Genomic DNA, 72,089 nt, shown 5'->3' on the forward strand with positions numbered 1-72,089 from the left:
GATCTGGGGGAATCAATGGTGGAGAAGGATCTGGGGGAGTCAATGGTAGAGAAGGATCTGGGGGAATCAATGGTGGAGAAGGATCTGGGGGAATCAATGGTGGAGAAGGATCTGGGGGAGACAATGGTGGAGAAGGATCTGGGGGAGACAATGGCGGAGAAGGATCTGGGGGAGTCAATGGTGGAGAAGGATCTGGGGGAGACAATGGTGGAGAAGGATCTGGGGGAATCAATGGTGGAGAAGGATCTGGGGGAGACAGTGGTGGAGAAGGATCTGGGGGAGACAATGGCGGAGAAGGATCTGGGGGAGTCAATGGTGGAGAAGGATCTGGGGGAGACAATGGTGGAGAAGGATCTGGGGGAATCAATGGTGGAGAAGGATCTGGGGGAGACAGTGGTGGAGAAGGATCTGGGGGAGACAATGGTGGAGAAGGATCTGGGGGAGTCAATGATGGAGAAGGATCTGGGGGAGTCAACGGTGGAGAAGGATCTGGGGGAGACAATGGTGGAGAAGGATCTGGGGGAGACAATGGTGGAGAAGGATCTGGGGGAATCAATGGTGGAGAAGGATCTGGAGGAGACAGTGGTGGAGAAGGATCTGGGGGAGACAATGGTGTAGAAGGATCTGGGGGAGACAATGGTGGAGAAGGATCTGGGGAAGTCAACGGTGGAGAAGGATCTGGGGGAGACAATGGTGGAGAAGGATCTGGGGGAGACAATGGTGGAGAAGGATCTGGGGGAATCAATGGTGGAGAAGGATCTGGGGGAATCAATGGTGGAGAAGGATCTGGGGGAGACAATGGTGGAGAAGGATCTGGGGAAATCAATGGTGGAGAAGGATCTGGGGGAGTCAATGGTAGAGAAGGATCTGGGGGAATCAATGGTGGAGAAGGATCTGGGGGAATCAATGGTGGAGAAGGATCTGGGGGAGACAATGGTGGAGAAGGATCTGGGGGAGACAATGGCGGAGAAGGATCTGGGGGAGTCAATGGTGGAGAAGGATCTGGGGGAGACAATGGTGGAGAAGGATCTGGGGGAGACAGTGGTGGAGAAGGATCTGGGGGAGACAATGGTGGAGAAGGATCTGGGGGAATCAATGGTGGAGAAGGATCTGGGGGAGACAGTGGTGGAGAAGGATCTGGGGGAGACAATGGCGGAGAAGGATCTGGGGGAGTCAATGGTGGAGAAGGATCTGGGGGAGACAATGGTGGAGAAGGATCTGGGGGAATCAATGGTGGAGAAGGATCTGGGGGAGACAGTGGTGGAGAAGGATCTGGGGGAGACAATGGTGGAGAAGGATCTGGGGGAGTCAATGATGGAGAAGGATCTGGGGGAGTCAACGGTGGAGAAGGATCTGGGGGAGACAATGGTGGAGAAGGATCTGGGGGAGACAATGGTGGAGAAGGATCTGGGGGAATCAATGGTGGAGAAGGATCTGGAGGAGACAGTGGTGGAGAAGGATCTGGGGGAGACAATGGTGTAGAAGGATCTGGGGGAGACAATGGTGGAGAAGGATCTGGGGAAGTCAACGGTGGAGAAGGATCTGGGGGAGACAATGGTGGAGAAGGATCTGGGGGAGACAATGGTGGAGAAGGATCTGGGGGAATCAATGGTGGAGAAGGATCTGGGGGAATCAATGGTGGAGAAGGATCTGGGGGAGACAATGGTGGAGAAGGATCTGGGGAAATCAATGGTGGAGAAGGATCTGGGGGAGTCAATGGTAGAGAAGGATCTGGGGGAATCAATGGTGGAGAAGGATCTGGGGGAATCAATGGTGGAGAAGGATCTGGGGGAGACAATGGTGGAGAAGGATCTGGGGGAGACAATGGCGGAGAAGGATCTGGGGGAGTCAATGGTGGAGAAGGATCTGGGGGAGACAATGGTGGAGAAGGATCTGGGGAAGTCAACGGTGGAGAAGGATCTGGGGGAGACAATGGTGGAGAAGGATCTGGGGGAGACAATGGTGGAGAAGGATCTGGGGGAATCAATGGTGGAGAAGGATCTGGAGGAGACAGTGGTGGAGAAGGATCTGGGGGAGACAATGGTGGAGAAGGATCTGGGGGAGACAATGGTGGAGAAGGATCTGGGGAAGTCAACGGTGGAGAAGGATCTGGGGGAGACAATGGTGGAGAAGGATCTGGGGGAGACAATGGTGGAGAAGGATCTGGGGGAATCAATGGTGGAGAAGGATCTGGGGGAATCAATGGTGGAGAAGGATCTGGGGGAATCAATGGTGGAGAAGGATCTGGGGGAATCAATGGTGGAGAAGGATCTGGGAGAGTCAATGGTGTCAAAGGGTCTGGGGGAGTCAATGGTGGAGAAGGATCTGGGGGAGACAATGGCGGAGAAGGATCTGGGGGATACAATGGTGGAGAAGGATCTGGGGGAGACAATGGTGGAGAAGGATCTGGGGGAGACAGTGGTGGAGAAGGATCTGGGGGAGACAATGGTGGAGAAGGATCTGGGTGTTCTGGTAGATCTTAGGCTTAATAATAGCATGCAATGCCAAGCTGCTGTTTTCTATCTTGTATAAGAGAGACATGGACTCCGGAGAGAGAGATATTCCCCCTCCCCCCCCCCCCCCCTCTGTACAAATCATTAGTAAGACCTCATCTCAAATCCATGCATAATACCAAAGAATGGCGCCCTATATATAAGTTAGTGATATGTAGCGGCCCCTTTGAATAAGTAAATAAATCGCCTACAAATGTTAAAAACAATCAAAATAAAGAATGGCGTTCACAATGCTAAATACAGAGAATCCGGAAATATTCACAGCGCTTCACTTCTTCCACATTTTATGTTACAGCCGCATTCCAACATGGATTCCATTCATTATTTTCCTCAAAATTCTACAAACAGAAGAGGAGAGAAGTTTGTTTGAAATCTTTGCAAATTTATTAAAAATAAAAAAGGAAATAAATCCCATGTACATAAGTATTCACACCCTTTGCCATGTACATAAGTATTCACACCCTTTGCCATGACACTCAGAATTGAGCTCAGGTGCCTCCTGTTTCCACTGATCATCCTTGAGATGTTTCTACAACTTGATTGGAGTCCACCTGTGGTAAATTCAGTTGATTGGACATGATTTGGAAAGGCACACACCTGTCTATATAAGGTCCCACAGGTAACAGTGCATGTCAGAGCACAAACCAAGCCATGAAGGCCAAGGAATTGTCTGTAGAGCTCGGAGACAGGATTGTATGGAGGCACAGATCGGGGGAAGGGTGCAGAAACATTTCTGCAGCATTGAAGGTCCCAATGAGCACAGTGGCCTCCATCATCTGTAAATGGAAGAAGTTTGGAACCACCAGGACTCTTCCTAGAGCGGCCGCCCGGCCAAACTGAGGGATCGGGGGAGGGGGGCCTTAGTCAGGGAGGTGACCAAGAACCCGATGGTCACTCTGACAGAGCTCCAGAGAGAGGAGAACCTTCCAGAAGAACAACCATCTGTGCAGCACTCCACCAATCAGGCCTGTATGGGTGTGGCCAGATATATAATGAATTTGCAAAGATTTCAATCTTCTCTCACGTTGTCATTATGGGGGAGGGGTTTGTAGAATTGAGGAAAATAATGAATGGAATCCATGATGGAATGCGGCTGTAACATAAAATGTGGAAGAAGTGAAGCTCTGTGAATATTTCCGGATTCTCTGTATAATACCCCTGGAAACCTCTGGAGGAACTCTGGCTGAGGACAGACATTGATAACGATGTCAGTACAGAATGACAGAGAAGGAGATCTGGATGAACCCCCTCTCCAGTTTCCCCTTCACCCCTCCAATCAGAGGAAGGAGAACCTGTAGCAACCTCTCCAACACACATGAAACATGCGTGTGTTAAATCAGCGCACGGCACTGGCGCCGGTCACTTATAGGTATCGGTTGGGGTTGTCCTCCTGAGGTTGCGGTTGTCCTCCTGCGGTTGGGGTTGTCCTCCTGCTGTTGGGGTTGTCCTCCTGCGGTTGGGGTTGGGGTTGTCCTCCTGCGGTTGGGGTTGTCCTCCTGCGGTTGGGGTTGTCCTCCTGCTGTTGGGGTTGTCCTCCTGCGGTTGGGGTTGGGGTTGTCCTCCTGCGGTTGGGGTTGTCCTCCTGCTGTTGGGGTTGTCCTCCTGCGGTTGGGGTTGTCCTCCTGTGGTTGGGGTTGTCCTCCTGCGGTTGGGGTTGTCCTCCTGTGGTTGGGGTTGTCCTCCTGTGGTTGGGGTTGTCCTCCTGTGGTTGGGGTTGTCCTCCTGTGGTTGGGGTTGTCCTCCTGCGGTTGGGGTTGTCCTCCTGCGGTTGGGGTTGTCCTCCTGTGGTTGGGGTTGTCCTCCTGTGGTTGGGGTTGTCCTCCTGTGGTTGGGGTTGTCCTCCTGCGGTTGGGGTTGTCCTCCTGCTGTTGGGGTTGTCCTCCTGTGGTTGGGGTTGTCCTCCTGCTGTTGGGGTTGTCCTCCTGTGGTTGGGGTTGTCCTCCTGTGGTTGGAGTTGTCCTCCTGTGGTTGGGGTTGTCCTCCTGCTGTTGGGGTTGTCCTCCTGTGGTTGGGGTTGTCCTCCTGTGGTTGGGGTTGTCCTCCTGTGGTTGGGGTTGTCCTCCTGTGGTTGGGGTTGTCCTCCTGTGGTTGGGGTTGTCCTCCTGTGGTTGGAGTTGTCCTCCTGTGGTTGGGGTTGTCCTCCTGTGGTTGGAGTTGTCCTCCTGTGGTTGGGGTTGTCCTCCTGTGGTTGGGGTTGTCCTCCTGCGGTTGGGGTTGTCCTCCTGTGGTTGGGGTTGTCCTCCTGCGGTTGCCCCCACAAGGAATACATTATTATCAGGGATGAGAATTTCGCTCAGTGATCTCCTATGGAGAAGTTACTGATTTGAGGTTTTACAGTACAACAATAGGAATGAACATGACTCCAACTTGGGGCATAAGTGTCAGGGTTCTGGATACATGTACCCCTGTACCCCTCTACCCCTGTACCCCTGTGGTATCAAAGAAAAGCTTTACATCATGGGTGTCCTACCTTTTGGCTTCTCTGGGCCACATTGAGTGTAGAGAAATTTTCTCGGGCCGCATATAAAATATATACTATAGTTAACCACTTAAGCCCCGGAGGATTTGGCTGCTCAAAGACCAGGCCCTATTTTGCGATTCTGCACTGCGTGACTTTAACGGACGATTGTGCGGTCGTGCGACGCTGTAATTAAACGAAATTGATGTCCTTTTTTTCCCACAAACCGAGCTTTCTTTCGGTGGTATTTGATCACCTGTGCGATTTTTATTTTTTGCGCTATAAACAAAAAAAGAGCAACAATTCTGAAAAAATAACAATATTTTTCACATTTTTTTTTATATGAAATTCTCAAAAAAAAATGTAAAAATCAAAATTGTTTAATATTTTAGGCCAATTTGTTTTCTGCTACATATTTTTGGTAAAAAAAAATCACAATAAGCGTATTTTGATTGGTTTGCGCAAAAGTTATTGCGTTTACTAACTAAGGGAAAGATTTCTGTCATTTTTATTGTTTTTTTTTTTTAACTAGTAATGGCGGCGATCTGCGATTTTTTTTTTTTGCGGGACTGCGACATTGCCGGGACAGATCGGACCCTTGACTGACATTTTTGACACTTTTGGGGGTACCAATGACATTACTGCAGTAATCAGTGCTATATATATGCACTGTTACTGTAAAAATGACACTGGCAGGGAAGGGGTTAACTTTATTAGTGATCAGTGCATTAAATGTATCCCTAGGGGCGTGAATCTAACTGTGGGGGGGGGGGCGTGGCTTGTGGGGTAACCACAGAGACACACGATCCTACATAGCAGGATCGTATAGCCTCTGTACTTACACCAGGGAGAATGACAGGCGGCTGCGGGAGATTGCGAGTGGCCGGCAGACATCAGAGCAGCCAGTCACACTCGTGGAGATGCCTGTGGATGAGTGGGGGCGGGAGTGCACCTCCGGCAGCACGCACTCGCCCCCCTACATGCTCCTGGGCGAGTGACGTAGTACTACATCACTTTGCCCAAGAGCGGATGACTGCCACAGTAAATGTACTAGTGGCGGTCGGCAAGTGGTTAAGGTATGTAAGTAATAAAACGCTGCCACGCCCTTCCCACGCTGCTGCGCCCCCCCCCCCCAGCACTAATTTAACACAACTAGTGGATGATCCCCTCTGAGGCAGCCTCTGCCTACAGTTAGTTGGAAGCTGCTGTGGCCTTGCCCCCAACTTCCTTCCTCCCCAGCAAAAACAAAATAAACAATTGTCAGGGTGCAGTGGGCCGCATTGCCTGCGGTTCCGGGCCGCAGGTTGGACATGCCTGCTTTAGAGTGTGGACAACCAGGTTAGGAGAAAATGTTATATCCTGTGGCCTAGGGGATCCACGGGACTAATATCGGGGTACCAGGAGTATGGACGTAACCCGTGGGGGTGCGGGTGAGTGAGCTAGATGAAGTTAAAAAGGGATAGTAAAAGCAGAAAAGAAAGGGGATAAGGAAGGAGGGGGGAGTTAGGAAGGAAAGAGGGAAGGGGAAAAGAGAAAAAAAAAAAAAAAAAGGGGGGGGGGTAGGGCTGGCGGGTGGAGAAGGGGGAGTCACTGATGGGGAAGGTAGTGCATGCACCAATTTACGCTATGACAGTAGAGACAACCCATATGAAGTGGTGCGGTCGTCAAGAACAGAATTGGGTGTATGGTCATCATCCTCCATGGGAGACTCATGTAGAGTGGGGAGACCCATTAGGCGGATTCAATGATTGATTTGTATAGATCAGTCTCTTTGGATCGGAGCCAGTCCAACCATTCGGTATTGGATATATTATCTCTTGAGATCAGTTCTTTGACCTCTTCGATCTTATTCAGCCTGTGGAACCATTCCAGAGTCGAGGGAATTGAAGTTGAGCGCCAATGGCATGGGACGCATAATTTAGCGGCGGTTGGCATATTAGGTGCCAGGACGGTTGTGAATGCGGAAGAGTAATTAAGTAGGATGCGTTCCGGAGAATACGGAAGTCACGCTAGATGTGACGGAAGTCTTGTGTACATTTTCCCAGAAGGGTTGTCCACCAAATATGTAGCATGGTACCGGTATCTGCATTGCATCTCCAACAGGTGTCAGATGCTTCCGGAGCAAATTTGTGAATTTCCGCAGGGGTCCTGTACCAGCAGGTTAATCATTCTCCTGAGCAGTGACATTAAGCGAAGCGCGATGAGGCGAGCGACAAATGGATTCCCAGTCATTATCAGACGTGGTCAGTTGCAGGTCTTTTCACCATGCCTGTGTGAACGTTGCTGAGGAGGCTGAAGGGTAAATTTTTGTGCATTTTATCGCTATTTGTGTAATTCCATTCAAAATTGTAATTGCTCTTTCTGTGTAAAAACATCAAATAACAGGAATAACGAGAAGTTGTTGTTTTGGCAGAAGAATGCCTCCTATATAGAGGAATGGAGTCTCTGTCACCCTCATGTGAAGCCCATTGTACCCTCAATAACACCACCAAATCCTTCATTTCCATTGATATTACCCAAAATGGCAAAATTTCACTGAAATCTCCCAATTTTCACCAAATTGTCAGACAATGAAAACTCCATTCTACTCATGCCAAATATTTGTAAATGATCGGCCCACTGCCATCACCTGCATTGTCCTTCTCCTGGGAATGAGAAGATCTGGATAATGAGCGTTGTTGGTAATCTTGTCAGGGGGTCTCTCTGGGCTGATTGCTTCATCAGAGGGGTAATTGAGCCCAGCAGGGGTAATTATCATACCTTGTGTGTATGCTGCTCCTCTCTGACCCTCACTTTGTATCACAATACCAGAATAAACATCAACCCCTGCTGTGTGTCGCCTTTCATAGGCTAAACTGAGTAATTATAGGAGCCCTGAGACCCCTCCAGCCCCCTGTGATACAACAATGTTCACCCCCGGAGGTGTCACCTCTGACCAATAAACATTTTATTGTCCTTAATACAAGCTGAGAGCCGGAGTGTGGATTTAGGAGCCGGTGGGGGCACTAAATACAGACATGATGAGACCTGATCCTTGGCCCCACAAGGGTCATCTACCTACAGATGGGTGAGACAGATCTGTATTCCCACAAGGGTCACCTACCTACAGACGGGTGAGACAGATGAGGGCCCCCACAAGGGTCATCTACCTACAGATGGGTGAGACAGATCCTTGGCCCCACAAGGGTCATCTACCTACAGACGGGTGAGACAGATCCTTGGCCCCACAAGGGTCATCTACCTACAGACAGATCTGTGTCCCCACAAGGGTCACCTACCTACAGACGGGTGAGACAGATGAGGGCCCCCACAAGGGTCATCTACCTACAGACGGGTGAGACAGATCCTTGGCCCCACAAGGGTCATCTACCTACAGACAGATCTGTGTCCCCACAAGGGTCACCTACCTACAGACGGGTGAGACAGATCTGTGTCCCCACAAGGGTCACCTACCTACAGACGGGTGAGACAGATCTGTGTCCCCACAAGGGTCATCTACCTACAGACGGGTGAGACAGATCTGTGTCCCCACAAGGGTCATCTACCTACAGACGGGTGAGACAGATCCTTGGCCCCACAAGGGTCATCTACCTACAGACGGGTCAGACAGATCTGTGTCCCCACAAGGGTCACCTACCTACAGACGGGTGAGACAGATCTGTGTCCCCACAAGGGTCATCTACCTACAGACGGGTGAGACAGATCTGTGTCCCCACAAGGGTCACCTACCTACAGACGGGTGAGACAGATCCTTGGCCCCACAAGGGTCATCTACCTACAGACGGGTGAGACAGATCTCTGTCCCCACATGGGTCACCTACCTACAGACGGGTGAGACAGATCTGTGTCCCCACAAGGGTCACCTACCTACAGACGGGTGAGACAGATCCTTGGCCCCACAAGGGTCATCTACCTACAGGCGGGTGAGAGATCTGTGTCCCCACAAGGGTCACCTACCTACAGACGGGTGAGACAGATGAGGGCCCCCACAAGGGTCATCTACCTACAGATGGGTGAGACAGATCCTTGGCCCCACAAGGGTCATCTACCTACAGACGGGTGAGACAGATCCTTGGCCCCACAAGGGTCATCTACCTACAGACGGGTGAGACAGATCTGTGTTCCCACAAGGGTCATCTACCTACAGACAGGTGAGACAGATCTGTGTCCCCACAAGGGTTATCTACCTACAGACGGGTGAGACAGATCTGTGTCCCCACAAGGGTCATCTACCTACAGATGGGTGAGACAGATCTGTGTCCCCACAAGGGTCATCTACCTACAGATGGGTGAGACAGATCCTTGGCCCCACAAGGGTCATCTACCTACAGATGGGTGAGACAGATCCTTGGCCCCACAAGGGTCATCTACCTACAGACGGGTGAGACAGATCTGTTTCCCCACAAGGGTCATCTACCTACAGATGGGTGAGACAGATCCTTGGCCCCACAAGGGTCATCTACCTACAGATGGGTGAGACAGATCCTTGGCCCCACAAGTGTCACCTACCTACAGATGGGTGAGACAGATCTGTGTCCCCACAAGGGTCATCTACCTACAGCCGGGTGAGACAGATCTGTGTCCCCACAAGGGTTATCTACCTACAGACGGGTGAGACAGATCTGTGTCCCCACAAGGGTCATCTACCTACAGACGGGTGAGACAGATCTGGGGTCCCCACAAGGGTCATCTACCTACAGATGGGTGAGACAGATCCTTGGCCCCACAAGGGTCATCTACCTACAGATGGGTGAGACAGATCCTTGGCCCCACAAGGGTCATCTACCTACAGACGGGTGAGACAGATCTGTGTCCCCACAAGGGTCATCTACCTACAGATGGGTGAGACAGATCCTTGGCCCCACAAGGGTCATCTACCTACAGATGGGTGAGACAGATCCTTGGCCCCACAAGGGTCATCTACCTACAGACGGGTGAGACAGATCCTTGGCCCCACAAGGGTCATCTACCTACAGACGGGTGAGACAGATCTGTGTCCCCACAAGGGTCATCTACCTACAGACGGGTGAGACAGATCTGTGTCCCACAAGGGTCATCTACCTACAGACGGGTGAGACAGATCTGTGTCCCCACAAGGTTCACCTACCTACAGACGGGTGAGACAGATCTGTGTCCCCACAAGGGTCATCTACCTACAGACGGGTGAGACAGATCTGTGTCCCCACAAGGGTCATCTACCTACAGACGGGTGAGACAGATCTGTGTCCCCACAAGGGTCACCTACCTACAGACGGGTGAGACAGATCTGTGTCCCCACAAGGGTCATCTACCTACAGACGGGTGAGACAGATCTGTGTCCCCACAAGGGTCACCTACCTACAGACGGGTGAGACAGATCCTTGGCCCCACAAGGGTCATCTACCTACAGGCGGGTGAGAGATCTGTGTCCCCACAAGGGTCACCTACCTACAGACGGGTGAGACAGATGAGGGCCCCCACAAGGGTCATCTACCTACAGATGGGTGAGACAGATCCTTGGCCCCACAAGGGTCATCTACCTACAGACGGGTGAGACAGATCCTTGGCCCCACAAGGGTCATCTACCTACAGACGGGTGAGACAGATCCTTGGCCCCACAAGGGTCATCTACCTACAGACGGGTGAGACAGATCTGTGTCCCCACAAGGGTCATCTACCTACAGACGGGTGAGACAGATCTGTGTCCCCACAAGGGTCATCTACCTACAGACGGGTGAGACAGATCTGTGTCCCCACAAGGGTCATCTACCTACAGACGGGTGAGACAGATCTGTGTCCCCACAAGGGTCACCTACCTACAGACGGGTGAGACAGATCTGTGTCCCTACAAGGGTCATCTACCTACAGACGGGTGAGACAGATCTGTGTCCCCACAAGGGTCACCTACCTACAGACGGGTGAGACAGATCCTTGGCCCCACAAGGGTCATCTACCTACAGACGGGTGAGACAGATCTGTGTCCCACAAGGGTCATCTACCTACAGACGGGTGAGACAGATCTGTGTCCCCACAAGGGTCATCTACCTACAGACGGGTGAGACAGATCTGTGTCCCCACAAGGGTCACCTACCTACAGACGGGTGAGACAGATCCTTGGCCCCACAAGGGTCACCTACCTACAGACGGGTGAGACAGATCCTTGGCCCCACAAGGGTCATCTACCTACAGACGGGTGAGACAGATCTGTGTCCCCACAAGGGTCACCTACCTACAGACGGGTGAGACAGATCCTTGGCCCCACAAGGGTCATCTACCTACAGACGGGTGAGACAGATCTGTGTCCCCACAAGGGTCACCTACCTACAGACGGGTGAGACAGATCTATGTCCCCACAAGGGTCACCTACCTACATAGTTACATAGTTAGTGAGGTTGAAAAAAGACATCAGTCCATCCAGTTCAACCTATGATGTGTGTGTGTGTTTGCTTTTAACCGTACATTGTATACCCCTGTATGTTGTACATTGTATACCCCTGTATGTTGTACATTGTATACCCCTGTATGTTGTGGTCTTTAAGGTGTCCATCCAATAGTTTTTTGAAACTATCAATGCTCCCTGCTGATACGACTGCTTGTGGAAGAGAATTCCACATCTTTACCGCTCTTACCGTGAAGAACCCCTTACGCACTTTAAGGTTAAACTGCCTTTCCTCTAGTTTTAGTGAGTGGCCACGTGTCTTATTGTATCTCATATCCCCCCTCAATCGTCTCTACTCCAGAGAGAATAAGTTCAGTGCTTGTAGTCTTTCCTCATAGCTGATGTCCTCCATTCCCCTAATTATTTTTGTTGCCCTTCTCTGGATTCTCTCCAGTTCCAGCACATCCTTCCTGAGGACCGGTGCCCAGAACTGGACAGCATACTCCAGATGTGGCCGGACCAGAGTCTTGTAGAGTGGGAGAATAATCTCTTTATTTCTGGAGTGAATCCCCTTTTTTATACATCCCAGTATTCTGTTGGCTTTGCTTGCAGCGGCTTGGCATTGCATGCCACTGCCAAGCCTGTTGTCTACCAGTACCCCCAGGTCCCTTTCCATCCTAGACTCACCCAGAGGTTCCCCCCCCCCCCTAGTGAGTAGCTTGCTTTCTGGTTTCTGGCCCCCAAGTGCATTACTTTACATTTTTCAACATTAAACCTCATCTGCCATGTAGTTGCCCCCCCACCCCGTTATTTTGTTCAGGTCTGCTTGCAAGATTTCCACATCCTGCATAGAAGATATTGGCATGCCTAATTTAGTATCATCTGCAAATACTGAGATTGTACTCGATATCCCCTCCTCTAGATCATTTATGAATAAATTAAACAGGATTGGTCCCAGGACAGAACCCTGGGGGACCCCACTTTCCACACCCGCCCAATCCGAGTACTCCCCATTAATCACCACCCTCTGTACTCTCCCCTGGAGCCAGTTCTCTATCCAGGTACTCACCTTATGGTCCATACCTACCTTCCTTAGTTTGTACAGTAAGCGTTTGTGGGGAACGGTGTCAAAGGCCTTTGCAAAGTCCAGATACACCACATCCACAGGCCTTCCTTTATCCAGATACACCACATCCACAGGCTTACCTTTATCTAGGTGGCAGCTCACTTCATCGTAGAAGGTTAATAGATTGGTTTGGCACGAACGATTTTTCATGAATCCATGCTGATTACTACTAATAATACAGTTTTCATTACTAAAGTCTTGTATGTGGTCCCTTAACATCCCCTCCAAAATTTTGCAGACTACTGATGTTAGGCTGACCGGCCTATAGTTACCCGGGATATATCTCGGCCCCTTTTTAAATATTGGTACCACGTTGGCTTTTTTCCAATCAGCTGGCACCATACCCGTCTGTAAACTATCCTTAAAGATCAAGAATAATGGTCTGGCAATCACCTGGCTGAGCTCTTTAAGAACCCTCGGGTGCAAGCCATCCGGTCCCGGGGATTTATTTATGTTAGGTTTCTCTAGTTTAGCTCCAAGTCTATCCTCTGTTAGCCATGGCGGCACTTCCTGAGGTGTATTATTTAGTTCGGCCTTACAAGCAAGGTTCGTGTAGCCCCCCGATTCCTTTGTGAAGACTGAAGAAAAGAAATTATTTAACACTTCCGCCTTTTCTCTGTCCTCTGTGGCCATTTTTCCTTTATCATCTTTTATGGGGCCAATGTGTTCTGGCCTCGCTTTCTTACTGTTTATATACTTAAAGAACTTCTTGGGGTTCTTTTTACTCTCCTCCGCTATATGTCTCTCGTGTTCTATTTTAGCCGCCCTGATTTCATCTTTACATTTCTTATTACACTCTTTGTAATGCTTAAATGCTGCCAATGACCCCTCAGTCTTGTATTTTTTGAAGGCCTTTTCTTTAGTATTAATATGCATTTTTATGTTGGAGTTTAGCCACCCAGGGTTTAGTTTTGCTCTTTTAAATTCATTTCCCTTTGGAATGCACTGGCCAATCCCTTTGTTTAGTATGCTTTTGAAGCACTCCCATTTTTCCTCCGTGTTCTTTGTTCCCAGGGTTCTATCCCATTTGTTATTTTCTAGCAGCGAGCGCAGTTTAGGGAAATTGGCTCTTTTGAATTTCAGTGTCCATATATTACCCTTGTGTTTCCTATTACTATGATTAATACTGAAACTTATTGACCTATGGTCACTGTTTCCTAAGTTGTCCCGTATTTCTATATCTGTGATCAGGTCTGTATTGTTGGTAATCAGTAGGTCAAGTACCGCATTGTTTCTTGTCGGTGCATTCACCACCTGACCCATGAAATTGTCCTGCAAAACATTTAGGAACTGCCTAGCCTTGGCTGAGTGCACGGTTCCTTCTGCCCAGTCTATATCTGGATAATTAAAGTCCCCCATTATAATGACATTTCCCATCCTTGCTGCCAATCCTATCTGTAACATGAGGTCCGCCTCCCCCTCCTCCCTCTGGTTGGGGGGTCTATAGCATACGCCCAATATTACCTTCCCTATAGTGCCTTCCCTTTGAAGCTCTACCCATAGGGATTCTGCCTCGTCCTTAGCTCCATTATTAATATCATCCCTCATATTTACCTGTATACTGTTCTTAATATACAGACATACCCCTCCCCCTTTTTTACCCTCTCTATCTCTGCGATAAAGGGAATACCCTTGAATGGTCGCCATCCAGTCATGAGAGCTGTCAAACCAAGTCTCAGTTATCCCCACAAAATCTAAGTCCCCCTCAAACATCAGCAGCTCCAGCTCTCCCATCTTGTTGGCCAGGCTTCTGGCATTGGTATATAAGCCTCGTAATTTTGATGTTTTTAGGCTGCTCTCTTGATTTTTCCCCGTACCCACCCTGGGTATAGGAGCTCCGAACACCCTACCGCTAATGCCCCCATTTCTGCCCTCTGAAACTTGCTTTCCACTGGCTAATTCTACATCTGTACCCTCCCCCCCATTCCCTAGTTTAAAAGCCCCTCTAACTTTTTGGCCATCCTCGCACCCAGTACGGCTGCACCCACCCCATTTAGGTGCAATCCGTCCCTACCAAAGAGCCGGTGACCGACTGAGAAGTCGGCCCAGTTCTCCAGGAACCCGAAACCGTCCTTACTACACCAGCTCCTCAGCCACTCGTTAACTTCCCTAATCTCCCGCTGCCTCTCTGGTGTGGCTCGAGGTACAGGTAGTATTTCGGAAAATACTACCTTGGAGGTCCTAGTCCTCAACTTAGCGCCTAAGTCCCTGAAATCGTTTAGGACTCTTCATCTTCCTCTGCCTATGTCATTGGTACCCACGTGTACCATGACAGCTGGGTCTTCCCCAGCAACCTACAGACGGGTGAGACAGATCTGTGGCCCCACAAGGGTCATCTACCTACAGACGGGTGAGACAGATCTGTGCCCCCACAAGGGTCATCTACCTACAGACGGGTGAGACAGATCTGTGTCCCCACAAGGGTCATCTACCTACAGATAACGGAGACAGATCCGTGCCACCACAGGGACCATCTTCCTGCAGATGTTTCCCCACAAGGGTCACCTTTCCACAGATGTCCCCTCTCCCCAGCACTCCCATCTCAATGATGCCTTTGCTGCGCTCCCATCTATTGCACATGTTCATAACATTTCAGCTCAGATGTCCGCGCACAGTGATTGGACGGTCATACAACTCTTTCTTATGGCACCAAGATTCTGACACAAGGCTGATAAGGCCATACATAGAGGACCGCAGACCTGCAGACCCTCCGTGTATTGGATGTAAATAACATTTATTGGATTTGGAGTCATTATGAGCGCTGGGTAATCCAATAACAGGATGAGCGTCCCCGGGGCCCCGTCCTCATTATTGTACACCAATGATATTCTCCCCCCAGCTGTGACCCCCCCATACTGTGTGATAGGAAAACATCATAAACTTCTGTTTCCTCAGCTGATGGAAAACACCAATAAAGTGAGTGGTGGGAGAAGGGGGCACTCCGGGGTCTCATTGTGTCTCTGCTCCTCCCACCCCTTCCCCCGCTGTGTGTATTCACAAGAAGCTGTAATTATACCAGCTATTCCCACAGTCTGTGCCGGGGACTGGGCCACAGAGCTAACAGTCTACATGGCTTTCTGAACCTTCCTGTATCATTGTGGTGGCACTGAGTTCCCGGGTCTGTACACCTGCTGTGCCCATTATGAGGGGTTCCCCCATCCCTGTGCTGAGTTCCCGAGTCTATACCCCCGCTGTGCCCATTATGAGGGGTTCCCATCATCCCTGTGCTGAGTCCCCAGGTCTGTACCCCCGCTGTGCCCATTATGAGGGGTTCCCCCCATCCCTGTGCTGAGTTCCCAGGTCTGAACACCCGCTGTGCCCATTATGAGGGGTTCCCCCATCCCTGTGCTGAGTTCCCGGGTCTGTACACCCGCTGTGCCCATTATGAGGGGTTCCCCCCATCCCTGTGCTGAGTTCCCAGGTCTGAACACCCGCTGTGCCCATTATGAGGGGTTCCCCCATCCCTGTGCTGAGTTCCCGGGTCTGTACACCTGCTGTGCCCATTATGAGGGGTTCCCTCCATCCCTGTGCTGAGTTCCCGGGTCTGTACACCCGCTGTGCCCATTATGAGGGGTTCCCATCATCCCTGTGCTGAGTTCCCGGGTCTGTACACCCGCTGTGCCCATTATGAGGGGTTCCCCCCATCCCTGTGCTGAGTTCCTGGGTCTGTACACCCGCTGTGCCCATTATGAGGGGTTAATTTTGTTTATTGGAAATTCTTACAAACAATCAACTTATATACAATAAAACCATAATAAATAAATAATAAATAACATATTTACAAAATAATTGAATATAACGATACAAAACAAGAACATAATAAATAAACCAAATTGCACACAGCATAAACCCTACGAGAGAGCCAGACTAAGGAACTTCACCATGCATGGAACCTTTTATCAAAAATTATATTTTAGGACTGATTTTCAGCTGATAACATTATTGGTTGCCACTTTTAACAGATAATTGAGGCAGCCGTTTCTTAGGCTGACTACTCTCTCCCCCTGGAGAACCAGTGCGCTTCACTGCACCCTGCGACTCATCATCCATAGAAGACGCTATACTCAACAAATCCCATTCATCATCATCATCTGACAGGACCCCAAACTTATTTGTCAAAGGCAAAACCTCAGGACTGTGGGTAGCTGAACACTTTTTTTTCCTTCTTTTGCCCTTCCTCCTTTTCTCCTCCAACCATTCCACATCCCCCTTGGACAAATTGGAAATAACAGTTTCCCCACTCTCACCCTCCCCTTCACCCCCACTCTCCCTTACCTTATCTACCACCAGGCCAGCCTCTTCACCATTCTCCCCACTCCTCTGCACCCCATGGTCCCTAATAGAAGCCCTGCAATGTCTTGGGGGGGGGGGGGGGACTGGCACTGCACTTGATGCCCCTGCCTCAGCACCTCTTGCTGCCTCTGCAATTTTGGAAGACATAGACACAGAAGGATTGGACACATTCTCAGTAACCGATACCTTAGACACAGACTGGGAAGACACAAGCACTCTAGGTAAACGCACAGACTGGGGCACAACAGACTGGGAAGACACTGACACACTGGGTATTGGTACAGTCTCGGAGGGAATCGCAGGCACCCTAGCTGCTGAGCTCTGAGCATCCTCCATGTCCAGACGGAAGAACTCTCTCATGAGCTCAGGCTGGTTGTGCATTGCCTCAGGACACTGGCTATAAGGATGCCCAACCGCATTGCACAAGTTGCACCTTATAATGTTGCAATCTTTTGCCAAATGCCCTAAATCCTGACACAGAGAGCATTTCATTACTGGACAGGAGGATGCAAAGTGCCCTTTATCCCCACACTTATTGCACAGCTTTGGCTGGCCTGGATAGAAGATGGTCAGCCTGTCCCTCCCCAGGAAAGCTGAGGATGGCAGATGCTGGATGACATTATCAATGATTCTTAGTTTTAGCTGCACAGACCATCCCCCCGTCCATATTCCTCGATCATCCAAAATTTTCTGTAAGGGGCTCAGGATGTCTCCATATATCCTCAGCCACACAGATAAATCCCCTTGTAGTATGGACAAATTGCGGACAAGAATTGTCACCATTTTAATGAGTGGCTGACGTGACACAACCTTGGGGATGAGCCCTTTCCAGTCCGGCAGGCTCCTACACACATGTTCATATCTCTCCCAAAATATGTCCAAAGACTCAGTATAGATAAAGGACAAATCATACTCATAGGAGCCGGTCGGACTGATCAGGGCAAAGATATCTGCAGGTCTAAACCCCATCTGCAGAATCCTATCCACCACTGCTCTCCTATGTTGAGGAATACCCTCACCCACCCATCAAAGCTGCACAACATTCCTCCTTTTAAATAATGAGGAAGATAAAACATTTACATGCTCCTTCCCTGCTTGCTCCCCCCCTCCCAGATCCTGCAGCAGCACCAGCATATGTTTTCCTCCCAGACACACAACCAGCAATTACAGCATTGTCTTTAGACACAACCACACCTGCTGAAAAGAAGCCAGAAACAACCTTTGCAGTCATTGGAGCAGCAGAGACAAGACCCACCCCCTCCCCCTGCTCTGACCACTCAGCTGCTTTCCTGGGTTCAATCACAGTCTTGTCTACTGCAGACTCGCAGACAATTGTGGTACTACTGCTCCCAGCATCTCCTCCACCATTTTCAGGAACAGCAGCTTTATCTGGTCTAGGCAAAGCCTCTGCAATGTCCGTGCCGCTCCACTCTGCAGACTCTTCCACCAGAAGCTCACAGTTATTTACAGTTTTCCCGCCAATTGCATTTGAAGTTTTTCCAGCAGGTGCATCAGGTTGCACTGCATGCTGCACATGGTCTATGGGTGTGGGCTGAGAGCCCATAGCACTACAACACTCAGCAAGCACATTGTCATTATTAAAAGTCACATCACCACATTGCACACACACTGTACCTGCTTGCTGTGTTGTTACCTCTGCTGTGTCATGGCTGATGGTGGGATCAAGCTTCCTCCTGGTTGTTGCAGACTTTATGGTGAATCTTCCTTTCTCCACAGGTCTCTCTTTCACAGGGCGAGGAATGCAGACATCTCAAGTCTCCCGCAAGTTGCGGGAGACTCCCGCATTTCACCCTGCACTCACGGACACCCGCGAGCACAGGGCGATATCCCAGCAAGGCGGCAGCAGCGCAGCAGCAGAGCTGTCATGACTCAGAACAGAGCCGCTATTCGCTCCATAGTCCCGGCTCACAGGCGGAGTGATATGAAGTGCACTCCGCCTGTGAGAGGAGGAGCCCTACAGAGGAAGCACATGGCTTTGCTCTCTACTGCAGTCGTGTGCTTCCTCTGTATGGCTCCTCCTCTCACAGGCGGATTGCACTTCATATCACTCCGCCTGTGAGCCGGGACTACGGGAGCGAATAGCGGCTCTGTTCTCTTTCATCATGACAGCTCTGACACACACTGCCCTACTTGCCAGGATATCATCCTCAGCATACCACAGAGCCCAGCACCGCAGAGCCCAGCGTACCACAGAGCCCAGCATACCACAGAGCCCAACACCACAGAGCCCAGCATACCACGGAGCCCAGTACCACAGAGCCCAGCACCGCAGAGCCCAGCGTACCACAGAGCCCAGCACCACAGAGCCCAGCATACCACAGAGCCCAACACCACAGAGCCCAGCATACCATGGAGCCCAGTACCACAGAGCCCAGCATACCACAGAGCCCAACACCACAGAGCCCAGCATACCACGGAGCCCAACACCACAGAGCCCAGCATACCACGGAGCCCAGTACCACAGAGCCCAGCACCGCAGAGCCCAGCGTACCACAGAGCCCAGCATACCACAGAGCCCAGCATACCACAGAGCCCAACACCACGGAGCCCAGCATACCACGGAGCCCAGCATACAACGGAGCCCAGAATACCACAGAGCCCAACACCACAGAGCCAAGCATACCACAGAGTCCAGCATACCACGGAGCCCAGTACCACAGAGCCCAGCACCGCAGAGCCCAGAGTACCACAGAGCCCAGCACCGCAGAGCCCAGCATACCAAGGAGCCCAGCATGCCACAGAGCCCAGCATACCACGGAGCCCAACACCACAGAGCCCAGCATACCATGGAGCCCAGAATACCAGAGAGCCCAGCATACAATGGAGCCCAACACCACAGAGCCCAGCATACCACTGAGCCCAGCATACCACGGAGCCCAACACCACAGAGCCCAGCATACCATGGAGCCCAGAATACCACATAGCCCAGCACACCACAGAGCCCAGCACACCACGGAGCCCAGCATACCACGGAGCCCAGAATAGCACAGAGCCCAGAATACCACAGAGCCCAGCATACCACAGAGCCCAGCATACCACAGAGCCCAGCACCGCAGAGCCCAGCATACCACGGAGCCCAGCACCACGGAGCCCAGCATACCACAGAGCCCAGCATACCACGGAGCCCAGCATGCCACAGAGCCCAGCATACCACGGAGCCCAACACCACAGAGCCCAGCATACCATGGAGCCCAGAATACCTGAGAGCCCAGCATACAATGGAGCCCAGCATACCACTGATCCCAGCATACCACGGAGCCCAACACCACAGAGCCCAGCATACCATGGAGCCCAGAATACCACAGAGCCCAGCACACCACAGAGCCCAGCACACCACAGAGCCCAGCACACCACGGAGCCCAGCATACCACAGAGCCCAGAATACCACAGAGCCCAGAATACCACAGAGCCCAGCATACCATGGAGCCCAACACCACAGAGCCCAGCATACCACAGAGCCCAGCATACCACAGAGCCCAGCACCACAGAGCCCAGCATACCACGGAACCCAGCATACCATGGAACCCAACACCACAGAGCCCAGCATACCATGGAGCCCAGAATACTACAGAGCCCAGCATACCACGGAGCCCAACACCACAGAGCCCAGCATACCACGGAGCCCAGCAAACCATGGAGCCCAACACCACAGAGCCCAGCATACCACGGAGCCCAGCATACCATGGAGCCCAACACCACAGAGCCCAGCATACCACTGAGCCCAGCATACCACGGAGCCCAGCATACCACGGAGCCCAGCATACCACGGAGCCCGCATTGTAGATTGTGAAGCCGCACACAGGTAGATGAAAACAAAGGTGTCTTTATTCTTCAAAAATCATCAAGGACAAACAGACAGTGTGGGAACAGATGAGTCCAAGGTAGACGCGTTTCACAGCACAAACGGCCGCTTACTCATTACCACGGTGAAGGATAACGGAAATCGGTCAATATTTAAGGATGAACAAACCAGGAAGTTAATTGATGCGATTGCTCGCAACTGTGTGTCATTGACTAATCATCACATAAAAAATCCGATCTCTCCGTGATCCAACACCTGGGACATATCAAAACACACATGAAACAACTTGACATAAAAGTGCAGAGACAAATACATTTGTAAAATCAATACATTCAAAATAGATCTGCAAGTGAATGTATATAAAAACAAATAAAGATAGCGCAGAAAAAGTTGGAGCACACATGCCGATTCGATGGAAAGGAAAAGCACAAGATTGAAGCGCGAATGAAACCACCAATATTGGTATATCATCCATCGGTATATGCCTCAACTTGTGCAATATATAAACTGGAGATCACCTCAATTTTAGAAAAAGACTTATATGTGCACGTGTGTGTGTGAATTTTCATTGTGTTGGAATGTGTATGTGCCATATAATCAAAAATTGAAAGGATCGTGAGTTGAATAAAAATAAGAATAAAAAATATATAATATAAAAGTGGGGTAGAAGTACATATATAAATATATGATATAGCAATGAAATAAAACTGAAAAAATATAAAATTCTAAAGTGGCGTGATTTGTAAATATAATATGATAGTGGAAAAATATATCAGTGGCAAGAAAATAAAAATAATAATGAATGAACATCAAGTGTATAAAATCGGATCTAAAAATATATCCAGATAATTCTGAAATATGTAAAAAGTGAATAGCCAGATTTTCATTGAAAAACATCATATAAGTGTATCCATATCAAGATTTAAATGTCTGTGAATATAACCATAGGTTTAACAGTAATACAAAAATTATATGTATAATGGTCTGCAGACATTAAATCCAAAAAACACTTTTGAAACATGTATGTGCATACTCCAAGTGCGCGATGTGTGCATACTCTTGAGGAAAGGTCCCAGACCCGATCAAAACCCCATAGAATGATAATGACCAAGGATATTGCTAATGTAAATGATTATACTTATTATATAATGGGTGGTAAAAAAACCTACAAATGTCCATATATAGATCAAGGGCATTCCAAAGCGTATTTCAAATAATGCTATAGATGATGCTATGAAAGGCCAAGGGAAGACCTTACCTAAACATGGTCAATGGGGTGCGTGATGATAATGATCAATGAAACAAAAAAGAAGAAAAAAGACAATCACTTCAATTGATCAGATACGGGACCAAATCCAAAACGAGAAAGCAATGAAAAACCCTCATCAAAATAGTCGGAACAATAATCAATATAAATGATGAAAATTCATACAAATACAGATGTGAACATGAACGTAAATATATATATATATATATATAATAATACATCTGATCTGTAGTGTAGAGGATCAGATATGCAATAGATGCGGAAACTAGTAAAATACAGAATCCGCAAAAATTGCAATGGACCAGGTACACACATGATTAAGCATAATTTATATAAAAACGGATAAACATCAACAAATGAGAAAAACCAGATGATAGTAGCATGAACCTTCCAGAGCTCCATAAATGATGGTGGCAAACTGGGAGAGACGTCACTCATAAAAGTGAGTGACATCCCATTCCCAGTGCAAACCATGGGGCATCCGAGTATGGAGCCTGAAGATCCACAGAACTTCTCTTTTACATAATAATCGAAAGACATCCCCACCTCTGGTGGGCCTAGTGATATGGTCGATGACTTGGACCTGTACCAAGGACCTGTCGCCGTCATGACTGTTGTTAAAATGTTTCCCTATATTAGTCGATTTGAGAGTATGTATGTCGCTGAGATGCTCCCTAAATCGGTCTTTTAGTTTTCGAGTAGTTCTACCCACATATTGAATAGAACATGCTTTGCATGTAATTAGATAAATCAAATATTTGGTGTTGCAGTTAAAGAAATCTTTTATATTGTAAACTTTACTGTCATAAGTAGAGACAAATGTGTCTCTAGGGATGATGTGAGGACAGGTGATGCAATCTGTCATGCCACACCTGAAATTTCCCTTGCAATATAGCCATGTTTTAGATGTATTAGATTTTGTAGAAGTATATAAACTGGGTGATAGGGAATTGCCTAGGGTGGCAGCCCTCTTGGCCACTATATTTACCCCATTTTCAAGAATGTTGGCACAGATATCATCCGTGTATAAAGTTGGTAAATATTTATGGATGATATTTTTTATTTTATTAAATTCCAGGCTATAGGGCAAAGACAGTGTGACCAAGGGGGTCTTATTGTCAGGATTTTTGGAAATAGTTTTTTTGTTACGTTTAAACGTGTTTTTGTTGTGATTTCTATTTTGACGAGGACACCCAGCATACCACGGAGCCCAGCATACCACGGAGCCCAGCATACCACGGAGCCCAGCATACCACGGAGCCCAGCATACCATGGAGCCCAGCATACCACGGAGCCCAGCATACCACGGAGCCCAGCATACCACGGAGCCCAGCATACCATGGAGCCCAGCATACCACGGAGCCCAGCATACCACAGAGCCCAGCATACCACAGAGCCCAGCATACCACGGAGCCCAGCATACCACAGAGCCCAGCATACCACGGAGCCCAGCATACCACGGAGCCCAGCATACCACAGAGCCCAGCATACCACGGAGCCCAGCATACCACAGAGCCCAGCATACCACGGAGCCCAGCATACCACAGAGCCCAGCATACCACAGAGCCCAGCATACCACGGAGCCCAGCATACCACAGAGCCCAGCATACCACGGAGCCCAGCATACCACGGAGCCCAGCATACCACAGAGCCCAGCATACCACGGAGCCCAGCATACCACGGAGCCCAGCATACCACAGAGCCCAGCACCACAAAGACCAGCATAGTCTGCAAAATATGTAAAAAGGTATGTGCATTAGCATGTCTAATTATTGCAATATGTTCTTTAATATCTAGTTGTGTTCTGTCTTTATAAAATGTCATGTGCTTGTTCATACATGTATGAAGAAGGACATTACATTTTCTGTCTGTCTAAGTCACATGTGCTAGGGGTGCAACTATCCCCCCGCACATAACTGTAACTATCCCAGCATGTGCAGTGTTTCTGACTCCTCCCACCATCACCACTGCAAATCACTGAGGTGGTCATGATGGTTAGAGTGTTCCTTTAATATCTCTCACAAGAAGTAAACCTCTGTATACTGATTCCATTTCATTTCATCCTTCTATAGTTGTGTTAGATTGGGGGGGCGCTCCGGGTGGCGTGCGCGCGCGTGGGGGGTGACGTCGTTGCGGCGGCGCGGAGTGCCACCTCCCTGAAATGAGTTTTTGCAGGTTGGGATGTCTGGGAAGGGTATGCATCTTGTCATCCTCATCTGAGGAATCTGCAGAGAAATGGAACTTTCTTCCATCCAGAGGGGATTCCAGCTCAGCGATGAACCCCAGCATCCCAGTACCCCCCTCAACCTCCTGCTCAGAGGTTCCACATTGCTGCTGCGGAGGGAGGGAGACAGAGGCCTCCGCCATTGGGGGCTCAGCAGATGTCTGAGGTGTTGAAGAGCTGGACTCATCCTCCGGGCCCACTTTCTCACTCTCTGCTGACTCTGTCGGTACCTGAATCTCCTCACTGACTGGGTCACTCTCCATGCTGGAAACGGCTCCTCTCCTCATACGGCTGAAACGTTCCTCATTCCTGTATTTCTCCTTAAATGCTCCGCTACTTTCCTTCAGAGAGCTCACCAGCTCTTTCTGCTTCCTCAAAGTTTGCTCTAAGTCCTTCAACTCAGGCCTCAGAGCCGGTCTCTTCTTACTGTACAGTTTGGCACAAAACAACTTTTTCTTTTTGAATTCAGCTTTTAAAGCTGCCAATTTTTCCTCCTCTTTCTCAATCCGTGTCAGCTTGTCCACAATCCTCCGTCTAAAGGTAGACAGGGACTCATCTCTCCTTGGGCCAGGCCCAATGTCTTCCATAGACTGAGGCCTAGTCTCAGGCCTATCCAGGGGGCCCCCGCCCCCTCCTGGGGCAGAGAAGCTACTCTAGCCCCCGGCTTCTGAAAGCACACAAGCAAAGAACCAGCAACCTCACACCTCACTGTCAAGAAGTAGAATGGCAGTTTCCCACCATCCCTGTGCAGAGTTCCCAGGACTATAAACTTGCTGTGTCCATTATGAGGGGTTATCACCATCCCTGTACTAAGTTCCCAGTTCTGTACACTTGCTGTGCTCATTACGAGGGGGTTCCCACCATCCCTGTGCTGTGCCCATTATGAGGGGTTCCCATCATCCCAGTGCTGTGCCCATTATGAGGGGTTCCCATCATCCCTGTGCTGAGTTCCTGGGTCACTTTGGGAGTTTTGCCTTCAGTGCTAAATGACCACTGCATGGCAGGTTGCTTCGTCATGACATGTTGGCCAGATGAGGTGATCATTATCCATGGTGTGCTGTGTCATTTTGTATAATACTGTATATGATATATTATATTTATTTATATATTTCCATTTATATTTGTGTTTAGGCATTTATTTTATATTTTATTATTATCAATATTTTTATATATTTGTTATTTATTTATATGATTTTTTTTATAAATGTTTACAATTTATATTTATTTATTTATTTATAAATACCGGTATGTATTTTATATATATATTGATCTTGTTCTGAATATATTTATAATTTTATTTATAAAATCTCAAATGATTTATTATTATAATAACTGTATTCCTTTGTTTATATTTATTTATATCGCATTCATAATCTTTGTAATTTTATTTATTTGTATTAAAAATGTATTATGTTAATACTATTATATTAGATTCTTATTATTTATTATTGTTGATATTTCGCTATTTTCTTTATATTTATTTATTTATTATTTATTTTATATTTATTGATCTATTTATTGATATTTGTATTCTTTATTTATTACAATAACACTGGTATGTTAGATTGATGTTATGCATTGGTTTGTTCAACATTGGCCAATACCATATAATATCATAACATATCTTTCTATATTATCTTTTAATATATGTATAGATTTATTTATATTATCTTATTTTAAATATTAATATAATATTTTTTTTTCCTTTTTCATACGTATTTATTAGATTTGGAATTGTATTTTTTGTATTAAATATTTTTTATTTTAATACTTTGATATTAGATTCATATTATCTTTGATATTGTATATATTTTCTGTATTATTATTATTATTTTTTTATTGATCTATTTATTGATATTTGTATTATTTATTTATTATATTAATGCTGGTATATTAGGTTTATGTTATGTATTCTTGTGTTCTCCGTTGGCCATTCCCATATAACATGAGGTGTTCTCCTCTGATGGGAGTCCCAGCCTCTGGACCTGGAATTCAGCCGGTTGTAAATCTTGTGTAAATGAGGAGGCCACAGGTAATCAGGAGGAGGTCGGGGGAAGGGAGAAGATGCCTGTCCCAGCAGGGGGTTACAGGACACTTCCAGCCATGAATACAGGCCCCTCCAGGTGTGAGGGGGTTAATGTATTTACCCCTTGAATATATAAAGAGAGGAGTGAGCCGTCCTCTCTTCCATTGTGGTCTCAGCTCTCCTCCAAGATGTTCCAGATTCTGTTCCTTGGGTTCTCCCTCCTGTCCTTCCCTTCTCTGGCTTTGCTCAGGATTCTGCCCATGAGAGGCTGGACCAATGAGGTGGAGGCCACCCAAAGCTGTGCGCCGTGCCAGGAAGAGCGCTGTCCTCCAGCACCCCAGCGCTGCCCGGCCGGAAGGTTGAAGGATCACTGTGGCTGCTGTTGGGAGTGTGCCAACGTGGAGGGGCAGATGTGTGACCTGCCCTGGATGAAGCATCATTTTGGGACCTGTGGAGAGGATCTGAGGTGCCAAGTAAAAGTCGGGTACAGCGAGGAACCCCAGTGCGTCTGCCCCAGCCAGGGAAGCGTTTGTGGCACCGACCGCAGGACCTACAAAAACATCTGCCGCTTACAGGAGGCCGCCAGGACCAGGCTGAGGACAGAGCTGAAGCTCCAACACACAGGACCCTGCCAGGAAGGTGAGTCTCTATGGGTGCCACAAGGAGGGGAGGGGAGCTTTGGCCATTGGATGGTTGAAAGGCCAACCACAGATCTAGGAACTGTAGCAGTTAAGTTGTGGGTTGATGAAGTGGCAGCTTCCATCAAGGGCTCTGTTCCTGCAAGGTTAAGGGATACTTAGACAATGCAATGTGTATTGTATGTGACCAGCCTTGGTCTGCACCTGGCAGAACAGAGAACATCAGGATATTACAAGTACCGTGCCACCCTAGGGAAGAATAAACTGTGGCTGAGGCCAGCTATTATTATAAAACCTGAAACTGGCCGGGACCATAGAACTCAAGGCTGACAGGGACCATAGAACCTTAGACTGGCCTGGACCATAGATCTCAAGGCTAGCCGGGACCAAAGGAACCTTAGACTGATCTGTGCCATATAATTGAGGCTCTGCAGAGCCATAGAACCTGATGCTCATCAGAGTCAAATATACTGTGGCTGGACGGGACCGTAGAACCTGAGACAGACCTGCACCATATAATTAAGGCAGGCTGATCCCATAGAACCTAAAGCTGCCAGTACCATAGAAACTGGGGCCCGTGTCTGTGAACCTTGTCTAAAAACCATGTCTGAGATCTGGGCCTGAGAACCATGTCTGAGATCTGGGTCTGAGAACCATGTCTGAGACTTGTGTATGAGAACCATGTCTGAGATCTGGGTCTGAGAACCATGTCTGAGATCTGGGTCTGAGAACCATGTCTGAGATCTGGGTCTGAGAACCATGTCTGAGATCTGGGCCTGAGAACCATGTCTGAGATCTGGGTCTGAGAACCATGTCTGAGATCTGGGTCTGAGAACCATGTCTGAGATCTGGGTCTGAGAACCATTTCTGAGATTTGGGCCTGAGAACCATGTCTGAGATCTGGGTCTGAGAACCATGTCTGAGATCTGGGCCTGAGAACCATGTCTGAGATTTGGGCCTGAGAACCATGTCTGAGATCTGGGCCTGAGAACCATTTCTGAGATTTGGGCCTGAGAACCATGTCTGAGATCTGGGTCTGAGAACCATGTCTGAGATCTGGGTCTGAGAACCATGTCTGAGATTTGGGCCTGAGAACCATGTCTGAGATCTGGGCCTGAGAACCATGTCTGAGATCTGGGTCTGAGAACCATGTCTGAGATCTGGGCCTGAGAACCATGTCTGAGTTCTGGGCCTGAGAACCATGTCTGAGATCTGGGCCTGAGAACCATGTCTGAGACTTGTGTATGAGAACCATGTCTGAGATCTGGGCCTGAGAACCATGTCTGAGATCTGGGTCTGAGAACCATTTCTGAGATCTGGGTCTGAGAACCATGTCTGAGATCTGGGCCTGAGAACCATTTCTGAGATTTGGGCCTGAGAACCATTTCTGAGATCTGGGTCTGAGAACCATGTCTGAGATCTGGGCCTGAGAACCATTTCTGAGATCTGGGCCTGAGAACCATTTCTGAGATCTGGGTCTGAGAACCATGTCTGAGATCTGGGCCTGAGAACCATTTCTGAGATCTGGGTCTGAGAACCATGTCTGAGATCTGGGCCTGAGAACCATTTCTGAGATTTGGGCCTGAGAACCATGTCTGAGATCTGGGTCTGAGAACCATGTCTGAGATCTGGGTCTGAGAACCATGTCTGAGATCTGGGTCTGAGAACCATGTCTGAGATCTGGGCCTGAGAACCATGTCTGAGCTCTGGGCCTGAGAACCATTTCTGAGATCTGGGTCTGAGAACCATGTCTGAGCTCTGGGCCTGAGAACCATTTCTGAGATCTGGGTCTGAGAACCATGTCTGAGATCTGGGTCTGAGAACCATGTCTGAGACTTGTGTATGAGAACCATGTCTGAGATCTGGGCCTGAGAACCATGTCTGAGATCTGGGCCTGAGAACCATGTCTGAGATCTGGGCCTGAGAACCATTTCTGAGATTTGGGCCTGAGAACCATGTCTGAGATCTGGGTCTGAGAACCATTTCTGAGATCTGGGTCTGAGAACCATGTCTGAGATCTGGGTCTGAGAACCATGTCTGAGACTTGTGTATGAGAACCATGTCTGAGATCTGGGTCTGAGAACCATGTTTAAGAAAAGCAGTTTCGAGTCCCATATCTGAGGTCCGTGTCTGAGAATGGTGCCTGAGTTTGATTTATGAAATCTGTATCCGGGAACCGTGTCTGAGACTTGTATCTGAGAAGAATATAGCTGAAGAATTTTGCTGCAAAATAAAAATAAACAGCTGAGGGCCACTAAGAACCAGGGGCAGGAGGGCCACTAAGAACCAGGGGCAGGAGGGCCACTAAGAAGCAGGGGCAGGAGGGCCACTAAGAACCAGGGGCAGGAGGGCCACTAAGAACCAGGGGCAGGAGGGCCACTAAGAACCAGGGGCAGGAGGGCCACAAGCGGCCCATAAAACACCGGATCGCCATGTCTTCTCTAAGAGGAAAAGAAGTTGCTGACACTGATTGGTGATAGAGAATCTCCCACCTGGCCGGTATATTCTCAGTATAATAGGGATCTGTAGCTTGTCAACTGGATTCAGAGATATTCGCCCCAGCAATAATCGTCCTTCATATGGCCCAGAATATGAGTGACATGTTTCAGGTGGTGGGTTAGCGAGGATAGGAGGAGGGGAATGTGTGTTTTGCTCTCTCTCTATAATATGGCATGGTGTCATCTCTCTCCAGCCCCCCGTCTCCTCAGCTCCCCACGGGACACGGCCGCTGCGATTGGTCAGACAGTGATTCTGGGGTGTGAGGTGTCGGCTCAGCCAATGGCAGAGGTGGAATGGAGGAAGGAAGGCATCGAGGGATCCCTTCCAGGTGACAGCGGCCACATCATTGTCCAGGTACTAAAATCACAAAATGTCCAGGAATCCCCTCATATACACAGGAATCCCCCATATACACAGGAATCCCCTCATATACACAGGAATCCCCCATATACACAGGAATCCCCCCATATACACAGGAATCCCCCCATATACACAGGAATCCCCCCATATACACAGGAATCCCCCCATTTACACAGGAACCCCCCCATATACACAGAACCCCCCCCCCCATATACACAGAAATCCCCCCGTATACACAGGAATCCCCCATATACACAGGAATCCCCCCATATACACAGGAATCCCACCATATACACAGGAATCCCCCCATATACACAGGAATCCCCCCATATACACAGGAATCCCCCCATTTACACAGGAACCCCCCCATATACACAGAACCCCCCCCCCATATACACAGAAATCCCCCCGTATACACAGGAATCCCCCATATACACAGGAATCCCCCATATACACAGGAATCCCCCCATATACACAGGAATCCTACGATATACACAGGAATCACCCCCCCCCCCATATACACAGGAACCCCCCCCCCCATATACACAGGAATCCCCCCATATACACAGGAATCCCCTCATATACACAGAAATCTCCCCATATAAACAGAAATCCCCCCATATACACAGAACCCCCCCCCCCCATATACACAGAAATCCCCCCGTATACACAGGAATCCCACCATATACACAGGAATCCCACCATATACACAGAAATCCCCCCGTATACACAGCAATCCCCCATATACACAGGAATCCCCCCATATACACAGGAATCCCACCATATACACAGGAATCCCCCCATATACACAGGAATCCCACCATATACACAGGAATCCCCCCATTTACACAGGAACCCCCCCATATACACAGAACCCCCCCCCATATACACAGAAATCCCCCCATATACACAGGAATCCCACCATATACACAGGAATCCCCCCCATATACACAGAAATCCCCCCATATACACAGGAATCCCCCCCATATACACAGAAATCCCCCCATATACACAGGAATCCCACCATATACACAGGAATCCCACCATATACACAGGAATCCCCTCATATACACAGAAATCCCCCCCTATACACAGGAATCCCCTCATATACACAGGAATTCTACCCCATATACACAGAAATCCCCCCATATACACAGAAATCCCCTCATATACACAGGAACCCCCCCCCCCATATACACAGGGACCCTCATATACACAGGTTTCTCCCCATATACACAGAAATCCCCCCATAAACACAGGAATCCCCCCATATACACAGAAATCCCCCATATACAGAGGAATCCCCCCATATACACAGAAATCCCCCATATACAGAGGAATCCCCCCATATACACAGGAATCTCCTCATATACACAGGAATCCCACCATATACACAGGAATACCCCCCATATACACAGGAATACCCCCCATATACACAGGAATCCCCACCTATACACAGGAACCCCCCCCCCCCCATATACACAGGAATCCCCCCATGTATACACAGAAATCCCACCATATACACAGGAACACCCCCATATACACAGGAACCCCCCCTATACACAGGACCCCCCCATGTACACAGAAATCTCCCCATATACACAGGAATACCCCCCATATACACAGGAATACCCCCCATATACACAGGAATCCCCACCTATACACAGGAACCCCCCCCCCCATATACACAGGAATCCCCCCATGTATACACAGAAATCCCACCATATACACAGGAACACCCCCATATACACAGGAACCCCCCCTATACACAGGACCCCCCCATATACACAGGAATCCCCCCATATATACACAGGAACCCCCCCCCCATATACACAGGAATCCCCCCTATACACAGGAATCCCACCATATACACAGGAATCCCCCCTATACACAGGAACCCCCCCCCCTATACACAGGAACCCCCCATATACACAGGAATCCCCCCTATACACAGGAACCCCCCCTATACACAGGACCCCCCCCATATACACAGGAATCCCCCCTATACACAGGAACCCCCCCCATATACACAGGAATCCCCCCTATACAAAGGAACCCCCCCCCATATACACAGGAAACCCCCCTATACACAGGACCCCCCCCATATACACAGGAACCCCCCATATACACAGAAATCCCCCCCCCCCCTATACACAGGAACCCCCCATATACACAGGAACCCCTATACATGATAAGGAGCCCCCCTTGTACTCATCAGACCCCCCACTCTTTTCTCTCTGCAGTCTCGGGGGGGTCCTCAGAGACATCATGTGACCAGCTGGCTGCAGATACACAACGTACGTCAGCGGGACGCCGGGTCATATACCTGTCATGGCCGAAACATGTATGGAGAGGTGACCACATCCGCCCAACTCACCGTCATCTCACCCGGTAAGTGGCCTGACCTCCTTCTCTATCACCCTATAGTGGGAGGGGCCAGCTGAGATCATCTTTCTGTCTGTATCACCCTGCAGTGGGATGTGTCAACTTGAAGCACCCTATGTCTGCATCACCCTGCAGTGGGATGGGCCAACTTCGAGCACCCTATGTCTTTATTACCCTGAAGTGGGAGGGGCCAACTTGGAGCACCCTATCTCTGTATCACCCTGCAGTGGGATGGGCCAACTTCGAGCACCCTATGTCTTTATCACTCTGCAGTAGGATGGGCCAACATGGAGCACTCTTTTTCTGTATCACCCTGCAGTGAGAGAGGCACACTTGGAGCACCCTTCCATATGTACCCAGGCACCCAAATCCCCCCTGGCCTACCATCTCCCTATCCCTCTCTGTATGATCTCTGCTCTTCCTGGACAATGTCCCCCCTGACCCACCATCTCCCCATCTCTCTCTGTATGATCTCTGCTCCTCCTGTACAATGTCCCCCCTGACCTACCATCTCCCCATCCCTCTCTGTATGATCTCTGCTCTTCCTGTACAATGTCCCCCCTGACCTACCATCTCCTCATCCCTCTCTGTATGATCTCTGCTCTTCCTGTACAATGTCCCCCCTGACCTACCATCTCCCCATCCCTCTCTGTATGATCTCTGCTCCTCCTGTACAATGTCCCCCCTGACCTACCATCTCCCCATCCCTCTCTGTATGATCTCTGCTCTTCCTGTACAATGTCCCCCCTGACCTACCATCTCCTCATCCCTCTCTGTATGATCTCTGCTCCTCCTGTACAATGTCCCCTCTGACCCACCATCTCCTCATCCCTCTCTGTATGATCTCTGCTCTTCCTGTACAATGTCCCCCCTGACCTACCATCTCCCCATCCCTCTCTGTATGATCTCTGCTCCTCCTGTACAATGTCCCCCCTGACCCACCATCTCCTCATCCCTCTCTGTATGATCTCTGCTCCTCCTGTACAATGTCCCCCCTGACCTACCATCTCCTCATCCCTCTCTGTATGATCTCTGCTCTTCCTGTACAATGTCCCCCCTGACCTACCATCTCCCCATCCCTCTCTGTATGATCTCTGCTCCTCCTGTACAATGTCCCCCCTGACCCACCATCTCCTCATCCCTCTCTGTATGATCTCTGCTCTTCCTGTACAATGTCCCCCCTGACCTACCATCTCCCCATCCCTCTCTGTATGATCTCTGCTCCTCCTGTACAATGTCCCCCCTGACCTACCATCTCCCCATCCCTCTCTGTATGATCTCTGCTCTTCCTGTACAATGTCCCCCCTGACCCACCATCTCCTCATCCCTCTCTGTATGATCTCTGCTCCTCCTGTACAATGTCCCCCCTGACTCACCATCTCCTCATCCCTCTCTGTATGATCTCTGCTCTTCCTGTACAATGTCCCCCCTGACTCACCATCTCCTTACCCCTCTCTGTATGATCTCTGCTCTTCCTAGACAATGTCCCCTCTGACCCACCATCTCCTCATCCCTCTCTGTATGATCTCTGCTCTTCCTGTACAATGTCCCCCCTGACCCACCATCTCCTCATCCCTCTCTGTATGATCTCTGCTCTTCCTGTACAATGTCCCCCCTGACCCACCATCTCCCCATCCCTCTCTGTATGATCTCTGCTCTTCCTGTACAATGTCCCCCCTGACTCACCATCTCCTTACCCCTCTCTGTATGATCTCTGCTCCTCCTGGACAATGTCCCCCCTGACCCACCATCTCCTCATCCCTCTCTGTATGATCTCTGCTCTTCCTGTACAATGTCCCCTCTGACTCACCATCTCCCCATCCCTCTCTGTATGATCTCTGCTCTTCCTAGACAATGTCCCCCCTGACCCACCATCTCCCCATCCCTCTCTGTATGATCTCTGCTCCTCCTGTACAATGTCCCCCCTGACCCACCATCTCCCCATCTCTCTCTGTATGATCTCTGCTCTTCCTGTACAATGTCCCCCCTGACCCACCATCTCCCCATCTCTCTCTGTATGATCTCTGCTCTTCCTGTACAATGTCCCCCCTGACTCACCATCTCCTCATCCCTCTCTGTATGATCTCTGCTCTTCCTGTACAATGTCCCCCCTGACCCACCATCTCCCCATCTCTCTCTGTATGATCTCTGCTCTTCCTGTACAATGTCCCCCCTGACTCACCATCTCCTCATCCCTCTCTGTATGATCTCTGCTCTTCCTGTACAATGTCCCCTCTGACCCACCATCTCCCCATCCCTCTCTGTATGATCTCTGCTCTTCCTGTACAATGTCCCCCCTGACCCACCATCTCCTCATCCCTCTCTGTATGATCTCTGCTCTTCCTGTACAATGTCCCCTCTGACTCACCATCTCCCCATCCCTCTCTGTATGATCTCTGCTCCTCCTGTACAATGTCCCCCCTGACCCACCATCTCCCCATCTCTCTCTGTATGATCTCTGCTCTTCCTGTACAATGTCCCCCCTGACCCACCATCTCCCCATCTCTCTCTGTATGATCTCTGCTCTTCCTGTACAATGTCCCCCCTGACTCACCATCTCCCCATCCCTCTCTGTATGATCTCTGCTCTTCCTGGACAATGTCCCCCCTGACCCACCATCTCCTCATCCCTCTCTGTATGATCTCTGCTCTTCCTGTACAATGTCCCCCCTGACTCACCATCTCCTCATCCCTCTCTGTATGATCTCTGCTCTTCCTGTACAATGTCCCCCCTGACCCACCATGTCCCCATCCCTCTCTGTATGATCTCTGCTCTTCCTGTACAATGTCCCCCCTGACCCACCATCTCCTCATCCCTCTCTGTATGATCTCTGCTCTTCCTGTACAATGTCCCCCCTGACCCACCATCTCCTCATCCCTCTCTGTATGATCTCTGCTCTTCCTGTACAATGTCCCCCCTGACTCACCATCTCCCCATCCCTCTCTGTATGATCTCTGCTCTTCCTGTACAATGTCCCCCCTGACCCACCATCTCCCCATCCCTCTCTGTATGATCTCTGCTCTTCCTGGACAATGTCCCCCCTGACCCACCATCTCCCCATCTCTCTCTGTATGATCTCTGCTCTTCCTGTACAATGTCCCCCCTGACTCACCATCTCCTCATCCCTCTCTGTATGATCTCTGCTCTTCCTGTACAATGTCCCCCCTGACCCACCATGTCCCCATCCCTCTCTGTATGATCTCTGCTCTTCCTGTACAATGTCCCCCCTGACCCACCATCTCCCCATCCCTCTCTGTATGATCTCTGCTCTTCCTGTACAATGTCCCCCCTGACTCACCATCTCCCCATCCCTCTCTGTATGATCTCTGCTCCTCCTGTACAATGTCCCCCCTGACTCACCATCTCCCCATCTCTCTCTGTATGATCTCTGCTCTTCCTGTACAATGTCCCCCCTGACTCACCATCTCCCCATCCCTCTCTGTATGATCTCTGCTCTTCCTGTACAATGTCCCCCCTGACCCACCATGTCCCCATCCCTCTCTGTATGATCTCTGCTCTTCCTGTACAATGTCCCCCCTGACTCACCATCTCCCCATCCCTCTCTGTATGATCTCTGCTCTTCCTGTACAATGTCCCCCCTGACCCACCATGTCCCCATCCCTCTCTGTATGATCTCTGCTCTTCCTGTACAATGTCCCCCCTGACCCACCATCTCCCCATCCCTCTCTGTATGATCTCTGCTCTTCCTGTACAATGTCCCCCCTGACCCACCATCTCCCCATCCCTCTCTGTATGATCTCTGCTCTTCCTGGACAATGTCCCCCCTGACCCACCATCTCCCCATCCCTCTCTGTATGATCTCTGCTCTTCCTGGACAATGTCCCCCCTGACCCACCATCTCCTCATCCCTCTCTGTATGATCTCTGCTCCTCCTTGACAATGTCCCCTCTGACCCACCATCTCCCCATCCCTCTCTGTATGATCTCTGCTCTTCCTGTACAATGTCCCCCCTGACCCACCATGTCCCCATCCCTCTCTGTATGATCTCTGCTCTTCCTGTACAATGTCCCCCCTGACCTACCATCTCCCCATCCCTCTCTGTATGATCTCTGCTCTTCCTGTACAATGTCCCCCCTGACCCACCATCTCCCCATCCCTCTCTGTATGATCTCTGCTCTTCCTGTACAATGTCCCCCCTGACCCACCATCTCCTCATCCCTCTCTGTATGATCTCTGCTCTTCCTGGACAATGTCCCCCCCTGACCCACCATCTCCCCATCCCTCTCTGTATGATCTCTGCTCTTCCTGTACAATGTCCCCCCCTGACCTACCATCTCCCCATCCCTCTCTGTATGATCTCTGCTCTTCCTGGACAATGTCCCCCCTGACCTACCATCTCCCCATCCCTCTCTGTATGATCTCTGCTCTTCCTGTACAATGTCCCCCCTGACCTACCATCTCCCCATCCCTCTCTGTATGATCTCTGCTCTTCCTGGACAATGTCCCCCCCTGACTCACCATCTCCTCATCCCTCTCTGTATGATCTCTGCTCTTCCTAGACAATGTCCCCCCTGACTCACCATGTCCCCATCCCTCTCTGTATGATCTCTGCTCTTCCTGTACAATGTCCCCCCCTGACCTACCATCTCCCCATCCCTCTCTGTATGATCTCTGCTCTTCCTGGACAATGTCCCCCCTGACCTACCATCTCCCCATCCCTCTCTGTATGATCTCTGCTCTTCCTGTACAATGTCCCCCCTGACCTACCATCTCCCCATCCTTCTCTGTAAGATCTCTGCTCCTCCTTGACAATGTCCCCCCTGACCTACCATCTCCCCATCCCTCTCTGTATGATCTCTGCTCTTCCTGTACAATGTCCCCCCTGACTCACCATCTCCCCATCCCTCTCTGTATGATCTCTGCTCTTCCTGTACAATGTCCCCCCTGACTCACCATCTCCTCATCCCTCTCTGTATGATCTCTGCTCTTCCTAGACAATGTCCCCCCTGACTCACCATCTCCCCATCCCTCTCTGTATGATCTCTGCTCCTCCTGAACAATGTCCCCTCTGACCTACCATCTCCCCATCCCTCTCTGTATGATCTCTGCTCTTCCTGTACAATGTCCCCCCCTGACTCACCATCTCCTCATCCCTCTCTGTATGATCTCTGCTCTTCCTGTACAATGTCCCCCCTGACTCACCATCTCCCCATCCCTCCCTGTATGATCTCTGCTCCTCCTGAACAATGTCCCCCCTGACCCACCATCTCCCCATCCTTCTCTGTAAGATCTCTACTCCTCCTTGACAATGTCCCCCCTGACCTACCATCTCCCCATCCCTCTCTGTATGATCTCTGCTCCTCCTGTACAATGTCCCCTCTGACCCACCATCTCCTCATCCCTCTCTGTATGATCTCTGCTCCTCCTGTACAATGTCCCCTCTGACCCACCATCTCCTCATCCCTCTCTGTATGATCTCTGCTCCTCCTGTACAATGTCCCCCCTGACCTACCATCTCCTTACCCCTCTCTGTATGATCTCTGCTCTTCCTGGACAATGTCTCCCCTGACCTACCATCTCCTCATCCCTCTCTGTATGATCTCTGCTCTTCCTGTACAATGTCCCCTCTGACTCACCATCTCCCCATCCCTCTCTGTATGATCTCTGCTCTTCCTGTACAATGTCCCCTCTGACCTACCATCTCCCCATCCCTCTCTGTATGATCTCTGCTCTTCCTGTACAATGTCCCCCCTGACTCACCATCTCCTCATCCCTCTCTGTATGATCTCTGCTCCTCCTGGACAATGTCCCCCCTGACCTACCATCTCCTCATCCCTCTCTGTATGATCTCTGCTTTTCCTGTACAATGTCCCCCCTGACCCACCATCTCCCCATCCCTCTCTGTATGATCTCTGCTCTTCCTGTACAATGTCCCCTCTGACCTACCATCTCCCCATCCCTCTCTGTATGATCTCTGCTCTTCCTGTACAATGTCCCCCCTGACTCACCATCTCCCCATCCCTCTCTGTATGATCTCTGCTCTTCCTGGACAATGTCCCCCCTGACTCACCATCTCCTCATCCCTCTCTGTATGATCTCTGCTCTTCCTGTACAATGTCCCCCCTGACCCACCATGTCCCCATCCCTCTCTGTATGATCTCTGCTCTTCCTGGACAATGTCCCCCCTGACCCACCATGTCCCCATCCCTCTCTGTATGATCTCTGCTCTTCCTGGACAATGTCCCCCCTGACCCACCATCTCCTCATCCCTCTCTGTATGATCTCTGCTCTTCCTGTACAATGTCCCCCCCTGACTTACCATCTCCCCGTCCCTATCTGTATGATCACTGCTCTTCCTGTACAATGTCCCCCCTGACCCACCATCTCCCCATCCCTCTCTGTATGATCTCTGCTCTTCCTGTACAATGTCCCCCCTGACCCACCATCTCCTCATCCCTCTCTGTATGATCTCTGCTCTTCCTGGACAATGTCCCCCCCTGACTCACCATCTCCCCATCCCTCTCTGTATGATCTCTGCTCTTCCTGTACAATGTCCCCCCCTGACTCACCATCTCCCCATCCTTCTCTGTAAGATCTCTGCTCCTCCTTGACAATGTCCCCCCTGACCCACCATCTCCCCATCCTTCTCTGTAAGATCTCTGCTCCTCCTTGACAATGTCCCCCCTGACCTACCATCTCCCCATCCCTCTCTGTATGATCTCTGCTCTTCCTGTACAATGTCCCCCCTGACTCACCATCTCCCCATCCCTCTCTGTATGATCTCTGCTCTTCCTGTACAATGTCCCCCCTGACTCACCATCTCCTCATCCCTCTCTGTATGATCTCTGCTCTTCCTAGACAATGTCCCCCCTGACTCACCATCTCCCCATCCCTCTCTGTATGATCTCTGCTCCTCCTGAACAATGTCCCCTCTGACCTACCATCTCCCCATCCCTCTCTGTATGATCTCTGCTCTTCCTGTACAATGTCCCCCCCTGACCTACCATCTCCTCATCCCTCTCTGTATGATCTCTGCTCTTCCTGTACAATGTCCCCCCTGACCCACCATCTCCCCATCCTTCTCTGTAAGATCTCTACTCCTCCTTGACAATGTCCCCCCTGACCTACCATCTCCCCATCCCTCTCTGTATGATCTCTGCTCCTCCTGTACAATGTCCCCTCTGACCCACCATCTCCTCATCCCTCTCTGTATGATCTCTGCTCCTCCTGTACAATGTCCCCTCTGACCCACCATCTCCTCATCCCTCTCTGTATGATCTCTGCTCCTCCTGGACAATGTCCCCCCTGACCTACCATCTCCCCATCCCTCTCTGTATGATCTCTGCTCCTCCTGTACAATGTCCCCTCTGACCCACCATCTCCTCATCCCTCTCTGTATGATCTCTGCTCCTCCTGTACAATGTCCCCCCTGACCTACCATCTCCTTACCCCTCTCTGTATGATCTCTGCTCTTCCTGGACAATGTCTCCCCTGACCTACCATCTCCTCATCCCTCTCTGTATGATCTCTGCTCTTCCTGTACAATGTCCCCTCTGACTCACCATCTCCCCATCCCTCTCTGTATGATCTCTGCTCTTCCTGTACAATGTCCCCTCTGACCTACCATCTCCCCATCCCTCTCTGTATGATCTCTGCTCTTCCTGTACAATGTCCCCCCTGACTCACCATCTCCTCATCCCTCTCTGTATGATCTCTGCTCCTCCTGGACAATGTCCCCCCTGACCTACCATCTCCTCATCCCTCTCTGTATGATCTCTGCTTTTCCTGTACAATGTCCCCCCTGACCCACCATCTCCCCATCCCTCTCTGTATGATCTCTGCTCTTCCTGTACAATGTCCCCCCTGACCCACCATCTCCCCATCCCTCTCTGTATGATCTCTGCTCTTCCTGTACAATGTCCCCCCTGACTCACCATCTCCCCATCCCTCTCTGTATGATCTCTGCTCTTCCTGTACAATGTCCCCCCTGACTCACCATCTCCTCATCCCTCTCTGTATGATCTCTGCTCTTCCTGTACAATGTCCCCCCTGACCTACCATCTCCCCATCCCTCTCTGTATGATCTCTGCTCTTCCTGGACAATTTCCCCCCTGACCTACCATCTCCTCATCCCTATCTGTATTTTACATAGTTACATAGTTAGTGAGGCTGAAAAAAGACACAAGTCCATCCAGTTCAACCTATGTGTGTGTGTTTGCTTTTAACCGTACATTATATACCCCTGTATGTTGTACATTGTATACCCCTGTATGTTGTACATTGTATACCCCTGTATGTTGTACATTGTATACCCCTGTATGTTGTACATTGTATACCCCTGTATGTTGTGGTCTTTAAGGTGTCCATCCAATAGTTTTTTGAAACTATCAATGCTCCCTGCTGATACGACTGCTTGCGGAAGAGAATTCCACATCCTTACCGCTCTTACAGTGAAGAACCCCTTACGCACTTTAAGGTTAAACCGCCTTTCCTCTAGTTTTAGTGAGTGGCCATGTGTCTTATTGTATTCCCTTACTCTAAATAGTTTGTTCCTTATGCTAGGGTCTCCAGTACAGTATTTGTACATTGATATCATATCCCCCCTCAATCATCTCTTCTCCAGAGAGAATAGGTTCAGTGCTTGTAGTCTTTCCTCATAGCTGATGTCCTCCATTCCCCTAATTATTTTTGTTGCCCTTCTCTGGACTTTCTCCAGTTCCAGCACATCCTTTCTGAGGACCGGTGCCCAGAACTGGACAGCATACTCCAGATGTGGCCGGACCAGAGTCTTGTAGAGAGGGAGAATAATCTCTTTATTTCTGTTGTGAATCCCCTTTTTTATACATCCCAGTATTCTGTTGGCTTTGCTTGCAGCGGCTTGGCATTGCATGCCACTGCCAAGCCTGTTGTCTACCAGTACCCCCAGGTCCCTTTCCATCCTAGACTCACCCAGAGGTTCCCCCCCTAGTGAGTAGCTTGCTTTCTGGTTTCTGGCCCCCAAGTGCATTACTTTACATTTTTCTACATTAAATCTCATCTGCCATGTAGTTGCCCACCCCGTTATTTTGTTCAGGTCTGCTTGCAAGATTTCCACATCCTGCATAGAAGATATTGGCATGCCTAATTTAGTATCATCTGCAAATACTGAGATTGTACTAGATATCCCCTCCTCTAGATCATTTATGAATAAATTAAACAGGATTGGTCCCAGGACAGAACCCTGGGGGACCCCACTTTCCACACCCGCCCAATCCGAGTACTCCCCATTAATCACCACCCTCTGTACTCTCCCCTGGAGCCAGTTCTCTATCCAGGTACTCACCTTATGGTCCATACCTACCTTCCTTAGTTTGTACAGTAAGCGTTTGTGGGGAACGGTGTCAAAGGCCTTTGCAAAGTCCAGATACACCACATCCACAGACCTTCCTTTATCCAGATACACCACATCCACAGGCTTACCTTTATCTAAGTGGCAGCTCACTTCATCGTAGAAGGTTAATAGATTGGTTTGGCATGAACGATTTTTCATGAATCCATGCTGATTACTACTTATAATACCGTTTTCATTACTAAAGTCTTGTATGTGGTCCCTTATCATCCCCTCCAAAATTTTGCAGACTACAGATGTTAGGCTGACCGGCCTATAGTTACCCGGGATATACCTCGGCCCCTTTTTAAATATTGGTACCACGTTGGCTTTTTTCCAATCAGCTGGCACCATACCTGTCTGTAAACTATCCTTAAAGATCAAGAATAATGGTCTGGCAATCACCTGACTGAGCTCATTTAGAACCCTTGGGTGCAAGCCATCCGGTCCCGGGGATTTATTTATGTTAAGTTTCTCTAGTTTAGCTCTAAGTCTATCCTCTGTTAGCCATGGCGGCACTTCCTGAGGTGTGTTGTTTAGTTCGGCCTTACAATTCGTGTAGCCCCCCGATTCCTTTGTGAAGACTGAAGAAAAGAAATTATTTAACACTTCCGCCTTTTCTCTGTCCTCAGTGGCCATTTTTCCTTTATCATCTTTTATGGGGCCAATGTGTTCTGGCCTCGCTTTCTTACTGTTTATATACTTAAAGAATTTCTTGGGGTTCTTTTTACTCTCCTCCACTATATGTCTCTCGTGTTCTATTTTAGCCGCCCTGATTTCATCTTTACATTTCTTATTACACTCTTTGTAATGCTTAAATGCTGCCAATGACCCCTCAGTCTTGTATTTTTTGAAGGCCTTTTCTTTAGCTCTAATATACATTTTTATGTTGGAGTTTAGCCACCCAGGGTTTAGTTTTGCTCTTTTAAATTTATTTCCCTGTGGAATGCACTGGCCCACCCCCTTGTTAAGTATGCTCTTGAAGCACTCCCATTTTTCCTCCGTGTTCTTTGTTCCCAGGGTTCTATCCCATTTGATATTTTCTAGCAGCGAGCGCAGTTTAGGGAAATTGGCTCTTTTGAAATTCAGTGTCCTTATATTACCCTTGTGTTTCCTATTACTGTAATTAATACTGAAACCAATTGACCTATGGTCACTGTTCCCTAAGTTGTCCCGTATTTCTATATCCGTGAGCAGGTCTGTATTGTTGGTAATCAGTAGGTCAAGTACCGCATTGCTTCTTGTCGGTGCATTCACCATCTGACCCATGAAATTGTCCTGCAAAACATTTAGGAACTGCCGAGCCTTGGCTGAATGCGCGGTTCCTTCTGCCCAGTCTATATCAGGATAATTAAAGTCCCCCATTATAATGACATTTCCCATCCTTGCTGCCAATCCTATCTGTAACATGAGGTCCACCTCACCCTCCTCCCTCTGGTTTGGGGGCCTATAGCATACGCCCAATATTACCTTCCCCACCGTGCCTTTCCTTTGAAGCTCTACCCATAGGGATTCTGCCTCGTCCATAGCTCCATTATTAATATCATCCCTCATATTTACCTGTATACTGTTCTTAATATACAAACATACCCCTCCCCCTTTTTTACCCTCTCTATCTCTGCGATAAAGGGAATACCCCTGAATGGTCGCCATCCAGTCATGAGAGCTGTCAAACCAAGTCTCAGTTATCCCCACAAAATCTAAGTCCTCCTCAAACATCAGCAGCTCCAGCTCTCCCATCTTGTTGGCCAGGCTTCTGGCATTGGTATATAAGCCTCGTAATTTTGATGTTTTTAGGCTGCTCTCTTGATTTTTCCCCGTACCCACCCTGGGTATAGGGGCTCCGAACACCCTACCGCTAATGCCCCCATTTCTGCCCTCTGAAACTTGCTTTCCACTGGCTAATTCTACATCTGTATCTCTGCTTTTCCTGTACAATGTCCCCCCTGACCTACCATCTCCCCATCCCTCTCTGTATAATCTCTGCTCTTCCTGGACAATGTCCCCCCTGACTCACCATCTCCTCATCCCTATCTGTATGATCTTTCCTCTTCTGGTACCATATTTTCCCCCAACTTTCCATCTCTTCCTCCCTCTCTGTATGAACTCTCCTTTCCCTGCACCATGTACGCCACCCCTCCAGCTTTCTCCCCCTCTGTATGAACCTTGCTCTTTTTCTGTCATGTCCCCAGCCTGACTCACTTTCTGTTCTATATCATTCTACAGACTCTCCGCTGGCCCCTGAATTATCGGGTCACCTCATTGGCGTCTTTGATGTGACAGATGATGAAGATTACTTGAGAGAAGGGCCATCAGGGTCCCATGAGTGAGGTCCGTGACCACCTGGAGATGATTCATCCTGATGTCTTTTTTGCCTGTTTTGGAAGTATTAGGAAGTCCTGTGCCTATGAGGAGATGCAGAAAGCTGGCAGAGCAGAACCACCATGAATGAACCCAGTTGTGTCCTGCAGTGGCAATAGATCTGACTGTTGATCAGTCCTGATGACAATTCTGTTGTGCAATTCTCAGCCTTCTGTAGATCAGGACAGTGTGCATTGCTATGGACCCAAAAATAGTCCTCAGTAGAACCCACAGTAGACCGGGGATAACCCGTTGTCTTCTGCACCTCCAGCTCCATTTAATGTTATTGTCACTGTGTGACATTCAAATGTGTTGACCTTATCTGCGCTGTCCACATCCATGTCCCCCTCTAGAAGAATTGTGTACAGTGTATCAGACTGGAATATAATGAGAAAACCTGCTTTATGTAGGATGGAGAGTGTAATCGTCCCAATTCCCATGTAATACTTTCCTGATAGAGCACTGTGTCTTCCTGTGTCCGTCCAGCCTTCAGTCCATGGCTTTCGGGGGAGATTTGTAAATAAGACCCAAAATGAAACCTGCAGAGTACGACAGCATAGGGTAGTAACATCTTTAATTATCATAAGGGAACCCTTGTACATATCAGCAGTGTGTTCTGACTCCCGTTCCCAGCACCTTGTGGCCCCTGGCCCTGAGATCAAGTTATTAAAGGGGCTCCTGCACTATGCTGTTGAGTTCCGAGGTTATCATTTGTGTGTTATAGTAAGGGATCTCTCCTCTCTTCGAATGCTCAGCTACAAGGAGGAGTTGTGAAGATCCTCATTGACAGACTCATCTTATCACTGGATCTTTGTGGTCTTTGCTTCTGTATTTCTGTTGCTAATTCTAAGTGTTCGCTGGGACCTGTTGTAGCTATTTAATTACATAACTAGATGCTTCATACATTGTTGCAGTCTTTCTATGGTGTAGATCCGGTCCAGGTGATCACATTTGTGTTGCTATCTGTAATTGATTTTGTAAATAAGAATTTTATGAAGAGGCGATCTGGCATTTTAAATAAATAACTTGAATGAACTTGGGGTCACTAAAGAGCCCATTGCAGTCCCTTAAAATTGTAAATAAAATTTACTATAGAAGAGATTGTGTGCTGGGATCATACGGAGCCAAATGCTGTCCCTTAAATCTGTAAATTAAGGTTACTATGAAAGTGAGTGTGTGCTGGGGTCAATGCAAAGCACATATCTGTCCCTTAAATCTGGAAATTAAGGTTACTATAGAAGAGATTGTGTTCTGGGGTCACTGCAAACCCCATCACTGTCCCTTAAATCTGGAAATTAAGGTTACTATAGAAGAGATTGTGTTCTGGTGTCACTGCAAACCCCATCACTGTCCCTTAAATATGGAAATGAAGGTTACTATAGAAGAGATTTTGTTCTGGGGTCACTGCAAACCCCATCTCTGCCCCTTAATCTGGAAATTAAGGTTACTATAGAAGAGATTTTGTTCTGGGGTCACTTCAAACCCCATCTCTGTCCCTTAAATCTGGAAATTAAGGTTACTATAGAAGAGATTTTGTTCTGGGGTCACTGCAAACCCCATCTCCGTCCCTTAAATCTGGAAATTAAGGATACTATAGAAGAGATTTTGTTCTGGGGTCACTGCAAACCCCATCACTGTCCCTTAAATATAGATTGGTGTCCTCTCAGCTCCCTCGGTGAGTTACATTGATCAGTGTCCCCCCTATCTTCTGTGTATCACATTGGTCAGTGTCTCCTCAGTCTCCTCTGTATTACACTGATCAGTGTCCCCTCTGTCTCCTGTGCGTCACATTGATTAGTGTCCCCCCTTCACCCATGTCCCACACTGATCAGTATCCCCTCTGTCACCTGTGTGTCACATTGATCAGTGTCCCCCCATCACCTGTGTCTCACATTATTCAGCATCCCCCATCACCTGTGAGTCACATTGATCAGTGTCCCCCCATCACCTGTGTCTCACATTATTCAGCATCCCCCATCACCTGTGAGTCACATTGATCAGTGTCCCCCCATCACCTGTGTGTCACATTGATCATTGTCCCACCTGTCTCCCGTGACACATTGATCAGTGGCCTCCTGTCATCTGTGTCTGACACTAATCAGCATCCCCCCTGGCCCCTGTGTGCCACATTGATCAGTATTCCCTCCATCACCTGTGTGTCACATTGTGAATAACAAATTTAAACCCGCACTAAAAATTGTGACTAAATAATTATTGTGTATAAAAAGGATTGAAATTATATGTAAAGGTGCGTGCAGCTGCTGCAGACACTAAGTAAATCTTAGGAAAATATTACAAAACAAATTTATGCAGCGCTAGCATCAGTGTTGTTGTTTAGGTGAAAATATATAACATTCAATTATTCACACTCAAATTTTATACTCTAAAAGTGCTCAAGTGCTGTGAATTATGAAAATAAGTCCAAATAAACAATAAATGCCAAGTGCATATAAAAGTCCTTAGTTGTGATCCAAAATAAGGTGCTGGTGTGCCAAAATAAATATAAGGTGCTTCAAAGTGATAAGGTGCCCCTCTCGGTTCCCCACTCACCAAATTGCCAATATATAAAGACCTTGTATGATATTGCACAGTAGCCCAGGATCTTTAGGGAACTTTCTCCAATATGACCTCCGATATGTATGTATGTATGTATATGTGGAAGCGGAAGCGGACCCATATACATATCGGAGGTCATATTGGAGAAAGTTCCCTAAAGATCCTGGGCTACTGTGCAATATCATACAAGGTCTTTATATATTGGCAATTTGGTGAGTGGGGAACCGAGAGGGGCACCTTATCACTTTGAAGCACCTTATATTTATTTTGGCACACCAGCACCTTATTTTGGATCACAACTAAGGACTTTTATATGCACTTGGCATTTATTGTTTATTTGGACTTATTTTGATAATTCACAGCACTTGAGCACTTTATTTTTAGAGTATAAAATTTGAGTGTGAATAATTGAATGTTATATATTTTCCCCTAAACAACAACACTGATGCTAGCGCTGCATAAATTTGTTTTGTAATGTGTGTCACATTGATCATTGTCCCACCTGTCTCCTGTGTGTCACATTAATCAGTGTCCCCCAATCACCTGTGTGTCACATTGATAAGCATCCCCCCATCACCTGTGTTTCACAATAATCAGTGTCCCCCAAGCCCCCATCACCTGTGTGTCACATTGATAAGCATCCCCCCATCACCTGTGTGTCCCATTGATCATTGTCCCACCTGTCTCCTGTGTCACATTAATCAGTGTCCCCCAATCACCTGTGTATCACATTGATCGGTGCCCTCCTGTCATCTGTGTCTGACACTGATGAGTATCCCTCCTGGCCCCTGTGTGTCACATTGATCAGTGTCCCCCCATCACCTGTGTGTCACATTGATCAGTGTCCCCCCATCACCTGTGTCACATTAATCAGTGTCCCCCAATCACCTGTGTGTCACATCGATCACTGTCCCCCCATCACCTGTGTGTCACATTAATCAGTGTCCCCCAATCACCTGTGTATCACATTGATAAGCATCCCCCATCACCTGTGTGTCACATTGATCAGTGCCCCCCCTTCACCTGTGTGTCACATTGATCAGTGCCCCCCATCACCTGTGTGTCACATTGATCAGTGTCCCCCCATCACCTGTGTGCCACATTGATCATTGTCCCCCCATCACCTGTGTGCCACATTGATCAGTGTCCCCCCCATCACCTGTGTGTCACGTTGATCAGTGTCCCTCCATCACCTGTGTGTCACATTGATCATTGTCCCCCCATCACCTGTGTGCCACATTGATCAGTGTCCCCCCCATCACCTGTGTGCCACATTGATCAGTGTCCCCCCCATCACCTGTGTGCCACATTGATCAGTGTCCCCCCATCACCTGTGTGTCACATTGATCAGTGTCCCCCCATCACCTGTGTGTCACATTGATTGATGCCACTCCAGGCAACTTCATGGCAGCCTTGGCCACTTACCTTCTGAGATCCACCACAGGACAGGTAAGATATCAACCATTCCTCACCCGGCCGATTCACTTACATGACCTGGAATCCCCAGCAGATGGGGGAGGGGGAGAACATCATTGCCTAAATATGGCCATTGTTGGGCAATACCATGGCCATGGGCATATTTGGGCAATGATGTCATCACTTTTCCCGCCCCTTCCCTTATATAACCAATGACAGCTTGGGGAGCTGCTAGTTGTAGCGTTGGGATTGGCCGCGTGTGCCGAGTCATTGGATCTTCTGTTTGCAGAACGTCTGATTTACAACGGGGGAATTTTCTGGGGGATTCTCCTGTTTTATAAAGGATTTGTCCCAGGTTTGGGGGTCGTTATTTCTAGGTGGTCTTTATTTTTTTCTGAGTAAGGATAATTTGTAACCAATACCTATTCACATGGGGGGGCAGTATCTAGAGGCCCCCCTAATACTAAAGGGGTGTTCTAGATTCTGATACACCCCCCCCTGCAGACCCCCTCAACCACTGGCCAGGGTTGTAGGGAAGAGGCCCTTGTGCTTCTCTACTTCCGGACAAGCTGCTTTGCAAGGGGGATCCCCCCTCCCCAGACAGGGTACGCCTCCAGGGCATGTGACCCAGTATAGTTTGGGGGAACACATGCTTGTCCCCCCTTTTCTGGCCAGCCAGCCTGCATGCTCAGATTAAGGGTCTGGTATGGATTTTTAGGGGGACCTCACCAGACTCAAATAGTCAGCTATAAATTTGGAGGAGGGGGGAGGGGGGCTATTTGATTTTTTTTTTCATTCTTGCTGAAGAATGAACAACAGAAAAAGTAACAGAGAAAACAAATGACACAAATCCCCAACAAATGATACAAATCCCCAACAAATGACACAAATCCCCAACAAATGATACAAATCCCCAACAAATGATACAAATCCCCAACAAATGACACAAATCCCCAACAAATGATACAAATCCCCAACAAATGATACAAATCCCCAACTAATGATACAAATCCCCAACTAATGATACAAATCCCCAACAAATGATACAAATCCCCAACAAATGATACAAATCCCCAACAAATGATACAAATCGCCCACAAATGATACAAATCCCAAACTAATGATACAAATCGCCAACAAATGATTCAAATCCTTAACAAATGATACAAATCCCCAACAAATGATACAAATCCCCAACAAATTATACAAATCGCAACAAATGATACAAATCCCCAACAAATGATACAAATCCCCAACAAATGATACAAATCCCCAACAAATGACACAAATCGCAACAAATGATACAAATCGCCAACAAATGATACAAATCCCCAACAAATGATACAAATCCCCAACAAATGATACAAATCCCCAACAAATTATACAAATCCCCAACAAATGATACAAATCCCCAACAAATGATACAAATCCTCAACAAATGATACAAATCCCCAACAAATGATACAAATCCCCAACAAATGATACAAATCGCAACAAATGATACAAATCCCCAACAAATGATACAAATCCCCAACAAATGATACAAATCCCCAACAAATAATACAAATCCCCAACAAATGATACAAATCACCAACAAATGATACAAATCCTCAACAAATGATACAAATCCCCAACAAATGATACAAATCGCAACAAATGATACAAATCCCCAACAAATGATACAAATCCCCAACAAATGATACAAATCCCCAACAAATGATACAAATCCCCAACAAATGATACAAATCGCAACAAATGATACAAATCCCCAACAAATGATACAAATCCCCAACAAATGATACAAATCGCCAACAAATGATATAAATCACCAACCAATGATACAAATCGCCCACAAATGATACAAATCGCCAACAAATGACATTTTATTGCCGGAGAGAAGGTGGGAGGGAAATGATATTTGCTGGCAATGTAAAGCATTTTCCCCAGGCAGTATCCCCCCTCCCATTTTCCCCAGGCAGTATCCCCCCCATTTTCCATAGCGCAGTATCCCCCCCCCCCATTTTCTACAGGGCAGTATCCCCCCCCCATTTTCCCCAGGGCAGTATCCCCCCATTTCCCCCAGGGCAGTATCCCCCCATTTTCCCCAGGGCAGTATCCCCCCCATTTTCCCCGGGGCAGTACCCCCCCCCCATTTTCCCCGGGGCAGTACCCCCCTTTTCCCCAGGGCAGGCTTCTTTAAAAAAAGGAGAAGAAGGTGGGAGGAAAATTTTATTTGCTGCCAATGTAAAGCATTTCCCCCCGGGAAGTATCCCGCCCCCCCCATTTTCCCCAGGGCAGCATCCCCCCCCATTTTCTCCGGGGCAGTATCCCCCCCCATTTTCCCAGGCAGTATCCCCCTCCCATTTTCCCCAGCCAGTATCCCCCTCCCAGTTTCCCCATAGCTCCATCCATCCATCCTTCTATCCATCCATCCATCCATCCCTCCATCAATCCCTCCATCCATCCGTCCATCCATCCATCCCTTCATCCATCCTTCCTTTTATCCATCCTTCCATCTCTCCATCTATCCATCCATCCTTCCTTCTATCCATCAATCCATCCCTCCATCCATCCTTTCTTCTATCCATCCATCCTTCTATTCATCCATCCATCAATCCTTCTATCCATCCCCCCATCCATCCATCCATCCCTCCATCCCTCCATCCATCCATCCTTCCCTCCATCCATCCATCCATCCTTCCATCCATCCATCCATCCATCCATCCATCTTTCTATCCATCCATCCTTCCTTCCATCCCTCCATCCAACCTTCCTTCTATCCATCCTTCCATCCCTCCATCTATCCCTCCATCCATCCTTCTATCCATCCTTCCATCTCTCAATCCATCCATCCTTCTATCCATCCATTCTTCCTTCTATCCATCCCTCCATCCATCCATCCTTTCTTCTATCCATCCATCCATCCTTCTATCCATCCTTCTATCCATCCCTCCATCCATCAATCTATCCATCCCTCCATCCATGCATCATTCTATCCATCCATCCATCCATCCATCCATACTTCCATCCATCCATGCATCCTTCTATCCATCCCTCCATCCATCAATCTATCCATCCCTCCATCCATGCATCCTTCTATCCATCCATCCATACTTCCATCCATCCATCCTTCCTTCCATCCCTCCATCCATCCATCCTTCCTTCTATCCATCCTTCCATCCCTCCATCCATCCTTCCATCCCTCCATCCATCCATTCTTCCTTCTATCCATTCATCCATCCATCCCTCCATCCTTCCCTACCTCAGTCCACACTCATCCTTCCATACTTCCATCCTCCCTCCATCCCTACATCCATCCATCCCTACATCCATTAGTGATGAGCCGAACATTTTCCGTTTCGGTTCGCACAGAACACCGCGAACATCGGAAATGTTCACCGAACTCCAACTTTCAAACTCCATTGAAGTCTATGGGAATTCGAACTTCTAAAATCAAAAGAATTAATTTTACACCATTAAATGTAAGTTTTTCCCCCAAAAAAAGGGTGTGAGGAGCTGAGTAACGCCCCAAAGAACAAATATCAATGGGAAAAAAAAAACATTTCTAAAGGAGCAGCAATTTTAATGATATTTAAAGTGAAACAATAAAAATGAAAAATTATTTAAAATATTGTGCCTGGGGCTTCCTCGCAATCTGACTGAAAAGTTTTGGATCTGTAGCATGGATAGATCTTTCTACAGCAAAAAATACATTTCTAAGGGAAAAAAATGGAATTTAAACAAACCCTAACCCTAACTCTAACTCTAACCCTAACCCTAACCCTAACTCTAACACTAACCCTAACTCTAACCTTAACTCTAACCCTAACTCTAACCCTAACCCTAACTCTAACCTTAACTCTAACCCTAACCCTAACCCTAACTCTAACCCGAACCCTAACCCTAACCCTAACTCTAACCCTAACTCAAACCCTTATTCTAACCCTAACCCTAACACTAACTCTAACCTTAACTCTAACCCTAACTCTAACCCTAATTCTAACCCTAACTCTAACACTAACCCTAACTCTAACCTTAACTCTAACTGTAACCCTAACCCTAACTCTAACCTTAACCCTAACTCTAACCCTAAGTCTAACCATACCTCGAACCCTAAGCTTAACCCTAACTCTAACCCTAACCCGAACCCTAACTCTAACCCTAACTCTAACCCTAACTCTAACCTTAACCCTAACTCTAACCCTAAGTCTAACCATACCTCGAACCCTAACCCTAAGCTTAACCCCAACTCTAACCCTAACCTGAACCCTAACTCTAACCTTAACCCTAACTCTAACTCTAACCCGAACCCTAACCCTGACTCTAACCTTAACCCTAACTCTAATCCTAACCCTAACTCTAACGCTAACCCTAACTCTAACTTTAACTCTAACCCTAACTCTAACTCTAACCCTAACCCTAACTCTAACACTAACCCTAACCCTAACCCTAACTCTAACCCTAACTCTAACCCTAACTCTAATCCTAACCCTAACTCTAACCCTAACTCTAACCCTAACTAACTCTAACCCAACTCTAACCCTAACCCGAACCCTAACTCTAACCCGAACCCTAACTCTAACGCTAACTAACTCTAACCCTAACCCAAACTCTAACCCTAATTCTAACTCTAACCCGAACCCTGACTCTAACCTTAACCCTAACGCTAACCCTAACTCCAACTCTAACTCTAACCCTAACCCTAACTCTAACCCTAACTCTAACTCTAACCCTAACCCTAACTCTAACCCTAACCCTAACTCTAACCCTAACCCTAACCCTAAAACTAACCCTAACCCTAACCCTAACACTAACCCTAACCCTAACCCTAACTCTAACTCTAACCCTAACTCTAACCCTAACCCTAACCCTAACTCTAACCCTAACCCTAACTCTAACCCTAATTCCAACCATAACTCTAACCCTAACTAACCCTAACCCGAACCCTAACCCGAAGTTATAGCTGTGTGTGGAATGGAAAGTCCTAATAATAGAGCAGCGAGAAGAGTGAGACCTCCTGTCAGCAGAGATCATACTGGGGAGATACAGTAATAGAGGAGGGGGAGGGGGGACCCCCCCCATTATGGAGTCTCCTCTCCCAGACAGGCGGCTCCGCTCAAACCTCACTAATTCCATTAGAAGATTAACCCCTTCCTGGAGAGATGCCAGATGTGACCGCACTCCCCGTCCCAGTACTACCCCCACCTGCTGATATCCATCCATCCATCCACCCACCCATCTATCCTTCTATCCATCCATCCATCCCTCCTTCTATCCATCCTTCTATCCATCCATCCATCCCTCCATCCATCCTTCCATCCATCTATCCATCCTTCCATCCCTCCATCCACCATCTATCCTTCTATCCATCCATCCATCCCTCCATCCATCCTTCCCTCCATCCATCCTTCTATCCATCCATCCCTCCATCCATCCCTCCCTCCATCCATCCATCCATCCTTCCATCCGTCCATCCATCCTTCTATCCATCCATCCATCCCTCCATCTATCTCTCCATCCATCCATCCTTCCATCCCTCCATCCTTCCATCCCTCCATCCATCCCTCCATCCGTCCATCCTTCTATCCATCCCTCCATCCGTCCATCCCTCCATCCCTCCATCCACCCATCCTTCCATTCCTCCATCCTTCTATCCATCCATTCTTCCATCCATCCCTCCATCCACCCATCCATTCATCCATCCCTCCATCCATCCCTCCATCCATCCCTCCATCCATCCATCCTTCTATCCATCCCTCCATCCATCCATTCATCCATCCCTCCATCCATCCATACCTCCAGCCATCCATCCTTCCATCCCTCAATCCATCCTTCTATCCATCCATCCCTCCATCCATCCATCCATCCATTCATCCTTCCATCCCTCAATCCATCCTTCCATCCACCCATCCTTCTATCCAACCATCCATCCTTCCTTCTATCCATCCATCCATCCTTCTATCCATCCATCCCTCCATCCACCCATCCATTCATCCATCCATCCCTCCATCCATTCTTCTATCCATCCCTCCATCCATCCATTCATCCATCCCTCCATCCATCCATACCTCCATTCATTCATCCATCCTTCCATCCCTCAATCCATCCTTCTATCCATCCATCCCTCCATCCATCCATCCATCCATCCATCCCTTCATCCATTCATCCTTCCATCCCTCAATCCATCCTTACATCCACCCATCCTTCTATCCAACCATCCATCCTTCCTTCTATCCATCCATCCATCCTTCTATCCATCCATCCCTCCATCCATCCATCCATCCTTCTATCCATCCATCCCTCCATCCCTCCATCCATCCATCCTTCCTTCTATCCATCCATCCCTCCATCCAGCCATCCATCCATCCTTCTATCCATCCATCCCTCCATCCGTCCATCCTTCTATCCATCCCTCCATCCTTCCATCCCTCCATTCCCCATCCTTCCATTCCTCCATCCTTCTATCCATCCATTCTTCCATCCATCCATCCCTCCATCCACCCATCCATTCATCCATCCCTCCATCCATCCATCCACCCATCCATCCATCCATCCATCCATCCATCCATCCTTCTATCCATCCCTCCATCCATCCATTCATCCATCCCTCCATCCATCCATACCTCCATCCATCCATCCTTCCATCCCTCAATCCATCCTTCTATCCATCCATCCCTCCATCCATCCATCAATCCATCCTTCCATCCCTCAATCCATCCTTCCATCCACCCATCCTTCTATCCAACCATCCATCTTTCCTTCTATCCATCCATCCATCCTTCTATCCATCCATCCCTCCATCCACCCATCCATTCATCCATCCCTCCATCCATCCCTCCATCCATCCATCCTTCTATCCATCCCTCCATCCATCCATCCCTCCATCCATCCATACCTCCATCCATCCATCCTTCCATCCCACAATCCATCCTTCTATCCATCCCTCCATCTATCCATCCATCCCTCCATCCATTCATCCTTCCATCCCTCAATCCATCCTTCCATCCACCCATTCTTCTATTCAACCATCCATCCTTCTATCCATCCATCCCTCCATCCATCCATCCATCCATCCTTCTATCCATCCATCCCTCCATCCTTCTATCCATCCATCCATCTCTCCATCCATCCTTCTATCCATCCATCCCTCCATCCATCCATCCTTCCTTCTATCCATCCATCCCTCCATCCATTCATCCATCCATCCATCCATCCATCCATCCTTCTATCCATCCCTCAATCCTTCTATCCATCCATCCATCTCTCCATCCATCCTTCTATCCATCCCTCCATCCATCCATCCTTCCTTCTATCCATCCATCCATCCATCCATCCTTCTATCCATCCATCCATCCATCCTTCTATCCATCCATCCTTCTATCCATCCCTCCATCCACCCATCCATCCCTCCATCCATCCATCCATCTATCCATCCTTCTATCCATCCATCCCTCCATCCATCCCTCCATCCATCCCTCCATCCATCCCTCCATCCATCCATTCATCCATCCTCCCTTCCCTCCATCTATCTGTCCATTCCTCTATCCATCCTTCCCTCCCTCAGTCCACACTCATCCTTCCATACTTTCATCCTCCCTCCCTCCATCCCTACATCCATCCATCCCTACATCCATTAGTGATGAGCCGAACATTTCCCTTTTCGGTTCGCACAGAACACCGCGAACATCGGAAATGTTCACCGAACTCCAACTTTCAAACTCCATTAAAGTCTATGGGAATTCAAACTTCTAAAATCAAAAGAATGAATTTTACACCATTAAATGTAAGTTTTTCCCCCAAAAAAGGGTGTGAGGAGCTGAGAAACGCCCTAAAGAACAAATATCAATGGAAAAAAAACATTTCTAAAGGAGCAGCGATTTTAATGATATTTAACCGCTTGCCGACTGCGCACAGTATATTTACTGCGGCAGTCAGCCCCGGCCAGGCAGAGTGACGTAGGTCTACGTCGCTAGCCTGTCACCGGGTATTGAGCCAATAGCGGGCGAGCGCGCGCCCACCTCGGCTCGTTCACAGAGGAGTCTGGGCGTGTGACCGGCAGACCCCGATGTCCGCCGGTCACACTACGATCGCCGGTAGAGGAGGAGAAAGGCGGACGGCTTATGTAAACAAGCCGCCTGTCATTCTTCCCTGTGTAAAAATGGAGATCAGACGGTTCTACTATGTAGGATCATTGATCTCTGTTTTTACACCAATAGCATTGTCCCACTACAATTAGAAGCACGCCCCTAGGACACACTTAACCCCTCCCTCTCCAATACAGTTAACCCCTTCCCTGCCAGTGTAATTTTTACAGTATGTCACTGGTACCCCCAAAAGTGTCAAAAATGTCAGTCAAGGGTCCGATCTGTCCGCCGCAATGTCGCAGTCCCGCAAAATATATCGCAGATCGCCGCCATTACTTTCCCTTTGTTAGTAAAAGCGATAACTTTTGCGCAAACCAATCAAAATAAGCTTTTTGCGATTTTTTTTACCAAACATAGGTAGCATAAAACAAATTGGCCAAAAATTTTAAAAAATTTAGATTTTTACATTTTTTTGGGGGGGAATTTCATATAAAAAAATGTGAAAAATATTGTTATTTTTGCAAAATTTACGCTTTTTTTTGTTTATAGCGCATGATCAAAAAATCGCACAGGTGATCAAATACCACCAAAAGAAAGCTCTGTTTGTGGGGAAAAAAGAACGTCAAATTTGTTTAGGTACAGCGTCGCACGACCGCGCAATTGTCCATTAAAGTCACGCAGTAAAAAATCGCAAAAAAAACCCTGGTCAGGAAGGGGGTAAAATCTTCCAGGGCTTAAGTGGTTAAAGTGAAACAATAAAAATGAAAAATTCTTTAAAATAAAATATTGTGCCTGGGGGGTCCCCGCAATCTGACTGAAAAGTTTTGTATCTGTAGCATGGATAGATCTTTCTACAGCAAAAAGTACATTTCTAAGGGAAAAAATGTAATTTAAACAAATCCTAACCCTAACTCTAACCCTAACTCTAACTCTAACCCTAACTCTAACCCTAACTCTAACCCTAACTCTAACTCTAACCCTAACTCTAACTCTAACCCTAACTCGAACTCTAACCCTAACCCTAACTCTAACCTTAACCCTAACTCTAACCCTAACCCTAACTCTAACTCTAACTCTAACCCTAACTCTAACCCTAACCCTAACCCTAACTCTAACCCTAACCCTAACTCTAACTCTAACTCTAACTCTAACCCTAACTCTAACCCTAACCCTAACCCTAACCCTAACCCTAACTCTAACTCTAACTCTAACCCTAACTCTAACCCTAACCCTAACTCTAACCCTAACTCTAACCCTAACTCTAACTCTAACCCTAACTCTAACTCTAACCCTAACTCTAACTCTAACCCTAACTCTAACACTAACCCTAACCCTAACTCTAACTCTAACTCTAACCCTAACTCTAACTCTAACCCTAACTCTAACCCTAACTCTAACCCTAACTCTAACTCTAACCCTAACTCTAACTCTAATCCTAACCCTAATTCTAACCTTAACCCTAACTCTAACCCTAACCCTAACTCTAACTATAACTCTAACTCTAGCCCTAACCCGAATCCTAACCCTAACTCTAACCCTAACTCTAACCCTAACTCTAACTCTAACCCTAACCCTAACTCTAACCTTAACCCTAACTCTAACCCTAACCCTAACTCTAACTATAACTCTAACTCTAACCCTAACCTTAACTCTAACCCTAACCCTAACCCTAACTCTAACCCTAACTCTAACTCTAACCCTAACTCTAACTCTAACCCTAACCCTAACCCTAACTCTAACCTTAACCCTAACTCTAACCCTAACCCTAACTCTAACCCTAACTCTAACTATAACTCTAACTCTAACCCTAACCTTAACTCTAACCCTAACCCTAACCCTAACCCTAACTCTAACCATAACTCTAACTCTAACCCTAACCCTAACTCTAACTATAACTCTAACCCTAACCCGTACCCTAACTCTAACTCTAACCCTAACTCTAACTCTAACTCTAACCCTAACTCTAACTCTAACCCTAACTCTAACTATAACTCTAACTCTAACCCTAACCCGAACCCTAACTCTAACTCTAACCCTAACTCTAACCCTAACCCGAACCCTAACCCTAACTCAAACCCTAATTCTAACCCTAACCCTAACTCTAACCCTAACCTTAACCCTAACTCTAACCCTAAGTCTAACCCTAACTCTAACCCGAATCCTAACCCTAACTCTAACCATAACCCTAACTCTAACCCTAAGTCTAACCCTAACTCTAACCCTAAGCTTAACCCTAACTCTAACCCTAACCCGAACTCTAACCCGAACCCTAACTCTAACCCTAACCCTAACTCTAAACCTAACTAACTCTAACCCTAACCCTAACCCTAACTCTAACCTTAACCCTAACTCTAACCCTAACCCCAATTCTAACCCTAACTCTAACCCGAACCCTAACCCTGACTCTAACCTTAACCCTAACTCTAACCCTAACCCTAACTCTAACTCTAACTTTAACCCTAACTCTAACCCAAACCCTAACCCTAACTCTAACTCTAACCCTAACCCTAACTCTAACCCTAACCCTAACTCTAACCTTAACTCTAACTCTAACCTTAACTCTAACCCTAACTCTAACCCTAACTCTAACTCTAACCCTAACCCTATCTCTAACCCTAACTCTAACCTTAACTCTAACTCTAACCCTAACCCTAACTCTAACTCTAACTCTAACTCTAACTTTAACCCTAACTCTAACCCTAACTCTAACCCTAACCCTAACTCTAACTCTAACTCTAACTCTAACCCTAACCCTAACCCTAACCCTAACTCTAACTCTAACCCTAACTCTAACCTTAACTCTAACTCTAACCTTAACTCTAACCCTAACTCTAACCCTAACTCTAACTCTAACCCTAACCCTAACTCTAACCCTAACCCTATCTCTAACTCTAACCCTAACTCTAACCTTAACTCTAACCCTAACTCTAACCCTAACTCTAACTCTAACCCTAACCCTAACTCTAACCCTAACTCTAACCTTAACTCTAACCCTAACCCTAACTCTAACTCTAACCCAAACTCTAACTCTAACCTTAACTCTAACCCTAACCCTAACCCTAACTCTAACCCTAACTCTAACTCTAACCCTAACCCTAACTCTAACTATAACTCTAACTCTAACCCTAACCCGAACCCTAACTCTAACTCTAACCCTAACTCTAACCCGAACCCTAACCCTAACTCTAACCCTAACTCAAACCCTAATTCTAACCCTAACCCTAACTCTAACCCTAACCTTAACCCTAACTCTAACCCTAAGTCTAAGCCTAACTCTAACCCGAATCCTAACCCTAACTCTAACCTTAACCCTAACTCTAACCCTAAGTCTAACCCTAACTCTAACCCTAAGCTTAACCCTAACTCTAACCCTAACCCGAACTCTAACCCGAACCCTAACTCTAACCCTAACCCTAACTCTAAACCTTACTAACTCTAACCCTAACCCGAACCCTAACCCTAACTCTAACCTTAACCCTAACTCTAACCCTAACCCTAATTCTAACCCTAACTCTAACCCGAACCCTGACTCTAACCTTAACCCTAACTCTAACCCTAACCCTAACTCTAACTTTAACCCTAACTCTAACCCTAACCCTAACCCTAACTCTAACTCTAACCCTAACTCTAACCCTAACCCTAACTCTAACCCTAACCCTAACCCTAACTCTAACCCTAACTCTAACCCTAACCCTAACTCTAACACTAACCCTAACCCTAAGTCTAAGTCTAACTCTAACTCTAACCCTAACTCTAACCCTAACTCTAACTAACTCTAACTCAACTCTAACCATAACTCTAACCCTAACCCTCACCCTAACTCTAACCCTAACCCTAACTCTAACCCTAACCCTAACCCTAACTCTAACCCTAACACTAACTCTAACCCTAATCAATAACCCTAACCCAAACTCTAACCCTAACTCTAACTCCAACCCTAACCCGAACCCTAACCCTAACCCTAACCCTAACCTTAACCCTAACTCTAACCCTAAGTCTAACCCTAACTCTAACCCTAACCCTAAGCTTAACCCTAACTCTAACCCTAACCCCAACTCTAACCCTAACCCGAACCCTAACTCTAACCCTAACCCTAACTCTAACCTTAACTAACCCTAACCCGAACCCTAACCCTAACTCTAACCTTAACCCTAACTCTAACCCTAACCCTAATTCTAACCCTAACTCTAACCCGAACCCTGACTCTAACCTTAACCCTAACTCTAACCCTAACCCTAACTCTAACTTTAACCCTAACTCTAACCCTAACCCTAACTCTAACTCTAACCCTAACCCTAACTCTAACCCTAACTCTAACCCTAACCCTAACTCTAACTCTAACCCTAACCCTAACTCTAACTCTAACCCTAACCCTAACTCTAACCTTAACCCTAACTCTAACCCTAACCCTAACTCTAACTATAACTCTAACTCTAACCCTAACCTTAACTCTAACCCTAACCCTAACCCTAACTCTAACCCTAACTCTAACTCTAACCCTAACTCTAACTCTAACCCTAACCCTAACCCTAACTCTAACCTTAACCCTAACTCTAACCCTAACCCTAACTCTAACCCTAACTCTAACTATAACTCTAACTCTAACCCTAACCTTAACTCTAACCCTAACCCTAACCCTAACCCTAACTCTAACCATAACTCTAACTCTAACCCTAACCCTAACTCTAACTATAACTCTAACCCTAACCCGTACCCTAACTCTAACTCTAACCCTAACTCTAACTCTAACTCTAACCCTAACTCTAACTCTAACCCTAACTCTAACTATAACTCTAACTCTAACCCTAACCCGAACCCTAACTCTAACTCTAACCCTAACTCTAACCCTAACCCGAACCCTAACCCTAACTCAAACCCTAATTCTAACCCTAACCCTAACTCTAACCCTAACCTTAACCCTAACTCTAACCCTAAGTCTAACCCTAACTCTAACCCGAATCCTAACCCTAACTCTAACCTTAACCCTAACTCTAACCCTAAGTCTAACCCTAACTCTAACCCTAAGCTTAACCCTAACTCTAACCCTAACCCGAACTCTAACCCGAACCCTAACTCTAACCCTAACCCTAACTCTAAACCTAACTAACTCTAACCCTAACCCTAACCCTAACTCTAACCTTAACCCTAACTCTAACCCTAACCCCAATTCTAACCCTAACTCTAACCCGAACCCTAACCCTGACTCTAACCTTAACCCTAACTCTAACCCTAACCCTAACCCTAACTCTAACTCTAACTTTAACCCTAACTCTAATCCAAACCCTAACCCTAACTCTAACTCTAACCCTAACCCTAACTCTAACCCTAACCCTAACTCTAACCTTAACTCTAACTCTAACCTTAACTCTAACCCTAACTCTAACCCTAACTCTAACTCTAACCCTAACCCTATCTCTAACCCTAACTCTAACCTTAACTCTAACTCTAACCCTAACCCTAACTCTAACTCTAACTCTAACTCTAACTTTAACCCTAACTCTAACCCTAACTCTAACCCTAACCCTAACTCTAACTCTAACTCTAACTCTAACTCTAACCCTAACCCTAACCCTAACCCTAACTCTAACTCTAACCCTAACTCTAACCTTAACTCTAACTCTAACCTTAACTCTAACCCTAACTCTAACCCTAACTCTAACTCTAACCCTAACCCTAACTCTAACCCTAACCCTATCTCTAACTCTAACCCTAACTCTAACCTTAACTCTAACCCTAACTCTAACCCTAACTCTAACTCTAACCCTAACCCTAACTCTAACCCTAACTCTAACCTTAACTCTAACCCTAACCCTAACTCTAACTCTAACCCAAACTCTAACTCTAACCTTAACTCTAACCCTAACCCTAACCCTAACTCTAACCCTAACTCTAACTCTAACCCTAACCCTAACTCTAACTATAACTCTAACTCTAACCCTAACCCGAACCCTAACTCTAACTCTAACCCTAACTCTAACCCGAACCCTAACCCTAACTCTAACCCTAACTCAAACCCTAATTCTAACCCTAACCCTAACTCTAACCCTAACCTTAACCCTAACTCTAACCCTAAGTCTAAGCCTAACTCTAACCCGAATCCTAACCCTAACTCTAACCTTAACCCTAACTCTAACCCTAAGTCTAACCCTAACTCTAACCCTAAGCTTAACCCTAACTCTAACCCTAACCCGAACTCTAACCCGAACCCTAACTCTAACCCTAACCCTAACTCTAAACCTTACTAACTCTAACCCTAACCCGAACCCTAACCCTAACTCTAACCTTAACCCTAACTCTAACCCTAACCCTAATTCTAACCCTAACTCTAACCCGAACCCTGACTCTAACCTTAACCCTAACTCTAACCCTAACCCTAACTCTAACTTTAACCCTAACTCTAACCCTAACCCTAACCCTAACTCTAACTCTAACCCTAACCCTAACTCTAACCCTAACTCTAACCCTAACCCTAACTCTAACCCTAACCCTAACCCTAACTCTAACCCTAACTCTAACCCTAACCCTAACTCTAACACTAACCCTAACCCTAAGTCTAAGTCTAACTCTAACTCTAACCCTAACTCTAACCCTAACTCTAACTAACTCTAACTCAACTCTAACCATAACTCTAACCCTAACCCTCACCCTAACTCTAACCCTAACCCTAACTCTAACCCTAACCCTAACCCTAACTCTAACCCTAACACTAACTCTAACCCTAATCAATAACCCTAACCCAAACTCTAACCCTAACTCTAACTCCAACCCTAACCCGAACCCTAACCCTAACCTTAACCCTAACTCTAACCCTAAGTCTAACCCTAACTCTAACCCTAACCCTAAGCTTAACCCTAACTCTAACCCTAACCCCAACTCTAACCCTAACCCGAACCCTAACTCTAACCCTAACCCTAACTCTAACCCTAACTAACCCTAACCCGAACCCTAACCCTAACTCTAACCTTAACCCTAACTCTAACCCTAACCCTAATTCTAACCCTAACTCTAACCCGAACCCTGACTCTAACCTTAACCCTAACTCTAACCCTAACCCTAACTCTAACTTTAACCCTAACTCTAACCCTAACCCTAACTCTAACTCTAACCCTAACCCTAACTCTAACCCTAACTCTAACCCTAACCCTAACTCTAACTCTAACCCTAACCCTAACTCTAACACTAACCCTAACCCTAAGTCTAAGTCTAACTCTAACTCTAACCCTAACTCTAACCCTAACTCTAACCCTAACTCCAACTAACTCTAACTCAACTCTAACCATAACTCTAACCCTAACCCTCACCCTAACTCTAACCCTAACCCTAACTCTAACCCTAACCCTAACCCGAACCCTAACTCTAACCCTAACACTAACTCTAACCCTAATCAATAACCCTAACCCAAACTCTAACCCTAACTCTAACTCCAACCCTAACCCGAACCCTAACCCTAACCTTAAACCTAACTCTAACCCTAAGTCTAACCCTAACTCTAACCCTAACCCTAAGCTTAACCCTAACTCTAACTCTAACCCCAACTCTAACCCTAACCAGAACCCTAACTCTAACCCTAACCCTAACTCTAACCCTAATTAACCCTAACCCGAACCCTAACCCTAACTCTAACCTTAACCCAAACTCTAACCCTAACCCTAATTCTAACCCTAACCCTAACTCCAACTCTAACCCTAACCCTAATTCTAACCCTAACCCTAACTCTAACTCTAGCACTAACTCTAACCCTAACCCTATCTCTAACCCTAACCCTAACTAACTCTAACCCTAACTCTAACACTAACTCTAACCCTAACTCTAACCCTAACCCTAACTAACTCTAACCCTAACTCTAACCCTAACCCTAACTAACTCTAACCATAACTCTAACCCTAACTCTAACCCTAACCCTAACTCTAACCCTAACTAACTCTAACCCTAACCCAAACCCTAACTCTAACCTTAACCCTAACTCTAACCCTAACCCTAATTCTAACCCTAACTCTAACCCGAACCCTAACCCTGACTCTAACCTTAACCCTAACTCTAACCCTAACTCTAACCCTAACCCTAACTCTAACTCTAACCCTAACGCTAACCCTAACTCCAACTCTAACTCTAACTCTAACCCTAACCCTAACTCTAACTCTAACCCTAACCCTAACTCTAACCCTAACCCTAACTCTAACCCTAACTCTAACACTAACCCTAACCCTAACTCTAACTCTAACCCTAACTCTAACTAACTCTAACTCAACCCTAACCCTAACTCTAACCCTAACCCTCACTCAAACTCTAACCCTAACTCTAACTCCAACCCTAACCCGAACCCTAACCTTAACCCTAACTCTAACCCTAAGTCTAACCCTAAGTCTAACCCTAACCCTAAGCTTAACCCTGACTCTAACCCTAACCCCAACTCTAACCCTAACCCGAACCCTAACTCTAACCGTAACCCTAACTCTAACCCTAACTAACTCTAACCCTAACCCTAACTCTAACCTTAACCCTAACTCTAACCCTAACCCTAATTCTAACCCTAACCCTAACTCCAACTCTAACCCTAACCCTAATTCTAACCCTAACCCTAACTCTAACTCTAACTCTAGCACTAACTCTAACCCTAACCCTATCTCTAACCCTAACCCTAACTAACTCTAACCCTAACTCTAACACTAACTCTAACCCTAACTCTAACCCTAACCCTAACTAACTCTAACCCTAACTCTAACCCTAACCCTAACTCTAACTCTAACCATAACTCTAACCCTAACTCTAACCCTAACCCTAACTCTAACCCTAACTAACTCTAACCCTAACCCAAACCCTAACTCTAACCTTAACCCTAACTCTAACCCTAACCCTAATTCTAACCCTAACTCTAACCCGAACCCTAACCCTGACTCTAACCTTAACCCTAACTCTAACCCTAACTCTAACCCTAACCCTAACCCTAACTCTAACTCTAACCCTAACGCTAACCCTAACTCCAACTCTAACTCTAACTCTAACCCTAACCCTAACTCTAACCCTAATGCTAACCCTAACTCTAACCCTAACCCTAACTCTAACCCTAACCCTAACTCTAACCCTAACTCTAACACTAACACTAACCCTAACCCTATCTCTAACTCTAACCCTAACTCTAACTCTAACTCAACCCTAACCCTAACTCTAACCCTAACCCTCACCCAAACTCTAACCCTAACTCTAACTCCAACCCTAACCCGAACCCTAACCTTAACCCTAACTCTAACCCTAAGTCTAACCCTAAGTCTAACCCTAAGCTTAACCCTGACTCTAACCCTAACCCCAACTCTAACCCTAACCCGAACCCTAACTCTAACCGTAACCCTAACTCTAACCCTAACTAACCCTAACCTGAACCCTAACTCTAACCTTAACCCTAACTTTAACCCTAACCCTAATTCTAACCCTAACCCTAATTCCAACTCTAACCCTAACCCTAATTCTAACCCTAACCCTAACTCTAACTCTAACCCTAACTCTAGCACTAACTCTCACCCTAACCCTAACTCTAACGCTAACTCTAACCCTAACCCTATCTCTAACCCTAACCCTAACTAACTCTAACACTAACTCTAACCCTAACTCTAACTCTAACCCTAACTCTAACCCTAACTCTAACCCTAACTCTAACCCTAACCCTCACCCTAACCCTAACTCTAACCCGAACCCTAACCCTAACTCTAACCCTAACCCTAACTCTAATATCTAGCCCTAACCCAAACTCTAACCCTAACTCTAACTCTAACGCTAACCTTAACCCTAACCCTAAGTCTAACCCTAATTCTAACCCTAACCCTAAGCTTAACCCTAACTCTAACCCTAACTAACTCTAACCCGAACTCTAACCCTAACTCTAACCTTAACCCTAACTCTAACCCTAACCCTAATTCTAACCCTAAGGCTAACCCGAACCCTAACCCTGACTATAACCTTAACCTTAACCCTAAATCTAACCCTAACTCTAACCCTAACCCTAACTCTAACCCTAACTCTAACCCGAACCCTAACCCTAACCCTAATTCTAACCCTAACTCTAACCCTAATTCTAACCCTAACTCTAACCCTAACCCTAATCAAACTGATGTTCTACATGGTTCTAGATGGACTGGTAGCTGATGTATAATCACTGCTCAATCTCACTGCACTTAGAACCAGTGGCGGCTGGTGATCAAAATTTATTTTTGGGGGGGGGGGCGCAAAAAGAAAAATGTAATAGGTATTGCTTTGTGGCAAAAAACGCGGTAAAAAAATTGCGTGACTTTGAGGTCATGGTACAGGCATGGCACAGGTGATGGTATAGGCATGGCACAGGTGATGGTACAGGCATGGCACATGTGATGGTACAGGCATGGCACAGGTGAGGGTATAGGCATGGCACAGGCGATGGTACAAGCATGGCACAGGTGAGGGTATAGGCATGGCACAAGTGATGGTACAAGCATGGCACAGGTGAGGGTATAGGCATGGCACAGGTGATGGTAAAGGCATGGCACAGGTGAGGGTACAGGCATGGCACAGGTGATGGTACAGGCATGGCACAGGTCGGCTTCAATCACTTACCTGCTCTCCTGGGCTGCCTGCGAGACGTCCATGGCGCTGCTCCTCTCCTTTCGTCCTCTTCTTACGACAGCGGCGGGATTCCGGGAACCGTCCACGGCGCTGCTCCTCTTCTGTCTTCTTTGACGGCGGCTCTCTCGGTCTTCCGAATGGTCTGGCGGGAAGGAGATCAGGCAGTGATGGTGCGTGACTGACGCACGCACCGGCACTGCCCCCATTGCGGGGTCAGCAATCGGATGTCCTGGATGATGATTGGTCCAGGCTGGAGACTGGACCAATAACAGCCAGGATATCACGAAAGTGGGGGTGTCCTAGCGCTACAACCTGCGCCCAGGTTATGCCCCCCAGAAGGCAGCCAATCGGCGCCTCTTCTGGGTCGTAAACCCCATCCCCCCCCCTGGCCACCACATAGGCCGGGCGAACACAATTTTTTTTTCAAAACTTTATTGTTCTTTTTGTAATTTTTTTTTCCTTTTTTTTTAGGGGGGGGGGGGGGCGGCCGCACAGGCCGTCACTGCTTAAAACTTAATAAAGCTCCTTCCTTTTTGCCTATTTTCCTTTTTTTTAAAAAAGAAGCTCAAATTTTAGAATTTGGTTGGAACATCCCGATTTGTTCGAAGTTCTATGAATGAGCGAACAGCCAATGTTCTGCTCCAACATCCCTAACATCCATCCTTCCCTCCCTCCTCTGTCCTCCCTCATCCATCCTTTCTTCTATCTTTTTATCCCTCCGTCATCCATCCTTCCCTTGCTCTGTCCTCCCTCATCCATTCATGCATCCATCCACACATCCATTTTTTCATCCATCCTCCTTCCCTCATCCTTCCATTCTTTCTTATAAATCCTTTCCTCCCTCTATTTATCCATCCTTCCCTCCACCCATCCTCCCTGATCCATCCTTTCTTCCATCGTTACTTCCCTCCAACCTCCATCCTTCCCTTCCTCCATCCTTCCCTTCCTCAATCCTTCCCTTCCTCCATCCTTCCCTTCCTCAATCCTTCCCTTCCTCCATCCTTCCCTTCCTCCGTCCTCCCTTATCTATTCACTCATCTATCCTCTTTTCCATCCCTCCATCCTCTCCTCATCCATTCTCCTTCATCCATCCTTCCATCTCTCCATCTTTCCTTTATCCCACCATCCATTCACCCATCCGTCCCTAAAACTATCCACCCCTCCATTCCTCAATCCACCCATTCATCCCTCAATACACCCATCCATCCATCCCTTCCACCATCCATCCAGAGATCTGTAGAGCAGGGAGCTGGTGATCAAATCTCCATCTGAAGTTTGTGGATATAATGGCCTCTCATTGGGTGGATGGAATGGAGACGTCTCCTCAAATTCCGGGAGGGATTTCTGGAGGACAGTAGATGATGACCCCGGGGGGGATCTACTTCTGCAGGACGGTACATGATGACCCCCGGGGAATTATTTCTGGAGGACGCTAATTGATGCTTCTGAGGGGATCTACTGTATTTCTGGAAGATGGTAGATGATGACCCCGGGGGGGATCTATTTCTGGAGAACGGTAGATGATGACCCCAGGGGGTTCTATTTCTGGAGGATGGTACATGATGACCCCGGGGGGGATCTATTTCTGGAGAATGGTAGATGGTGACCCAGGGGGATCTATTGCTGGAAAACGGTAGATGGTGACCCCAGGGGGATCTATTTCTGGAGGATGGTAAATGGTGATACCCAGGGGGAATCTATTTCTCTAGGATGGTAGATGGTGACCCAGGGGGATCTATTTCTGGAGGATGGTAGATGGTGACCCTAGGGGATCTATTTCTGGAGAACGGTAGATGGTGACCCTAGGGGATCTATTTCTGGAGAACGGTAGATGGTGACCCACAGGGGATCTATTTCTGGAGGATGGTAGATGGTGACCCTAGGGGATCTATTTCTGGAGAACGGTAGATGGTGACCCACAGGGGATCTATTTCTGGAGGATGGTAGATGATGACCCTAGGGGATCTATTTCTGGAGAACGGTACATGATGACCCCGGGGGGATCTATTTCTGGAGAACGGTAGATGGTGACCCAGGGGGATCTATTGCTGGAGGATGGTAGATGATGACCCCAGAGGATCTATTTCTGGAGAACGGTAGATGGTGACCCAGGGGGATCTATTTCTGGAGAACGGTAGATGATGACCCCGGGGGGATCTATTTCTGGAGAACGGTAGATGGTGACCCAGGGGGATCTATTTCTGGAGAACGGTACATGATGACCCCGGGGGGGGGGGATCTATTTCTGGGTCCGGGTCTGATTTTTATTATTTCTGTGACATTCACCACCAATAGAAAAGCGGAAGGTTGGAGACCTTCGATGGGTTCACTGGTTACCGGAGATGATGGCTGAAGTTCTGGATTTCGGGTGAAGTCAGTGGATTTGGGGTGGAGTCGGTGGATTTTGGGTGAAGTCGGTGGATTTGGGGTGGAGTCGGTGGATTTCGGGTGGAGTGGGTGGAGTCGGTGGATTTCGGGCGGAGTCGGTGGATTTCGGGTGGAGTGGGTGGAGTCGGTGGATTTGGGGTGGAGTCGGTGGATTTCGGGTGAAGTCCGTGGATTTGGGGTGGAGTCGGTGGATTTGGGGTGGAGTCGGTGGATTTCGGGTGAAGTCCGTGGATTTGGGGTGGAGTCGGTGGATTTCGGGTGAAGTCCGTGGATTTGGGGTGGAGTCGGTGGATTTGGGGTGGAGTCGATGGATTTGGGGTGGAGTCGGTGGATTTTGGGTGAAGTCCGTGGATTTGGGGTGGAGTCGGTGGATTTCGGGTGGAGTGGGTGGAGTCGGTGGATTTGGGGTGGAGTCGGTGGATTTGAGGTGGAGTCGGTGGATTTGGGGTGGAGTCGGTGGATTTGGGGTGGAGTCGGTGGATTTCGGGTGAAGTCCGTGGATTTGGGGTGGAGTCGGTGGATTTGGGGTGGAGTCGGTGGATTTCGGGTGAAGTCCATGGATTTCGGGTGAAGTCAGTGGATTTCGGGTGGAGTTGGTGGATTTGGGGTGGTGTTGATGGATTTGGGGTGGAGTCGGTGGATTTGGGGTGGAGTCGGTGGATTTTGGGCGGAATCGGTGGATTTCGGGTGAAGTCGGTGGATTTGGGGTGGAGTCGGTGGATTTGGGGTGGAGTCGGTGGATTTTGGGCGGAATTGGTGGATTTCGGGTGAAGTCCGTGGATTTGGGGTGGAGTTGGTGGATTTTGGGTGGAGTCCGTGGATTTGGGGTGGAGTCGGTGGATTTCGGGTGAAGTCCGTGGATTTGGGGTGGAGTCGGTGGATTTCGGGTGGAGTTGGTGGATTTGGGGTGGAGTCGGGGGATTTCGGGTGGTGTTGATGGATTTGGGGTGGAGTCGGTGGATTTTTAGTTTTTATTCCATTTTTGTTTTCAATTTTAAATTTCTATGAAATGTAAGAAAAAAAACAAATCTGCTGAAGAAAAGGATGAAATGGGATGATAACCTCCTATGTGAGGTGGGGGGGGGAGGGGGGGAACCTCCTATGTGAGGTGGGGGGGGGGGGGGTTGTGTCTTCTCTTTCTTCCCCTCATCCGTCACATTCTTCCTCCATTCTCCGGCGTGTCCCTACCTGGCCACCTCCTGAGCCCAGTTCTTGGCAGAGATGAAGAGGAGAGAAAAGATTATTAATGGATCTTCTTCCTGACAATCCCCTCATTTTCCTGTCTCACCTTCCGAAGAAAACCCCCCGACCATTCTTCACCCGGAGCCGTTCCTTCATTGTAGGCGGAGTTCTATAGATCAATGTCTGCCCCGAATGGGCTACAACAACCCCCCCCCCCCACCCCCCCACATACATCCCAATCACTGGGGCCCATTTCCTACCTGAGTGCCAACCTTCATTCCATCGCCGGCAACAGAAATTCCCAATTTATTACATTCGGAAAGATCTGGGAACACGGATCATCAATAATAGGCGATTCCTCTAAAATATCGCTTATTACATCAAAACTACCTGATAGTAATAGTACATTTTATTTCTATTATTTTGGTAATTTTTTTATTATACAACTCACATTTTGTTATAATTTTTAATACTAATTATTTTTATTATTATTATTTTATTTCACACACTTGTATACTACTTTTTTTAAATTATTATTGAATTAATTTTATATTTATTATTTTATTTTATTTCATACAATTGTATACTACTTTTTTAATTAAAATTATAAAATGTTAAATTATTATTATTATTATATTTCACACACTTGTATACTGCTTTTTTCAAATTATTATTATAATCATTTCATATTATTATTTTATTTCATACAATTGTATACTACTTTTTTATTAAAATTATAAAATGTTAAATTATTATTATTATTATTATATACAAGTGTGTGAAATAAAATAATAATAATAATAATAATAATAATAATAATTTAACATTTTATAATTTTAATAAAAAAGTAGTATACAATTGTATAAAATAAAAAAATAATATAAAATGATTACTACTTTTTTTTAAATTATTATTATAATCATTTTATATTATTTTTTTTAATTTATACAATTGTATACTACTTTTTTATTAAAACTATAAAATGTTAAATTATTATTATTATTTTATTTCACACACTTGTATATAATAATAATTTGAAAAAAGTAGTATACAAGTGTGTGAAATAAAATAATAATAATAATTTAACATTTTATAATTTTAATAAAAAAGTAGTATACAATTGTATAAAATAAAATGATAATATTAAATGATTATAATAATCATTTGAAAAAAGCAGTAATCATTTTATATTATTATTTTATTTTATTTCATACAATTGTATACTACTTTTTTTTTTTAATTATAAAATGTTAAATTATTATTATTATTATTTTATTTCACACACTTGTATACTACTTTTTTCAAATTATTATTATAATCATTTTATATTATTATTTTATTTTATACAATTGTATACTACTTTTTTATTAAAATTATAAAATGTTAAATTATTATTATTATTGTTGTTATTATTAATAATAATAGTTTGAGATGTATTATTTGTATTAGATAAATACACTACTTATATACTATTAAAATGTGTACTACTTATATTATTAATATTATTATTATTATGTCATATAGTATTTGCATTATATGTATATACTATTATGCTACATATATTTTTATTATAATTTACCTAATTATTATTTTAATATCCTTTTTATTTACATTAGTATTATTTTAAATACTAGTATGGTCTGTACAGTGTATAATAATATTATATTGATTTTATACTATTTATATAATACTTTTTTATTGTTATGATGACTATGAAAATGTGTGCTAAGCCAGAACATTTGTTGTTGTGTCAGATAGAATAGAAAAGGGTTAAAATGCTAGAAAGTTATTTGTTGGTTTGGGATATTTCCTGCGATGGAACAGAAAGTTAGAAGAAAACTCCGCCAGGCGGGGGGAGGGTGCGATTCCCCTGCCGGAGAACTGTCCCCAGAATAGGTGACCCCATTAGAAGATTTCCCCTCTATTCCTGTTCTGGTGACAACTGTAATATTTTGGATTTACTTTAACTTTCTATTTTGAAGACATCGGTCACCAAGGGGGTGAATCTTCCTAAGGGGGACAGCAATAAAAACACTCCATCCAAAAATGTATTGCCTTATTGTTTTTGTATTTAATATACTGCATATAATATTATACTACTCACAGTATATGGTATTAGAATTTGTAGAATGTACATGATTTGTATTATTTATTTATTTATCATTATTATTATTATTATTATTATTATTCTATTGTTATTTATTTCATTAGTAT

The 72,089-nt window shown here is 47.1% G+C and overlaps 1 protein-coding gene across 1 annotated transcript; it reads left to right on the forward strand.

Moving 5' to 3' along the window:
• The first annotated feature begins 25,997 nt into the window (after positions 1-25,997).
• LOC309565305 (kazal-type serine protease inhibitor domain-containing protein 1-like) lies at positions 25,998-44,103 on the forward strand. Its single transcript, XM_082270209.1, has 4 exons — positions 25,998-26,727; positions 29,419-29,579; positions 31,829-31,976; positions 43,525-44,103. Exons 1-4 carry the CDS (start codon positions 26,277-26,279, stop codon positions 43,626-43,628), a joined length of 864 nt encoding a protein of 287 aa, XP_082126335.1. The 5' UTR covers positions 25,998-26,276; the 3' UTR covers positions 43,629-44,103.
• The last annotated feature ends 27,986 nt before the right edge of the window (positions 44,104-72,089 follow it).

This window comes from Pelophylax lessonae, assembly GCF_965119305.1.
Source record: "Pelophylax lessonae genome assembly, chromosome: 1".
Classification (NCBI taxonomy): Eukaryota; Metazoa; Chordata; class Amphibia; order Anura; family Ranidae; genus Pelophylax; species Pelophylax lessonae.

Bases quoted from the DNA above. Each gene is read 5' to 3' on its own strand.
- LOC309565305 (XM_082270209.1), top strand. From the start codon at position 26,277: ATGTTCCAGATTCTGTTCCTTGGGTTCTCCCTCCTGTCCTTCCCTTCT. The intron at 29,580-31,828 runs GTACTAAAATCA...TTCTCTCTGCAG, and splicing joins GCGGCCACATCATTGTCCAG to TCTCGGGGGGGTCCTCAGAG. The intron at 31,977-43,524 runs GTAAGTGGCCTG...ATCATTCTACAG, and splicing joins ACTCACCGTCATCTCACCCG to ACTCTCCGCTGGCCCCTGAA.